The following is a 72,089-nucleotide window of genomic DNA, read 5'->3' on the forward strand; positions in this document are numbered from 1 at the left end:
ATTTGATATCCTTCAGTAAATGGAGAGTTCCCGTCATGTGTCGAGATGCTCGGCTATCCATAATCCAACGTAAGTCATTGGATCTTGGGAGCCCCTGCAAAAGTTATGCGGTTAGTGAAACAAGAAAACCCAAGCCTTCTTGGTATTGGGTTGTTTCATTTTTTCATATAAATATTTTTCAAAATTATCATACTCAAAATCAGTCAACGAATCAACTGATGAGCATGAAATAGACGAACTAGATTTGGAAGACTAAACGTTTTGCTCAATGGGAGATTTAACAGTTTCATCTTTTGTTTCCCCCTTTACCACCCAGTTCTGCCCAGCAGAACTTTATTTCTTATAAAAACTATCATTAATTTTCTTCATCTCTGAAGACTTACCAACCTCAAAAATACTTTTGATTGGTTCTTTCTCCACAACCCGTTTTAAAATCTGTTTGGGTGGAGATGCGGGTCTCACAGATGAAGGACTCACATGTGGTTTATTGTTTACCATGGGCTTTTCCCTTGGGTATGAGAGAATCGTTTTGGGCAAGAGTAGAACAAATGTCCTTCCTCATTATAACAAAAACATTTTCTCCGGTCAACAAACTTGTTAACTGGAAGGACCTGATTCTCTTCTCGGTCTCTCTCAGCCTTAAGTTTATAAAACTCATCATTAGATTGTTTTTTAAAGATGGACTCTTTATGTTCCTCAGAGGTCTCATATTTAACAAAAACAATCTTTTGAAACCATTTTTTGGTTTTACCGACTCTTTTTTTAAATCCAGTGGATTTAACCTCTTTGTACCCAATACTTTGTCTTTTGTGGTAAAAACTGGTTTTAGCAAATCTAGACTTTTGACTACTAGTTTTATCACTTAAATTGAGTTTCTGATTTTGCTTCAGAAAGCACATGCTCTGCAGCTTATTTACCCACCTTGCTCTCACACTCAGAGCTGTGGGAGGACTTAACATCTTGCCTCACACGAAAGAGATGATGAAACATCATTATGTGGTGAACCGTTCACCACATTCATCACCTTGAAGAACCCTTCCGGTTCTTTTGGAGCATAAGATCTCCATATAGGAGGCGGTACAGAATGATATTTCGGATCATCCTTTCTGTCCCTTGAAATATCAACAGATGGTTTTGGGACAATATGATCAAGGACATATGATGAGGCGGAATAATTTTTTAGTTTAGTTTCAACCCTTTCATTTTCGATTTTAATCGATTGAAGTTCTCTTTTAAGTTCCTCTTTCTCATCGATATGCCTATTAATGGCAATCTGTTTGTCCTCAACCGTGTCTTTAAGCATAAAAATTGTTTTCTCATCTTATAGGATTTTCACCCACCAGTTTTTCTCACACGTTTGAAGCTTGTCATATGCTTCCTTGATACTTTGATAATCATGAAACATATTATTGTTGTCGATTTTTAATGAGTTATTAACAAGCTCTTTTTCATCACACGAATCACAAATATGTTTAACCTATTGAGTAGAAGATGTTACCTGCCCGGCCATATGTGTAACGATTCCGGCAAATTCAGGTATACCCTAGCCGGAATATACTATTTACGTGTTATTCAATACTGAATATATGAATTATAATGTGCTTATACGAGTATATAAGATTCACAGTACGAATTATACTCGAATGTACAGCTAGTCGTATTGAAATTACGATTAATTGATTATGCGATCAAACGATCGATAGTTATTGAAACCCGAATGAATCGAGGGTTCAATTATAGACGAGATATATGATATTTAGTGATGTTACGAAGTATTAAAACTTCGGGAAAAGTGGATTAAAGCACAGAAAAAGGATTTCGATTTAATAGTACGTCGGTATGTTAAACGAAACCTTTAATACCAAACCGAGCAAGAGACAATCGATCAAGCCGAAAAAGATGCGCGATAATTAATATTATGATGTTTTGAGTTAATAAATGTCATGGTTTAAGTTTTTAAGTCGGTTTTATACAAATTTTATTTTTAAGCCGAAAAACGACCGTTTTAGCCTCGTTTTAAGCCGAATTAGACGTTTAAACGAGAAACGAACTGAACCAGATTATCCAAAACATTATCCGGATTACGAGAATCCAAACATGTGGCCAAGATTGAACATGTGGGTCCCACCCCACACATCCAAGATTCCGATCGGATATAGGGGTGTAATACCCCTTTCATTTTCTTTTTTTTAAACAACAATCAACAATCTTCACCACTTCCTCTCAACCCTTGAACTAAAAACCGACAACTCTAGCAAGAATAACGAGGTAACGATCGTGTTATATACGTGTTTATCTTCATTTCTTGAGTGTTCTTGCAAGAAAAGGAAGTTTCCAAGTGAAAAGGGTGAAAACCCGAGATGGAAACCGATTCTTGCATGATCAAGTGATGTATACAAGTTATACAAGGGATCTTGGTCCAAGAAAGGAGTTAAAAGAGTCAAAAACGAATTTTTACGGTTAAAATCTTTGTTTTAGTATCATAACCGTAACCTTGGAAGGAATGGCTTGATCGTGAGTGTAACTTGCTTGGTATTGTGGTATGTTGTTTGTAGATTCTGTATTTAGTGGTAGACAAGGCGGAAAGATGAGTTTGTAGCTTGTAGTGGCGGAAAACGAAAGGTATATTCGGTTATGTTCGGTTTTGGGAATTTTGGACAGATTGTTGGTCGTTTAGAGTTAGGTCACGAAATTTTACAGAGGTGTAAAACACATGGAAATATAAGTTCTGTGAATATTTGGTAATTTTTGGATGAAGGATGAATATTTGGCGAATTTAATGCTCGGTTTTGGCCAAAAATGGTGAAAAATAGTTAAATATCATGAAAAATTCTGGAAAATTTTGGATAAGCTTTTCATATCATGTATAAGTCACACACAAAATTTGTGGTCCGTTGGAGAAGTCTAAGTAGGCTTTTCGGTTAAACGAGTTCTAGGGATTTCTAGCTCGGTTTTAGTAAAAATGGCATTTAAAAGAAGATTTTGGTTTTGAAAAAATTACAGGGGACTATGTGGATGGCAGGGAACATCCAGGAGAAATTTGGGATTTTTCTAAGATCGTTTGGTAATTACGACATATTTAGTGTTTAAATGGTGTTTAAAAAGGGATAAGTAAATGTTAAATATAAGAATTAATTCTGGAAATATTTTTATAAAATTCCCCACTGTTAAAAAGTGATTTGTGCAAAATTTCAAGATCCGACAGTAAACGGATAATTATTTGTGCTAATTATCAAACTTTTAAAGTAAAACGCGTAAACCGGTAAAGTTCGCTTAAGCGAGCTGACTGGTGTACAAAAACCCTAAAAATGAACTATTTTCATATAAATGAGCTAAAAAAGTAAAAATAAATCATCCGAAAATAATTCGGATGATTTGAGTAATTTTAATCTATTTTAATAGTTTCCGGTACGCCAAAGACGGAAACGGGTCCCGCGGCCAATCGGGACGTCTAAACCGAGCTATAATTTCACATCTTTAATTAAATTATCCGTCAACCACTATTTTCGGGTCATGTGTGACCAAACTCATTTTTGAAACATAAAAACGGATAACAGTGCTAGGCACGCAAAACGAGAAAAACGACTAATAGTAGTTGTGACCTTGGAACTCTAAACGACATCACAATCTAAGTCCGGAGAAGTGTTTATGGGTTAACCATGCCCCCAGAACGGGTACAGTGCTGGGTTGACAGTGTCCCCAGGTGTACCGATTGATAAGATTAAAGGTTATATAAACAATAATTGTATAATAATGATCGTAGGGATCATATTACAGATTTGGATGTGTTAACTGATATTGATTGTTGTTACCTGCTTGCATGTGCTAAGGTGAGTTTTCACGAGCCCCTTTTAATGAACCGTTTTAAATATTTTCCCGGGGCGGAAAGCATGTCTTTATTAAAGTATTTAAGTACATACCGATCGTATGGAAACACTTGTATATTTATATATATATGGTTTGATGCACAGAATATATAAATTGTTTATCGTGTGGGATTGTTCTGGGGTAACATAGTTCCCAGAGGTTATTATTGTTCTGGGGTAACATAGTTCCCGGAGGTTATTATTGTTCTGGGGTAACATAGTTCCCGGAGGTTATTATTGTTCTGGGGTAACATAGTTCCCGGAGGTTATTATTGTTCTGGGGTAACATAGTTCCCGGAGGTTATTATTGTTCTGGGGTAACATAGTTCCCGGATAGTTCCCGGAGGTTATTATTGTTCTGGGGTAACATAGTTCCCGGAGGTTATTATTGTTCTAGGGTAACATAGTTCCCGGAGGTTATTATTGTTCTGGGGTAACATAGTTCTCGGAGGTTATTATTGTTCTGGGGTAACATAGTTCCCAGAAGATTAATGAAAATGTACTGGGGAAACATAGTTTCCAGCGTAATTACATTGCTAATAAATGAATATTAAATTGATCTGTCAGTGTTTATTTAAATTAGTGAAACTCACCAACTATTCGTAGTTGACCCGTTTTCTCACATGCTTTTCAGGTACAACTAAGATAAAGTGATTGATTACGTGCTAAGTGCTTGATGTGTGTAAGGTCTGCGTGCTGGACGTTAGGATACATTATAACAGATAGAATTATGAATCGTATTGTATGATGTGTGTATCACCTAGACGGTAATGAAAGACGAGATAATGTAATTTTGAAGTATATTAATGCATTCGGCTTTCTTTATAAACAATGTGGTTGATATCAGAGGTGTCTGTCGCATCCCGTGTACGTTTCCGCTGCGGTTACGGGGTGTTACAGAACTTGGTATCAGAGCCATTGGTTATAAAAGAATTAGGATGTCTTTAAAAGATACCTAAAATATAACCAGGTCTGGATGAACTTGGATGAACAAGTGAGTTATTATGGTCCGGAACGTAATAACAGACTTGTCCGCACGAGGGAATTCAGGGGAAGTCACGGGGTACATTAATATGTAAAAATGGCAACATATGTGTACAGTATATAATATTATTTATATGTGCTAGTATGTATATATATATATACGTGTGCATATCTGGTGGGTTCAAGTATTGGGAAATAAGACCCGGATAAGGAACCGGGGGATGTGATAATGAAAAGTACCGAGGATGCTGAAATTTCTAGAGCATCGGTTGGTGATAAGTTGGACTTATCGGGTTATAGTTATGATGGTACCAAATCAAATCTCCCATTTGACATTAACCAGAAATGTCTAGTAACCGTCACTCCCAACCAAAAATTGATAAATCCCATACCCTACCAACACCGGTACGCCTATTCTAATAACTTCCTATGTTATCCTTACCTCCGTTAGATGTTTACACCCATGTATGCTCGAATAGAATGGTTACCTATACACAAAGAAGTGTTGGAATCATTATGGCATAGTTAGTTGTTCGTTCGTAGGAGGTATACTGTGTATGCCGGATATACGAATAGACACGGATATTATAACTCCGTGGTAAGTAATCATTCGGTGCTCACGGTGAGCATGTATCGGTTATGCTGACATGCAAAAGGATATTGAAATCGAGCATATTAAACATTGATCTTTGTTGAGAAAGGTCTATATGTCAGTTGGTGACAAGGGTTATGAAACATATTTAAACGTTAACCGATGTCAGGTTAAGTCCATATGTTATTATATTTGTGGGACATATATACTAGATGCCGGTATGTGTAATATATGTGATAATATTTGGTGTGTATGTGTACCTGTTGTTATGATTGAGCTGGTAACGAGTTATATGGTGAGATTAGTATTGATTACTGCGTACGGGATGAGTACGGCAGAATGACATAAAAAGAGTAACTTCAATGATGGAGATTGGTATGATTCAGTTGATTGCTCAAGGATAGCAGATGATGATACCGAATGTAGTATCACAGATCACTGCTAGTGTTGATGCAAATGTGAATGCAAAATTATAGATCGAGCAATCACATGATTATGAATATTTCAATTCTTAGTGGTATTACTAAGAGTGATAACGTCCCACCGAATGCCATTATGACTACAAGTATTAGTTATATACTAAACATGAATAGTAGTCGTAATGAATTAGATCCGGTATGAAGGATATGTTTGTTGTTTGTGGTAAGAAAATTATTAATAGTTTACTAATGGTAAAGGGAGGAATAGATTAGCGAGTGGATGGAAAAGATCGAAATGGTTAAGGATATTGGTAAGAGTCTAGAATATTGTGAAGTGAAATATGCTACAGATATGTTGGTAGATTATGTTGTATCGTGATGGAACACGATGGTACAAAAATTATAGTTGGAAAATTATTACTCAGATGACATGGTCAGGATTTAAAATTCTTGTGCTAGAGCATTATTATTCGAGTAATTAAACTCAGAGATTGGAAACTGAGCTATGAAAGATAGAAATGTTGTGTGCTGATCACTTAGAACACGCAAATCGTTTGAAGGAATTGTCATGTCTGGTAGCATGGCTAATTACTCCTGAAACAAAGCAAAGTGAGTGCTAGATTGGGGACTAACTCCACCGATAAGGAGTATAGTCAACCCTGCAAAATATATACAACCTTTGGAAGGGTTGTGGCACAAGCCAGCATTGATATATTTGACTTTATGGGAAGCGGAATGGAAGGACGTTAGGTGAGACGTCGAGTGTTAAAGAAGGGAAATGATAAAGGTATAGTGCAAGATAGACTTGTGAATAAGTAGGTATGTCCTACAACCCAGAATTATACTAAGACTAGTTCTGGTGCGAAACCATGAACCGCATAAAGGGTCCTTCCCTGCATGTGGAAAATATATGGTTATCGGCAGGAAGAAGAATGTCGAGTGATAGTGGGCCACAGGTGTAGTAAAGAGGGACGTAATGCCCCAATTGTAGAACCAATTGAAGCCTTGTGAACCGGCAACCCCCAACTCATTCCTGTACGACCACTCCGAACCCAACAGCTTCAATAACAATCCACCCAGAGAAATCAAATTATGCCAAACAGTTGTACTTGCTATGAATGAGGCAGTACCGAACGTTTCAAAAGAAATTGCCCAAAGTTGAACCAAGGTGTCGTTGGAAGATGAACCTCATGACAAGCATCAACCTCTGATCAAGCAAGGAGCCGTGCTTTTGTGAGTAATTTGAATAAAGCACGTCATGATCCAAAGGTGGTGTTAAGTATGTGGTAATTTTAAATCAATAGACTTCAGTGATAATTTTTACGGTCGTCGACAGAAGTTAGTTCCTGCTAACCTCCTACCCTTTGGAAAGATACGATTAGTGAAACTATAGAACCCTATACTGTAAAATCGCTAACGGTAAACCCCTATTGGTTAACTAAATTGTACGGAATCGTCCTATTATTCTGAACGATTAACTTTCCTTATCGACCTACGACCAGTAAAACAAAGAAGTTTTGACGTAATGGTTAGCATGGATTGGCTAACTCGACATGAAGTAGAAATCAAATATGAAAAGAAGATTATTAGAAGGAGAAACACATATATATAGAAATATATATGTGTTGAGTACAGAAAAATATATAACATACAGAGAAAAGTGTACGGTATTATGTTGCCACTCAAATCTCATCTTGAGATGTTATAATATTTACGACAAGAAGACGTGGTGTATTTGACAAACGTGATTGCCAAAGCATTTAAAAGAAAACATATAGAAGATATCCCGGTGGTGCGCAAATTTCCACAAGTTTTCCCAGAAGAACTCCCTGGATTACCGCCAACCCGTCAGGTCGAATTCAGAATCGATGTAATGTCTCAAGCTGGCCCTGTTGCTAAAGCATCCTGCCGACTTGCACCGTCTGAGATGCAAAAATTATCCAATCAGTTACAAGAATTGCTGGATAAGATTTTATACGACCTAGTTAGTCACCATAGGGTGCACCAGTTTTAATTGGGAAATGAAGGACGGAAGTGTTGGGATATGTGTTGATTAGGGAGAATTGAATAAAGTGACGATCAAGAGTAGGTGCTCACTTCTTCGAAGTGAATGATCTGTTTTAACCAACTGCAAGGGACGATTTATTTTTAGAAAAATCGATCGTGGATATATTTATCACCAAATGAGAGATCCAAGAGGAAGACGTTGCAACAACAGTATTTCGGACTCGCTACGGCCATTATGAATTCTTAGTTATGCCTTTCGGGCTAACAAATGCGCCGGCAGCATTCATGGAACTCATGAACCGAGTCTGTAACTTTATTTTGACAAATTTGTCATAACATTCATTGATGATATTTTAATATATTCGCAACGTAAAGAAGAGCACGATCGACGGTTAAGGAAAATTGTGGAAGTGTTAAAGCAAGATGGGCTATACACGAAGTTGTCGAAATGTGATTTTGAATAAAGAGGGCATAATCCCTTGGTCATGTTGTGAAGCAACAAGGATTTAACAAAGACCCAATTAAGATAGAAACCATTAAAATTGTGCCAAGCGCCGATTTTAAGTCTCCCCGATGGAGACGATGGTTTTGTCACGTATTGTGACGCATCGCGTAAAGGGTTAGAATGCGTGTTGACGCAGTATATTAAGGTCATAGCCTATACTTCCCGACAGTTAAAAGTACACGAGTAAGATTACACTACTCACGACTTAGAACTGGGAGCGGTTATCTATGCACTTAAATGTGGAGACATTGTCTCTACGATACGAAGTGCACCATCGTCACCGATCATAAAAGTTGCATCACATATTCGATCAGAAAGAACTAAATATAAGGCATTGAAAGAGGGACATTTGGAAAAGGAGGAACTTTACGGCAACGAAAGGAATTTCGGACAGCGCGTGGACGAAACTCTCTATTTCAAAGATCGGGTTTGGATCCCGACCCTCCATGACCTTAGTGAATTAATCATGGGCGAAGCGCATAGATCGAAATAATCCATACATCCGGGATCGGATTTGACTATTAATGATACGGATATCTGAAAGGATTTTTATTAATGGTCGAGTTTGGAGAAAGATATGGTCACGTGTATTGGTGAGTATTGAGTTATGCAAGAGATAAGGCTGCATACCGAAAACCCTTGGGAACGCCACAATGACAGAAAATTCGCCAATGATAGTGGGAATAAATTACATTGGATTTCGGGATGCAAATTCCCAAGATATATATCAAAGGCATGAGGAAAATTGGGTAATCGCGGATTGATTAACCAATCCTCACATTTCATCCCAATCTATGACGATTACCACAATGAATTCTCGCCCAAATTCATAATGTTGAAACGGTAACTCGTCGTGGAGTGCCATTTTCAATTATCTCAAATCAAAATAGTCATCCTACTTCCATTAGTGGAAGGCGAGGAAGGAAGCATCGAGAGCTTAAGCTTTTTATGGGTGAAGTAATTATCACCAATTTGTTAAATTGAAAATGGGCGTCAATCAAGCCATAAGAGTCGAATTCATTCGAGAAACAACCAACCAGATTTATAATGTTTAAGACAGATTGAAAGCAGCGCGTAATTGGCAAAGGAGTTATGCCAACATTCAAAGGAAACCATTGTCGCCGGAAAGGGGTGACAAGGTATTTTAAGGCATCACCTTAGAGAGGTGATATGAGGTTTGGCAAAACCGAAAATAGCTTCTTAATAATTTGGACCCCATGAGAACTATCTCCATGGTTGGTCAATTAGTTTATCGATTAAAGTATTCTAGTGGCTAAGTACGATACATGATGTTTTGCCATGTATACGGATTGAAAAGTGCCTAAGCGATGAGGCAACGAAAGTACTTGTAATAGAAGTACTCATAGAAGACATGTTCGAAAACATAACTAATTCCGTAGTGATAGTAGACGGGAAAACTAAACAGTTTGGACACACCAAGCGTTATTAATTAAGATTAAGTGGAAATTCACAGCGAGGACCAGATTATACTTGGTAACGCGATAGTGAATTCTGAAGGAAATACCCCCACCTAGTTCCGCATAAGGAAGTAGTGGATGCGTAAAATTTCGAGGACGAAATTTTTGTAACGGGGGGAGAATGTAACGATTCCGGCAAATTCAGGTATACCCTAGCCGGAATATACTATTTACGTGTTATTCAATACTGAATATATGAATTATAATGTGCTTATACGAGTATATAAGATTCACAGTACGAATTATACTCGAATGTACAGCTAGTCGTATTGAAATTACGATTAATTGATTATGCGATCAAACGATCGATAGTTATTGAAACCCGAATGAATCGAGGGTTCAATTATAGACGAGATATATGATATTTAGTGATGTTACGAAGTATTAAAACATCGGGATAAGTGGATTAAAGCACAGAAAAAGGATTTCGATTTAATAGTACGTCGGTATGTTAAACGAAACCTTTAATACCAAACCGAGCAAGAGACAATCGATCAAGCCGAAAAAGATGCGCGATAATTAATATTATGATGTTTTGAGTTAATAAATGTCATGGTTTAAGTTTTTAAGTCGGTTTTATACAAATTTTATTTTTAAGCCGAAAAACGACCGTTTTAGCCTCGTTTTAAGCCGAATTAGACGTTTAAACGAGAAACGAACTGAACCAGATTATCCAAAACATTATCCGGATTACGAGAATCCAAACATGTGGCCAAGATTGAACATGTGGGTCCAACCCCACACATCCAAGATTCCGATCGGATATAGGGGTGTAATACCCCTTTCATTTTCTTTTTTTTAAACAACAATCAACAATCTTCACCACTTCCTCTCAACCCTTGAACTAAAAACCGACAACTCTAGCAAGAATAACGAGGTAACGATCGTGTTATATACGTGTTTATCTTCATTTCTTGAGTGTTCTTGCAAGAAAAGGAAGTTTTCAAGTGAAAAAGGGTGAAAACCCGAGATGGAAACCGATTCTTGCATGATCAAGTGATGTATACAAGTTATACAAGGGATCTTGGTCCAAGAAAGGAGTTAAAAGTGTCAAAAACGAATTTTTACGGTTAAAATCTTTGTTTTAGTATCATAACCGTAACCTTGGAAGGAATGGCTTGATCGTGAGTGTAACTTGCTTGGTATTGTGGTATGTTGTTTTTAGATTCTGTATTTAGTGGTAGACAAGGCGGAAAGATGAGTTTGTAGCTTGTAGTGGCGGAAAACGAAAGGTATATTCGATTATGTTCGGTTTTGGGAATTTTGGACAGATTGTTGGTCGTTTAGAGTTAGGTCACGAAATTTTACAGAGGTGTAAAACACATGGAAATATGAGTTCTGTGAATGTTTGGTAATTTTTGGATGAAGGATGAATATTTGGCGAATTTAATGCTCGGTTTTGGCCAAAAATGGTGAAAAATAGTTAAATATCATGAAAAATTCTGGAAAAGTTTGGATAAGCTTTTCATATCATGTATAAGTCACACACAAAATTTGTGGTCCGTTGGAGAAGTCTAAGTAGGCTTTTCGGTTAAACGAGTTCTAGGGATTTCTAGCTCGGTTTTAGTAAAAATGGCATTTAAAAGAAGATTATGGTTTTGGAAAAATTACAGGGGACTATGTGGATGGCAGGAGACATCCAGGAGAAATTTGAGATTTTTCTAAGATCGTTTGGTAATTACGACATATTTAGTGTTTAAATGGTGTTTAAAAAGGGATAAGTAAATGTTAAATATAAGAATTAATTCTGGAAATATTTTTATAAAATTCCCCACTGTTAAAAAGTGATTTGTGCAAAATTTCAAGATCCGAGAGTAAACGGATAATTATTTGTGCTAATTATCAAACTTTTAAAGTAAAACGCGTAAACCGGTAAAGTTCGCTTAAGCGAGCTGACTGGTGTACAAAAACCCTAAAAATGAACTATTTTCATATAAATGAGCTAAACAAGTAAAAATAAATCATCCGAAAATAATTCGGATGATTTGAGTAATTTTAATCTATTTTAATAGTTTCCGGTACGCCAAAGACGGAAACGGGTCCCGCGGCCAATCGGGACGTCTAAACCGAGCTATAATTTCACATCTTTAATTAAATTATCCGTCAACCACTATTTTCGGGTCATGTGTGACCAAACTCATTTTTGAAACATAAAAACGGATAACAGTGCTAGGCACGCAAAACGAGAAAAACGACTAATAGTAGTTGTGACCTTGGAACTCTAAACGACATCACAATCTAAGTCCGGAGAAGTGTTTCTGGGTTAACCTTGCCCCTAGAACGGGTACAGTGCTGGGTTGACAGTGTCCCCAGGTGTACCGATTGATAAGATTAAAGGTTATATAAACAATAATTGTATAATAATGATCGTAGGGATCATATTACAGATTTGGATGTGTTAACTGATATTGATTGTTGTTACCTGCTTGCATGTGCTAAGGTGAGTTTTCACGAGCCCCTTTTAATGAACCGTTTTAAATATTTTCCCGGGGCGGAAAGCATGTCTTTATTAAAGTATTTAAGTACATACCGATCGTATGGAAACACTTGTATATTTATATATATATGGTTTGATGCACAGAATATATAAATTGTTTATCGTGTGGGATTGTTCTGGGGTAACATAGTTCCCAGAGGTTATTATTGTTCTGGGGTAACATAGTTCCCGGAGGTTATTATTGTTCTGGGGTAACATAGTTCCCGGAGGTTATTATTGTTCTGGGGTAACATAGTTCCCGGAGGTTATTATTGTTCTGGGGTAACATAGTTCCCGGAGGTTATTATTGTTCTGGGGTAACATAGTTCCCAGAAGATTAATGAAAATGTACTGGGGAAACATAGTTTCCAGCGTAATTACATTGCTAATAAATGATTATTAAATTGATCTGTCAGTGTTTATTTAAATTAGTGAAACTCACCAACTATTCGTAGTTGACCCGTTTTCTCACATGCTTTTCAGGTACAACTAAGATAAAGTGATTGATTACGTGCTAAGTGCTTGATGTGTGTAAGGTTTGCGTGCTGGACATTAGGATACATTATAACAGATAGAATTATGAATCGTATTGTATGATGTGTGTATCACCTAGACGGTAATGAAAGACGAGATAATGTAATTTTGAAGTATATTAATGCATTCGGCTTTCTTTATAAACAATGTGGTTGATATCAGAGGTGTCTGTCGCATCCCGTGTACGTTTCCGCTGCGGTTACGGGGTGTTACAATATGTCACACCCCGACCGAAGGCGGCTGAACATGTCGGAGTGCAATGGATGGCCCAAAACACAAGACACTATTAAAGTGACAATATTTAATTAACTCATTTAATTTCATAAAATCATAAAGAGTCACATAACTTGTTAATACAATAATCGAATTCAAACATAGCAAATAATATATTGTTCGTTTTGCTAATATCCTAATAGTCTTGTTAACGTTTTTCTTCAAGTTCTTGAGTCAACCTAATTTCAAACCTGTAACATTGCATAAAATAAAATTTGTCAACACAAAGGTTGGTGAGCAATTTCATATTTTGAACGATAAGTATATAATAGGAAATTCCATAACTTGTATACAAAACCATAAATAATAGCAACAATTTAGATAATGAAATCGTTAATAAGAATAAATTAACGACACCTTGTTATAAGAGAATACCAAATAGCCTCGGATTTATATGAAATCGTTAATAAGAATACATTAACGACACCTTGCTATAAGAGAATACCAAATAGCTTCGGATTTATGAATCAACTAACCAAAAGCGGTAAACACATTAGAATGTAAGCATGTAAGCATAAAATACCAAATCGAGCATTTATTTAAGTAAAGTATACAATAAATTTTGTGGTTTAAGACTAAAGTATAAACATTTAGTTTGGATAAGTATGCAATATCACCCCCAAAACTAAAGATGGAAAACGGGGGATGAAAGTACTCACATTCAAGTAATAAACTTGATTGGTAAAATGACGAGTAACTGGAAGGATGAGGTTTAACGAGCAAAGCCTTGATGAAGGGAAGTCTTGTATTAGAAAGGTTGTCTAGGAAGTCTTTAAATAAACTAAAAGCAAACAATTTAAAGTTTAAGGTTTAAAAATGTAAATATTTAAGAAATTAAAATGATAGCCTTTTAAAAACGTAAGTTTGCTGGAAACCGGGTTAAAGTATCTAGTCCTTAATATTTACTCAACCTATGTTAAGTAATAAGGTGGGTAAAAATGCAAGAATGCAAGTCCCTTTATAATAGATACTAAAACGGGTTTTAACGAGTGTTCGTGTTGTTGGTTCGGGTCTTGGTAATTGGTCAAACTCAAAGTCAACTTTCCAAAATAATGAATGTTATGAGATAACTCAATAAAATTTAAGAAGACTTAACCAAGTATGTAGTTATATTGTTTTAGAACTAACAGTGTCCGTTAAGTGAGTGTTCGGTTTTGTCGGTCCAAACTTTGTTATAAGATCAAGTTGGATTCAACATTCCAAGTACTTTAAGAAAATAATTAAAATAAGTTTATAAAATATTTTTAAAGAAATATACAAGTCTTGATAGTTAGAAACACACTTGCGTGTATTAAGCGAGTGAAATTGGTTTAGTTTGGTTTGGTTCGGTTTCCAACTCAGATTAAGATCGAGAATGGTTACTACATGCCCAAACATCAAAGAACTTGTATAATAATTTATAAATGATGATACTTAAGTTTTACAACCAAAAAGTCAACAATAAAGTCTTTAAACGAAAGTTCGGTTTTCGGTTCGGATCTTGTTTCGGGGTAAGACCGAGGTAAGATTCTACAAACCCATAACCATAGAACTTATAACAATGATTTTGGAAACTTAAATATAACATAAAGCATGTTTATACAATTATTTAACAAAACTAGTAAACAAAGTTCGGTTTACGGTTTAGAGCTATTTACGGTTAAACCGAGACTAGTCTCTACAAACCCATAACCATAGAACTTATAAAAATGATTTTAGAACTAATATGAACAGAATTAAACATGGTTAATATGTATAAACAAGTTATATAATTATAGATATATCACTGACCACAAAAGTCCTCCATGAAGCCTTGCCTTACTAGGCTCGACACTCAACCAACCGAGACCGGAGAAGTGACCACCAAAGGTAACAAGGGATGTATATTATATATATGTTGTATAACCATCTTCAAGTATTAATAAGACTAAATAAGTTAATTAAAATGAAAAACTTTGATCAGTTTGACTTTTGGAAGTCAAACCTTCAAGAAAAATGAAAAACAATCTTGTAGAACTTGAATTTGAGAGAGGAAATGAAGTGTGAGCAGGGATTAATGAAGGAGAGGGTCTTGTTTATATAGGATAAGATTTGGGAGGGTTATGCAAGTGATTTAAGGTGTAAAAATCAGATTTGGGTAATAGAGTGTAAAGCAAAACAACAAACAACAACACACTGACCTGTAGAGTATCACGATAAGCGACCCCCACATGCCCTCACCCATCGCGTATCGCGATGGGGTGTGCGGCCAACATGATCAAACTGGCAGAAATGGTCCCTGGAGTTGGTATTAAGTGTTTTTAAGGCGTTTTAAGGACCGAAACAGATGTTTTTGAGACCCAACAAATAAAAAACAATATTGTAACATAAAGTCCATCATTTTGATTATATCATAAGTTTTGGTTTACAAAATGGGTCAGATTACATGATAAACGAATACAAAAAAGAATACAAGAAGACCCGAAAATGTCACACCATATAAGCATGATGAGTGGGATCTTCTTCAACATCTTCATTTCTCACTTCATCAGCTGCCGCTGGAACACCTTCAGCTGGCGCAGTTGTATCACTCATTTCCTCAATCTTTACTGCAGCTGAAATTTCATCAGCTGCTGCAGTCTCATCTTCTTCATCAACTCGAAAATTAATTTTTCTATGAGGCACTTCCTCTCCATTAAACCCACCTGTAAAACTCTCAAAAACATCAGGTGGAAAATATAATTGGAAAAATTCATTTGAAATTGGATCAAAACACTTAGGTGATTCTGTCTCCTCAAGATCACTTGAAATTTCCTTAGTGGTGTCCTCCACTTGACCATCACACATTCCATCAAAATTAGTCTATTCACCATCAGCTGCTTTGATCTCAACGGCAACAGCTTCTACATCATTTCCACTCCTTCAACTGCATTCACAAAAGTTACCTTTTCTCAAGCTTGATGATCTTCACCAAGTACCTCAGCTACATTTGCCCTATGAACGATAGAGTTCTAGTTGAACCATTCATCCAAATGTGCATGACAAGATTTAGATGACGAGGTCTTGGGTTGTTTTGACGAATCAGCTGGTGCAAGAGAGCTTTGATGATAAATGGCCTGTCTATTGTAGTCTCTACCAAAGGGATTAGACCTATTGTCACCAACCTCTCGATTAGTGCATTCCCTTTTGAAATGCCCTTTCTACTTACATCAAAAACATCAGACCTTTGACTTGTCAAACCCTAGTTTGAAATTCGTCCCATCAAGACAATTCTTTCCAGGATTTTCCTTAAATCTTTGAGCTCTTCTGACAACGCTATCCATGCACCAACGGATGTCCAACATCTCCATATCTTCTGGATCGACTTAATGATAATCCTCCTTCGTCATGTTATAGTTCCCAATTCGCCCCGTGATTAAGCATTTATATGAATCAAGGATGGATCCAAGAAAAGTCATATGTTCTTGGACATTCTCCGCAGTAAGTCCACTAATGTTAACTGCTTTGTTGCATTGCATAACATCGGATGATGGACTCAAGGGTTTTGAGGATTGATCAGGAGAAGGATTGGTTCCAGTGTAGCTGCTTGTGTAGTGTGATGTGGTAGTCGGTTGAAATTTATTTGGTTACGAACACTACCATCACAATTACTGTCAGTGACGAAAGCAGGATTTTCGGGCTTGAAGCCACCACGGATTGTGATGACTTGAAGTATAACACGATATCTTGGGTTACCGTGGCACTCTTCATTTTCTACTTCTTGCGGACTTCGAGCTCTTGGGCTTCTAATTTGTCAATAAATTGAGCGAGAGTCAACCTGGCGTATGCAATTGGGTTCGATTGTTGAATCATGATAAATGTCTCCCAGTCGTCAGATAGAGCGTCAGAAAGTTTATCAATATACTCGTACTCTTGCTTCTCAATACCCAATCTCTTCTTTTATTCACTAGATATCAATACCTCTCAATTAATTATGCCATTGTTTCTCCTTTCACCATGGTGAAGATGTCAAATTCCTTCTTCAACAAGGCCATCTTAGACTTACTTACAATTGGATTCCCTCTATCCTTGTTAAGTTGAGCTTTCCAGATCGAGTAGCACGAGCCATTGTGCTGCAAAAGTTGGAAAATATCGGCCTTAAAGGACTGCTGGAAGAGGTTCATCATTTTCTATTATCAGAAAAATTTGGCTCTATCACCCTCCGGGATTTGGGATAAACGGTAGCTGGTACAGTTTCTCGTTACTTGGAATGATGAACTCCACTTCGACCGCTTCTCATGTATCATAATTAACAGCTTGCACGTATGTCTCAAAATTATCCACCCAGCTAGGATAATACTCCATTTTCAAAAGCTTAGTGGGTTTTGTAGACGCGCCCATCTCATTCTCGAGATTGATGTTTTTAAGTAATTTCAAAGGTTGTGACACGAAATCACTCATTTCCTCCATATTGCATGTAAAACTAGAAAAAACAGTGGCTTTAGCGTATAAGTATTAAAAGGAACATGTAAGCAATAGAGCGTATATATATTAATAGCGTGTAAGTCTTATACGCTGTATAAAATGTTATACGAACGTATAAGTATCTTATGCGCTGTTAAGTGACTTATACGTTTTAAGACTTAGACTCTTTAACTTGACTTATACGCATGAACACACTTATGAGGAGAAAATGACTTATGCGTTGATCAAGAAACATATATGTGGATCAGCAGACTTATACGGTGGAAGGGTATGTGAACTAATCATGATCTGATTCTTGAATAATCTGATTGAATATGAGGTTTTGACTCTTGCGGAAGTGATCACTAGGTGTTTACGAGCATGTTGATGAGTTTAAATTTGATTTTGATCCACATTGAAGTGTTTAATTGAAGAAATAAGTTTCGGTGATAACTTTGACTTGCAAATTGTCAACTTGATACGAGCTTATGTGTTTAATTCAGTAGTAGACACGAACCTAAAGCTCTGATACTACTTGAAAGACCGATTTCCGGATCATATGATGTCATCGTATACATGTAAGTACAATACCATACGTATCGAATACGTTGTGTCACTATACTAAGCTATAAGGTGGAAACAAATAGCGAAGGAATCAAACACATATCAACACAAAGTAATAATCACTCTTGAATATAACAATGTCAGGGAGTACAAATGATTACAACAATTCTCCAAAAAGTCTTCAAATATGACAAAGTTTTACATATTTATACAACTTGGCCTATGGCCGTATAAGTCTACAGCGTATAAGACATATACACCCGTATAAGTCTTATGCGCTGGGAACATTAACTTATACGTCCTTAACAATCTATCATGACCAAAATCAGCCCGTTTAACCCTGCAAGACCTAGCATTATACATTTTGCACTAACAATACTTACAATTTATTTATAAATATTTAAAATTTATAATTATAATTATCTCATAATATTTAAGCTCCAAGATATTTTATAACAATATATGCATAGATCTCATAACCTTACATTTTTATTCAACCTTAAATTGATGAAACATATATATAATTACTGAAAATTAAATCTATTTATACAATGTCGACCAAAAAATCTTAAATGTTGCTTTCCACCCCGTGTCAATCCACCAGATTGCTTGATTTGTGATTTGTGGTTTCTCATGCGTTTGACCCGAATTCACGGGTATGAATCTCACAAACCCGGATAGTTCTTAAATAAATTATATCATCACATTTATTTTTGAAACCCGTTCATAATCGAACTATGATTTTCGTGGGTCCTGGGTCTAACCAAACCCGGATTGTTCTTAAACGGGTTATAAAATCTTATTATTGTGAAATAACCCATTAATCATCAAATATAAATTTCCGCGAGTCATGGGTCTCACCAATTCCGGATATCACTTAAACAATTTATAACATCTCATATATTTGTGAAACCCTTTCATTATCAGACCCTAATTTAATTTCACTCATCTGCATATTCTTCATTGTTGGTTTATCTCCATCACCGCTTAATTTCCAATTACCACCGACCATCGTTAACCTACCCTCTCATGCATCAACCACCATCGTCACCTACATCAACCGCCCATTTTTCATAAAACAAATATTTGTATTCATGTTTGTTCGTTTAAAAAAAGGGAACATGTTCATGTTCGTTTATGTTTGTTCGTTAAGATACTAATAAACCTACACATCTTAATTAATAGACCACAAACGCTAAAATATATATGGAATGAAACAAACTAATATATACGTACTAAATCAAAAACACTACGTTAAAAAATAAAACAAATCATTACAAAATATAAAATAGCAAAACGATTAAAAATAAAATTTTAAATAAACCTCTGTAACATGAGGGAGGACTCAAACTAGTTCAGAGTGGGATTTTAAAGTCAGATTTGAAACCAGATGCAAATCTTAAAATGTGACGAAGATCTAAAACTTTCCACGAGACTATCACAGGTCTGAAACAAGGAGTTGTGGATGGTTCAACTAGTGAATGAAAGAGAAATATCAGAAACAGGTGTATGTCGGAAGTTGCAGGTCCTGCTAGAGAATATGATTAGGTAAGGGTGGGTGCGCATGCAAGACCATAGTGGATGGAACCTCTATGGAGGCATTTTGCGCCATGTGGCGCTAAATTACTATGTGGGATTTTTTTGCTAAAACCATGTGTAGTGGATGGAGACCCTTTGGGGACACTGTGCGACATGTGACGCCACGTCAGTATATGGGCTTTTTGGCTAAAATGGGTGTAATGGATGGAGCTCATTCAAATCATTAACCTATTACTATTATATTTTATTAACAAAATAAACAAAACAAAACCACCAATCACATTCCACCATTCCCCCCACATGGCGCTGTGTGTGGAGCCCCCTAGGGCTGTAAATGAATCGAACGAACACGAACAAGGCCTTGTTCGTGTTCGTAAGTTAAGGAAAGAATTTGTTCACGAACGGTCCATGAACACTTACCGAACGAGATTTTATGTTCGTGTTCTCTCATTAAGGATATTGATGTGTTCACGAAGGGTTCACAATCACAGACGAACACAAATAAAATCGGCAGAGTCTGGAGAATAAGACCGATGTATTTATAATTGTGAATAATGAAAGCGTGTAAACGAACTAAACGAACACAGATAAGGGCATGTTTTTGTTCGTTCATTTAACTTTAAACGAACACGAACACTTAATCGAAAAAATATTTATGTTCATGTTCGTTTATTTAAAGTATGAACATTTTTGTTCGTTTATGTTCGTTTGTTTAAAATCTAAACGAATATAATTTAACAAAGATAAGTGAACATATATGAACACAAACAAAGATAAACGAACATAAATAAAAACATTTAAATGAACATAAATTAAAAGATATAAAACTTTAAGTAGATGACTCATCCAAATATTTTTTTATTAATACATAGACAAACATAAATAAACAGACAGAAACAAACATAAATAAACGAACATAAACGAGCATTCATGAGCATAAATGAACGAACGGAACATGTGTTCATGTTCGTTCATTTATTAAATAAACGAACATAAGCGTACTTCCCACCGAACAACTCTTTTAATCCTAACTTCATTATTATTTTTTATATTTATTTATTTAAATAATGCAAATAACATTTCCTTATTAAATAACAAATGTTACATTAAAAAAAATGACAAGAAATTACTTGTCTTTGTGTTCTCCTTCGAACTTGTCTTCACCTTCGAACTCGTCTTCATTTTCCTTGTCTCCTTCTTCGTTCTCTTCACTTGATACGTTTTCACCTTGACCTCGAAATGGTCGAACCGACCAAGCATGCTGGAACACATCCGCCATAAGCGAGCTATGTATCTCAATTGAACACATTTCATAAGCATTTTGCATCCTCTCTCCACCATAGTTTCTTGAGTTTGTTGTTGGACATTCCACGGTGTATAATGTTGACATATTGCTCTCTCTTCTATAATTATATTATGCAATAAGATACACTTATACACAACATCTTACATATTGTCTAATTTCCATACACTACACAAATTTTTCACATAATGCCAACGTTGGAGAAGAGCCCCAAAACCCCTCTCAATGTCCTTTCGCGAAGACTCTTGTACTTTCTTAAAATAATCTCTCTTTTCGTCTATCGGGTCTCTAAACGTTTTCACAATTACCGAATATTCTAAATATATCCCATCATCCGTGTGGGTAGTACTTATCGTTAGCCCAAAACAATGTGACTGTTACGGTAGTGGATATGTAATCCTCTACCACAGGAAACATGTCCAAAACTTTTACGTCGTTGTTGGACCCGAGGCTGCCAAAGTAGGCTGACCAAACACAAATGTCGTATGAAGCATTTGCTTAAACACTCAAAGTTGGTACTTTCTGGACACCACATGTATATTGACTTCGCCATACAGTTAGATTATTAAACCAATTGTAATGCATAAATCTATACTATACATCATTCTGGGTAAACTACGTTCCCTTTCATGCACCGAGTCAATCTATTGTAGGTTGTGCCAAGCGGGTCTTCTAAGATAGCGTGCACCGTATAGTAGTATTATGCTTATATTAAATAGTTAAAAAAATTAAAATGAACGCAAGTTAAATATATTTTTTAAATTTAACAACGACAGTGGCAAAAATACTCCAAGGTGTCTCGTGTCGTTTTTACCCCCATTTAAGTACTCGTCATTGATGCCGATCGTGTTTTCGTAGGCGAGCACGTGTAACGCTTACATACACTTCTGGATAATGGTGAATCCTAACAGCCGGCGTGTGTCCCATTTTTTCTTAAAGTAAATAAACTCGCGCTCCAAATCTTTAGCAATGCGCAAAAATAAACTTTTTAGACATCTGAAAGTGACGTCTAAAATACTTCGGGTTCTTGTATCTCAGCGAGTCATTGAAGTAGTCTTTCATCAAACGATTGTTCATGCCCTCCCGGTCTCATTCAATATATTCTCTTCTCAAAACCGGGTGAGGAGGATAATGAATAGATTGCATAGACCTTAGCCCGATCGTAATTGCACTCCTAACCATCTCTTTCTCCGCCTCGTCATTGGATGTTTGCCAGTTATTCTGAAAATATCAGTTAATTATATCGGGGGAAGAAGGAGAATCCATTTTTTGCGTTTAGATAGAAAATCTATAAAATTGTGATGATTTTTGTATAATTTGGTAGGATTTGTAGACAGTGTTTAAAAAGTGTGAGGATCCTGCACTTTATTTGGTGATTATACAAGAAAAATAATTGATTTTTTTATAAAATAGTCGTTACCAACGGCTAGGTGGACAACGTTAAACCTCACCCCGGCGCTACGTGGGAAGCGCTCCCCGTCCCCCTCCAATGCGCCCCACCACGGGAGGTCTTAAAAGGAAGAGAGTTTTGGTGGGTCCCACTAAACTAGTCACCTTTAGGTTTATTTTCTATATTTCCACCAGTTCTTAAAATTAAAAGGTAAGGGTTAAAAAGACTAAAAATATATGCCTTCGTGTGCATGGCATGTGGGATGATTTAACTGAAAAAGTTAAAATCTGTTAATGTAAATAACTAAAATCGAGGAAAACATGCATACAAAGGAAAAAAAAGTGAATGTCATTTTCAAAAAGGACCCATTGTATAATTTATGATATTCAGAAGGATAGCAATTGTGATTTTCTCTAATTAATATATATTATCTTTTGTTGGAAAATCCATGTAGTACACGGGTATCAAACTAGTTTTATATACAACAATATAGTATTATATCTAGCATCTTGTCGAGCTGTTTTACCATTACCGTTTTGGTATTAATGAAAGTACGCTAATAGACGTTATCAAAATACTGTCAAATAATAAGTCTAATGATATATGATGATATACAGGGTTCTTTCGTGGGTAAGCTAAATGAGGCAAAGGCTTTTGATCTCTAGTTTTATAGGGTCTCATTCTATAATAGGGGTTATGTATTATGGTTTTTGAAAGTAGAGAATTTTTAGAATTAGTAACTTATTGATGGCCACAAGTTAAGGAGAATAGCTTCATATCCATTATCATTGCATATAATCCATATTACATAATTCTTAGATACTCTCTAATGTTATACGCCTATACGCATAAAAAAAAGAAAAAAAAAGAAGCCTTAACATTTTAGTTAGATTTAGCCCTCCAAAAATGTTGAGCCGGCTCTGATGATATAGCATCAAGTTTAATTAGATAATTTGGGTGGAAAAGAAAGTTGGATTAAGTAGAGGTTTGCTAAGGAACAAGAGTTCTCGTGCCTCTTGGTTTCTTGAAATGTAACAAAAATATTGATTCTATTTTTCATGCTGTTTTTTTGGTCCTGGGTTGTATTTCTTGTATTTGAGAACAAACAAAACTTATAAATTACTATTACTATTATGCTCAAGATATAACAAAACAGTATTCCCTAAATTTCCCAATATAGATTTTCTTCTTCCCATAACATGTCACAAATATAACCTACTAAAGTAACATACATCATATGACTCATTCAACGTGATACATAGGTACCATCACAATTGGTATGGTGACACCAAATAGTAGAGAAGAAAAGGTTTTCTTGATCCAGAAAGGGGACGTACTTCCTGTTTCTGCAGGGGAGGTTACATGGTGGTTTAACGGTGGTAACACTGACGCGGTCATTATATTATTTGCTGAAACCAGCAAAGCCCTAGTCCCCGGCAACATCTCATACTTTCTTCTGGCCGGAGTTCTAGGTACTCTAGCTGGATTTCAACCGGATTTTGTCGGTAAACTATTTGGTCTAGACCAAAGGGAATCAAAAAATGTTGTTAACAGCCAAAAGGGAACATTTCTTTTTAAACTCGACTCTGGAATAAAATTTCCAGAACCAAGTAATCATAGCGGGCATATATTACTTGTCAACGTTGATCATCCATCTGGTAAGGTCATATTTAAAGGTAGTGGAACTGTCAGTACCTTGACGGAAAAGAACTTTCCAATGCTCGGCCAGATTGGTCTAAGCGCAAGATATGTGAAGTTGGAGGGTAATGCTTTGTTAGCACCGAGTTATGTAGCCGATGGGTCGATCCAGATATGTTATATTGCTAAGGGAAGTGGTCGAATTAAGGTTGTGGGGAGCGAAGGAAAGCTTGAGTTGGATAGTAACGTTGAGGAAGGTGACTTCTTTATTGTGCCTCAGTTCTTTGCTACTGCAGCAATTGCAGATGATGCTGGGTTGGAAGTTTTCTCTGTCATAACTTCTTCAAAGTAAGTATTTCATGAAACGTGTTTTATTTCGTTAAGCTTAATAATAATTATGAATTCATCGCTATCTAAAACGGCGACTTCTGTTTAATATATCATTTTACTTGTTTGATAGGCCTGTCTTTGAACAACTGGCTGGAAATACATCTATATGGTCGACATTGTCTCCGGTGGTTCTACAAGCAAGTTTAAATATTACTCCAGATTCCGAACAGCTTTTCAAGTCAAAGAATTCAGAAAACATGGCAATTGTCCCTCCAAGAACTTAGATCATGGGGTCTAAAACACAAGTCAAATAAAACATGGTGTCAACATCATACATATTATACCTAGTATTCGTCTTGATATGCATGTAAACCGATGAAATAAAACTGATTGACCCTATTATGTCCGATTTCTAAACTCTGAAACAAGAAGTGGCTTGCATTTGTCTAAGTTTCTTATATATGTATGTAAACAGGTGAAATAAAACTGGTTTGACCTCCTTGGCAGTGTTGTTAAACTCACTAGTCAAGCAGTAGAGAGAGGATTATCAATTAATCGAGATTGATCGAATTAAAATATTACATATAATTTTCGATATACACATTTTTATGTATACATGACGGAATTACCAAAAATTGGCAGGAAACTGCTGAAGTAGCTAAAAATTGACCGCAAACTGCCGTAAATCGACTGAAATTAAGGTCCAACTACCGATTTTCTCGATGATCACTAAATAATTAAAATCAGTCGCAGGCCGACCATCGATTAATCACCCAGTGGTCTCGATTTTTCCAACATTACAACCCATAAATTTCATCAATGTATAACACAAACAGGACTGATCATGAAGCCAAATTACAAAAGTAGCTCCCAGTTAATCGTAAAATTCAAAAAAGACAATTGGAAATATAATTTTTCATCTGAACTGAGATCCTTGAAGGTATGCAACTACGCACCAATTAATGGATTCTATGAATCCATAACGAAACAGAACACTTAGCTAAATGATACATTTTAACATAACAAAAAGCAAGAAATATGTCTCTATGATTCAATCCAAATGCGGCTCATATAAACTGTATTTAATCTTAAAATGTAGGCATAATAATTAGGGGTGCAAACAGGACAAGCCTTGCAAGCTACACAAGATCAAGAGTCGAGATTTTTGAAACTGGAGCCTTTGTATATTTACGAGCCTTAAGTATTTTTAAGTTCACCAATTTAGACTTCTATGATATAATTTTATATTACATAGTTGGGCTCGAGCGAAGCTGATGCTCGTTTAAGGTTTTTCATGGGCCGAGCCTGAAATTGAAAAAACAACTTGCGAGCCAAGCTCAAGACTTTAAAAAAGAGCTCGAAACAAGCTAAAATCAAAAGTTTTTTTATTAATTTATCACACAGAGAGAACAGAACAAAAAGCCAAATGACAGATGATATAAAATCAACAAATGCCAAACTTTATAAAGTCTAAACAGAGGATAACAATATTCAACAAACATAATTGTATGCACACAAGCAGCCTCTCTATCCCTATGGGGTAGAGGTAAGGCTGTCTACATTTTACCATCCTCAGACCCTACCATAGCTTTGCTATTGGTGGGATATACTGAGTACGATGATGATGATAATTGTATGCATACTTAATTCACATGAACTACAACCAAACTAACCATCACATAAACAAAAACAGCTCCTCAATTTCCAAAAAAAAGACGTAATTAGTCATAACATGAGCATGTGCAAATTCACACATGAACCACATAACGTTTTTGACACGTGAACCTGAACACGGCCCGAATAATCGGGGGTTAATTTGAACACGGCTCGTTTGACCCTCGCTTGGCCCAAAAGTTTTTTTTTTATTACTATTTTGTGTCGGGTTTTCGTGGCCTAAAACCCAACTCATAAACTTTATTAATTCAAAACATAAGCATAACAAAAATAAAACACGTTTATTCATAACAAGAACATGTAAAACCACAACCAACCAAAAACTCATTCAATTCATTACACCATTAAAGTCGACAAATACCCAACAACAGATACCAATCAAACAGGGCTTAAAAGCTGATAAATTGAGGGTTTGGGTTCAGAATTCATGCCAATAATAATAATCATGGGTATGAACCCGTAGTGAGTGATGACTTTAGCCTTCTTCATGGTCCACGTGGTCCATTCCTTCACGAGCTTGGAGGTTGTGTTGTCGTTTGAGGGTTTTGATCCCTTGGCTGATTTGCCTTTGGTCTTCAGAACAACCTTTGATGGCATGTTGTGTTTGTGTTTGGTTCTAAGGATGGTGTTGGTGAATATGTCGGAGCCCTAATGTTGTTTTCCTTTAGGAAGTGGTCGGATTTTGGTATTTATAGGCCCGGGTTGTCTCAGACTCAAAGCCCGACAAACTGAGGCCCAAAATGGTCATTTATTTACTTTCTTTTCTTGATTTGAATCATCATCACTTAGATACGCAAACATTTATCTAGTATGTTGATACCATTAAGTCAGCAACTATTTGGTTTAGACCAATGTTTACAAACCCGGTCCCGACGTTGGTCCGGACGTCTTACCTGTTCAAAGGTCGGATGATTCGGGAGGGCCGACTGGTGTTTCACCCGGATAACATCATAAATAATTTAAATGTATATTTATTTCTATATATAATTCATATACATATAAAAAGTAATAACAAACTTTAATGTTTATTTATGTTTCATACACTGTCTTTTGAATATATATGATTTATATTTTATCAATAAAGACATCAATTAAGCTTGGTTGGTTGGCTCATGGGCGATTATTAAAGCTTCTATATAGAAAATGACCCAAGTTTGAATCACGACATGCACATTTAATTTTGGATTTAATGAAAAATGGGTTTTACCGGTTGAGCCGCCGGGTCACCTTGTCCGGTCCGACCGCCACACGTAAAACCGACCGGGTTTTTAGAAAACGGGCCAAATACCCTGACCTGGCCCCGTTCTGAGACAGGGTCCCGGTCAGACCGGTCTGGCCGGGCCGGGCCGGGTTTCAAAACACTGGTTTAGACGATTGTTTATATGTGTGGGCTCTTATGTGGGCAAAAGTATATATGTGTGGATCTTCTGGTGGAAAAAAAGTGAAATTACACTAATTTTGACGTTATTTTACTAATTTTGTGAAAATAACATCAAAAGTGGCGGAACAATAATCAGACATCATGTGGTGGCGTTAAAAGCCGAAAGACAAGGATGCATGCCCCAATCAGCTGAGGTCGCTATGGTTGAGTGTTATGTGCCTTATGTTAAAGGCTTGATGCAAAATTACTATTGAGCCATGAGTCTCACTAGAAACAGCTTCTCTATTCCTTTGAGGGTAGAGGTACGGTCGTCTACATCTTACCCTCCTCAAACCTTAGCGTAGCTATGCTATTGGTGAGATTTACTACTTTAAACCATAACTGAAAGACATATAGAAGAATCGGTATAGGTGTGCATTAACTGGTTTTTAGATTGTACTGGGCCGTTTTACACTAGGTATGAATCAAGTCACATAAAATTAAAAGTGGATTAGCTCAAACCTGGTGGGATTAGAAACTTATTTCTCGAGAAAAAAATTAGACCTGCACAAATCAAACCATGTCGGATTGAAGCGGATTTGGAAAAACCGAATCATCAACCGATTTGGAAAAAAAGAATTTAGCTTTTTTAAATTTCAAAAATCAGAAAAAACACATTGTAATATATTTTTTAACCTTAAAAATAGAAAGAACACATTACAATCGAGAATAGGCATCGTTGTTTGGTGTTTGGTCGTCATCAACGTTTTGGCATAGATCTTCTTTGCAAGCTAGTTCTTTTGTGGTAAGTGTATATGGTCAATAAAGGTCAGGGGGCAACCTTTGATGAGGCAGTTAAATAACACACATGGTTCAACCAGTGTTGCACAAAATCTGCTACTACTTTTCTTAACTTGGTATTACTTTTGTATTTACTCCAATAACTTACCAATGGTACACTTCCCCATATCTTTTGTAAGTCCCCCCGGGGCGTCGCTGATCGATACGAGATCCGTACGAGGTCTAGGAGTGCGGAATCCTCCTAGACTCGTTTATGGTGTAGAAGACGAAGAACACGATTACATATAAAAAAACACACGAACAAACACACGAATGGGATAAACGAATCTGCAGATCTTTTTACTAATAACCATAACACGTTACATACCGAACATAAACAAAGACACGACCGACCCGAGGTGAGCTCTACCTCTGGTCGTCCCACACGACTCTCCCTCTCTGTTTCTCTCTAGACAATTGAACTGAACACACAAAATTCTAACTTTCTAGATACTAAACCCTAAACAAGACACACATATATATAGATAAACAACTTCGCGGGCTTGGGCTTGAGCCAGTAGGCGAAGTTGTTCTAACTTCGCCTATGGCGTCTCCGCTGGTCAGAATTGCATAGCGACGGTCACAAAATGCACCAACAGAATCCCCTTTGACCGTTGCTCTCAATTCTAACAAACACAAAAGATCATCTGTTACAAAACATGCACCAACAGACTCCCTTTTAACTGATGATCTTCTGTTTGCTCCTTCTTGTAGGACTCGATTGCACTGTGATCTTCAAACTTGAACTTCACATATACATGCAACATCCATCCTGTCTTCAACCAGCCGTGTCTGAAACTGTCTTGTAACTCCACAAATCTACCAATCACCCGACGTCTTCCATATCAGATCTCCCCTTCAGTGTAAGCTTCTTCGACTATATCGATTGAGGTCTTTGACATGCATGCATCCCCGTGCCTAATTGATCATCTCAACCAATCACGTGAAGTTCTTATAACTTCACCAACACGTGAAGTTCTTCTAACTTCACCAACACGTGAAATTAGGATCCCTCCACAACTTCACCAACACGTCGGAATTGTATAGTAAGATAAGATTCAATCTTCAACTACTCAACATCAAGTGATCAATTTCATCACAAAATCACATTGACAGAATCTAACACACATGACCATTAATTAATCCGAAGCATCTTCAATCAGCATGGATAACGATCAAGAACATAAACAAATTAATTCCCGATTAAATCCAACTTGTTCCAAAATCGTAACAGGGTCCAATTCTCGAACGCCTTGAAAATAACATAAATAATATGCTCTGACCGCAATCCAGTAATGACGAAAACCTTCAGTTCGATTTGACTTTCTTCAGTTGGTCAACCTCGAACAACAACAATTTCTTTGCCCACAAACACCCAAATATGTGTCAATATCCAGTTTCAATCAATATCCCATTCACAACTTCAACTCCATATCCAGAGTTGACCCGTATTTGTTCTCACGTAAGACCAAGAGATACCAAGTTTCACTCGTTGTCGGAACAACACTTTCGGTCTCACAATAATCGTGTACACCTGGCCATACAGACAAAAACTCCAAACAAATTTTTTCTTTTTAACTTCGTCTGAAAGTCAACTTCGCCTAAAAGTCAACTTTGCCTAAAGTTAACTTCGCCTAAAAGTCAACTTCTCCCCTCATTAACTTCGCCTGGCCATAACTTCGCCTAAACCCTAAAATTTAAGCGACAACTTTTCCTACGGCGGCTGTTCGGCCAAAAACGCATCAGAAACGTGCCAGAAACACCAAAACGCAGATCTCGAACCATAGCATAAGAGCCTAAGGCTCTGATACCACTTGTAAGTCCCCCCGGGGCGTCGCTGATCGATACGAGATCCGCACGAGGTCTAGGATTGCGGAATCCTCCTAGACTCGTTTATGGTGTAGAAGACGAAGAACACAATTACATATAAACAAACACACGAATGGGATAAACGAATCTGCAGATCTTTTTACTAATAACCATAACACGTTACATACCGAACATAAACAAAGACACGACCGACCCGAGGTGAGCTCTACCTCGGGTCGTCCCACACGACTCTCCCTCTCTGTTTCTCTCTAGACAATTGAACTGAACACACAAAATTCTAACTTTCTAGATACTAAACCCTAAACAAGACACACATATATATAGATAAACAACTTCGCGGGCTTGGGCTTGGGCCAGTAGGCGAAGTTGTTCTAACTTCGCCTATGGCGAAGTTGTTCTAACTTCGCCTAAGGCGAAGTTGTTCTAACTTCGCCTATGGCGTCTCCACTGGTCAGAATTACATAGCGACGGTCACAAAATGCACCAACATCTTTTTATGAGTTTGAGTGGATATACTACCTGTAAGGCCCCGGTTCCGATGCCCTACATTAACGTTGGATTTACTTATAAACATAATATTAATTATCAGAGTGCATTAAAACTTGCGCGGAATAATAAAAATGTCAAACATTTGTTACAAATATCAAAAACTCTTTCGAATAACATTAACACTTGTCGTTCAAATTCAAAAGATAAAACATAACATGAGGATGCCAGTCTTATTCTCGATGCCATGTGACCAACCTCAATCCAGTTGTTTCATTCTACTCACTTGTGTGCATACTAAAAGTCAGCTACGCTGAGTAAGTTCTAGTTTAACCTGTCACAGGTTAATCAAGATAAAACATAACATGAGGATGCCAGTCTTATTCTCGATGCCATGTGACCAACCTCAATCCAGTTGTTTCATTCTACTCACTTGTGTGCATACTAAAAGTCAATTACGCTGAGTAAGTTCTAGTTTAACCTGTCACATCGTTGTTTGGTGTTTGGTCGTCATCAACGTTTTGGCATAGATCTTCTTTGCAAGCTAGTTCTTTTGTGGTAAGTGTATATGGTCAATAAAGGTCAGGGGGCAACCTTTGATGAGGCAGTTAAATAACACACATGGTTCAACCAGTGTTGCACAAAAACTGCTACTACTTTTCTTAACTTGGTATTACATTTGTATTTACTCCAATAACTTACCAATGGTACGCTTCCCCATATCTTTTTATGAGTTTGTGTGGATATACTACCTGTAAGGCCCCGGTTCCGATGCCCTACATTAACATTGGATTTACTCATAAACATAATATTAAATATCAGAGTGCATTAAAACTTGCGCTGAATAATAAAAATGTCAAACATTTGTTACAAATATCAAAAACTCTTTCGAATAACATTAACACTTGTCATTCAAATTCAAAAGATAAAACATAACATGAGGATGCCAGTCTTATTCTCGATGCCATGTGACCAACCTCAATCCAGTTGTTTCATTCTACTCACTTGTGTGCATACTAAAAGTCAGCTACGCTGAGTATGTTCTAGTTTAACCTGTCACAGGTTAATCTTGACCTCAAGCCAGCTGTTTCATTCTACTCACATGCGTGCATACTAAAAGTCAGCTACGCTGAGTGAGTTCTGTTTATCATATATATTCGTATTTGGAGATACTATTCTTACCCTTGACATGTACTTACTTTCTTACTTCTTACATGTACATATATTTAGTTTTACACAATCTTACGTAATCATACAATTGTTCATACATTCTTGCACAAATATTATAAGGGTCTGCCGCTCTAACTCCTGTACCGATATTGTTAGGGTCTACCGCCCTAACTTTTACACAGATATTGTTAGGGTCTACCGCCCTAACTTTTGCACTGATATCAAAGAGGCAACCACTCTACTCTTACCCAGGTATTAGAAGGCATGCCACCCTGACTCTTACATTCTATTCTTACTTGTCTCTTATAGTTACATAAGGAAAGCAAAGTAAACACACATTACTAATTCTTACAATACTCTTTCATTCTCTACAATAGCATTCACACTCACCATATACATACACACACACACACACACACTTCTAGTCTTACAAGTACGCACATAGCCTCGAAACATTCAAAGAGAAAGAGGCTAGAACTCACTTTGATCCTGTTTCTTTCTAAGTTTGCGGTCTTACCTCTTCTCAGCTGGACACGACTAACTGTTTAACAATTTACAAACATCACTTAACTACCCGTAGTCAAATCATATTTCTAGGTTAGTAAAACCCCTAAGAACGGAGGTCCTGGGGCAGCGCCCCTAGCAGCGGGTTCCTAGGGATAGCAGCCTCTCTAGCAGGGTCCAAGGGGGCTGTGATCGAGTTGTATCTTTAAACAGTTAGAAAATTGTATCTTTAAAAGAATCGAGTTTTAACTACACCAGTCGAATTGAGTTTTATCTGAGTCGAGTTTCATTCCAATCGAATTTCATTCTAATCGAATCGAGTTTCATGCTAATCGAGTTTCAATTTAATCGAATCGAGTTTCATTCTAATCGAGTTTCGTTTTAATCGAATCGAGTTTCATTCTAATAGACTTTCATTCTAATCGAATCGAGCTTCAATCTATTCGAATTTCATTCTAATAGAATCGAGTTTCAATCTATTCGAATTTCATTCTAATCGAATCGAGTTTCAATCTATTCGAATTTCATTCTAATCGAATGGAGTTTCATTCAAATCGAATCGAGTTTTCATTTGATTCGATTCGTTTTGTTTTTCGATTCAATTCGATTTAACTTCCAAACAAATTGAGTTTTCTCAAGAACTCGATTCGAATCGGCTTTTCCATGCCTTTCGTCCATAAACGTTCTCTTTCAATCCTATATGACCGTGTTATCAATATAATTGGTTCTTGGTTATAACAACTTCATTTCATTACTTTAACACGGTCTGAACATCACTAGTTTGTCCCAACTCATTCCAAACAACTTGTTTACTAATAAGTTTATGTTTTTCTTACACCCTGCAATTCGATTTCTCACCCCACCAAAGAGTTTTGCCATGATATAGCATACACAACCTTTAAGTTAAAACTTACCTCTTTTGGTTTTGGGTTCGAGCCTAGATGCAAATTTGAACGTGTTTCTTGCTTAGGATTTGTGTAACATCAAGTAAATATCGGGCTAAAAATGTCAAGTTTTCAAAGTATAGGGACCAATTCTGCCAATTTCCAAACTCCAGGGGCATAAATGAAAAATCTGTTTCCTTGACCCATCGCGCTACGCGACGGGGCAAGAGAGACGCCCATCGCATACCGCGATGGGGTATCTGACACACAGTGACACGTGTGCCACGTGGCACACGGTGGCAACGTTTGCTGCCACGTGTCACCAGGTGGCAACACGTTTGCCACGTGGAACGGCGCCTGCCACGTGTCGACACGTGCCAGGTCTAGTGTGTGACTGGCCAGGCCTACGTCGCGGTACGCGACGGGCCAGCCAAGGGACCCGTCCCGTACCGCGATGACCCAAAATCAAGTCTATAAATAGCGAGGTCCGGCTCTTCACATTTGCACACAAAAAACACACATATTCTCTCATTACTCTCTCTCTAAACCTCGAAATACGTGCCAACGATCCCTCTCGAAATCTGTGCCCCGTTACCTCGTTTTCCGTGCCCATCATCTCGATTTACGTGCCACTTTCCGACGATCTTCCAAGTAAAGAGGAGGTGTTGCCCCGACGTCCCGACGATTTTCTCGAAGTGCGTGCCGACGTAGAAGAGTGTCTCGATTTGCGTGCCGAAGTGAAATATTGATCAAGCTTGTGTTGATAAGAAAGGATAGAGTCGAAATGCTGCCCGAGTGTGAAGGGTATTTCTAAGCCAAGCAAGGTAGGCATAATGCCCGGCCAAAATAATAATAAAATATTATAAAGGCTTAATACCCCAAGTCGAAATTATTCTCGATAAACAAAGAAAGATATAACAAAGAAAATGAAAAAAAGAAAGATAGAATATATATATGAACATATATATAAGTATATAAAATTATTCTTTGTTATGAAATATATTATTTAAGTATAATGAGTATACTTAAATAATAAAAAAAAAATACGTTTCTTAATGAAGAAGAAACGTCGGGTTTTATGAATAAACTAAAGGTTTATAAATATTACTTTTTAACTAAAGGTTTTAAAGTAAAAAGAGCTAATGAACTAAAGGTTCATCGAGATAAATAAGACTAAAGGTCTTAAGCCGGATCGTGTATCCGACTAACAAAGGTTATACTCGTACTATAGGTGCGAGATAGCAAGAAAAGACTCAACGTACGGTGTTGGAAGCCGATCCTATTCGAAAGGTGAATACGCCCTACTTTTACAAACTTGTTTTCAAACAATCAAACGTGTTATGTGTAAAACTTTACATGAGACTAAGTGTCTCTAAAACATTGTAAATAAGAGTATAAACTTAGCCCTCAGGCTGTGGTATACGTTTGTCTGGATCCTTACATATGTGGTATGCGGTGGGTAAATCGCACCACGCCTGGTCACGACCTCCAGCCACGATGGGCCGGACCAAAGTATGTCCGAGTGAGAATGACCTTGTTTATATTTATGGTACCTAAGTACGTCGAAACGCTGCGGTGTTTTGCTGAGGTGATCTAGTGTAGAGACTCGAGTTTATGATGATTATTTAACTTGATTATTCCTAAGTCAAGATGGGCCGAGACTTACGTGGTCTCGAGGGGTAATTAAGTAAAGAAAATATTTTTAGCGTCAGTATATTCACAAGCATTCGTTACTGACGTATTTTTATAACATTTTGCAGGTAATCAGGAATAGAGCTTGAAAGACGAAGAAGCTCAAGAATCCGATGGCTCGAATAATTTTGTGTAAATATTAAAATATGGTGGTTTTGTAAAACATATAAACAAGTAAAACTAAAAGTCTCGTCTCTTTTGTTGTAAATATTTTTATATATATTTATCCATATGTTTTTATAAAGTCTTCAGCATTAATCCGCTACTCTGGTATATTTACAAATGTGGTACCAACTAATGATCACACTCCTAGGCCTAGAATGGGGGTGTGACAATTTGGTTCGGCGCTTGTATCATACTGTGATTCTTGTTGCTTGACGATGCAAGACTCGAAACCTACTCTCCTTTAGCTCGGATCTGTATCCGGAAATGGAAGGACGAGTGCTTGTGTATGTTTTTGAGTGTGTGTATAGAGGCTAGTGATGGAATGAGAGTTTTAGAAAGGTTTACCGGTGTTTAAATACCTCCAAGGCCAAGGACTTAAGGCCCATCACCATTCCCTATGTCATCTTTTAGGGTGGTTCACGGGCAGGGTCGGCCACCAGACGATGCATCCAATCCCAACCTTAAGGACAAGACTGTTTTGACGGGGGAGTTGTGACATGAATGAGCTACGAGGGAAAGTGATATATATTTATATATATATATATATAGGGGATGATTCAAGAGAGAAGTCATTTTATTGCGAGAAGTGCGAGAAGTTAATTACAGCCCTTGATTGTGTTTGATCTAAGGCCTACATTTAAAATGACAATCTTATAATATTAAAATGCCTAGTTTTAATGGTTTTTAAAGCAAAGGGGTAGTTTATAATTTTTAGGTCTTTATATTACAATCTAAAATACAATCATACTTCTGAATTATTAACATTTCCAAAAATCACAAAAGCAATGCATGTGAGAGTATTTTTTTTAATGTTTTTTTATGCTTACGTTACATTTACGTTTTATTTTAATATTGGGTCATAATAATATTAACAAATCACACATGTTGAATATTTGCATTACATTTTTGATTTATTAGTTTATTAATTTTGGTTGATGACTTTTATGTTCAATTTTATTTGAGATAAGACAGTAATTTAGCTCGGTGAAGGTTTTTTTTAAACCTTGCAAATTATTTTCTTTTCTTTTTGTTATTAATATGTATTATTTCTTTTTGTTATTAATATGTATTATGTATAGATGTTGCATATATGTGTAAGGATATGCAGATAATGCATTAACTTTTTATCTGTGTAGGTGTATAATGATTTTGTGTAGGAATAAAATTAGTATGAACCAAAATGCTATGTGTATATGTATGATAATCTGTGTATGTATTATACTAGTGAGCTCACCCGCCGCGAAGTTTGTTGCCCGCTTTTTTTCAAAGCAGAGTTTGTTTGGCCACTTTGTTTCTTGTGTGTATATTGCAATCTTTGTTGAATGTTTAATTGTCGTTCCAGTTGTGTATATTTGGCATAAAAGTTTGTTCGTTTGACTTTTTGAGCATGAGCTAATTCAGAACATGTAAGTAAAAGCGGGTTAATTTCGCATTATTATTTTTACTATTGGTTATAACCACAAATTGTATAGTGCATACTCATGTCATAACCAGATATTAAAATCATAGCATGTTGTAGATGTTGCATGTAATTTACAGCAAATATGTATTCATTCAATTACCAAAAGAGGAAAACAAATAAATGTTAGTGAAATCATCATCTTCAGAGGCTCATAGTTACCAAACGTTAATGCGAGATGGGTGCAGATTTACATCCGACATCCGTAGCAGAAATTTTATACGCATATTAGCCACCATATTAAAAAAACATGGCCTCAAATGTACAACCCTCACAACAGAGAGTACAAAAACAAATAAATATTAGGCACCATATTAAAAAAACATGGCCTCAAGTGACAGCGACACCAAAGACGGCCATAAACAATTCGAACACGAACGGGAAGAGTGGTTACAGAAGCCATCGTAACCACCGCAACCTAAGACGGACAAAAGTTTGGTACGGGAACATCATGTACATCAGTCAACATTAGACAGCCCCAACATTAAAGCAAAACCCCGCATCAACAACCAGGGAAAAAAGTTTAGGCCTACCACAACCATAGACCACCGTCGTCGTCACGTAGGGCTCCAAAATGGAACTCGGCGACGATCGAGCGTGAGCATCTTTCTTCCACCATCGTCGCTGCTCACGGTTCCATTATGGAAGCCGGCAACAGACATCGAGCGGAGAAAAGCGGCAAGAGGCCACCGGACCACTACAACCGCCGGACCACCATCGCCACCTAGGGTTTCCAAATAGAACCCGACAGCATTGGGTGCGTACACCCGGTGGAAAACACCACCACCACCTGATGGTCTCCAAATACAACCCGACAGTAGTTGGTTACTTGGAAAACCACCACTTGGGGTTTCCAAATGGAAACCGAGGGGGTTGATGATGGAGGGACCGGATATCTTAAGATGGCGGCGTTGGTGATGGTGGTCGGAGATGGTGACGCAAGCAGTGAATCCAGAGAGAGAAACCGGTTATGTACTATGAGTGTATGAGAGAGTAAAAAGGTTTATGTGGTGTGTGTGTCACAGAACACGTCTTGAAAACGTGTAAACTAAAGAGAAATTGCCAAGACACCAGGCAATAAAGCATGCAACCAATTTGTGTACAAACCTAGATGCGTTTGGCACAACCAATTGTAACATTATAAATTTATGTGTAGGGATATGCTGACAGTGTATATATTATTAACATGTTTGTTTATAATATGATGCAACAAAATGCTATGTGTAGGGATGTGTGGACAATGAATATATTGTGAGATGTCTAGGTGTTATATATAATGTGTGTAGGAAATAATGGATATTATGATGATTTGTGTAGGAGTTTCAAAATGACAATACCAAATTCTTTAAGTTTGGCATACATAAATGATGAAAGTATGTGAAAGTGTTGAAGTATCGTAAATATATAAGATAAGAAAGTTATAGGGGTTGTGAGATAACATACTTCTTTTTATATTGTCAATGTGTGTGTAGGAATTTAGCTAACGTGTAAAAGATTTTTCTTGTTAGTGTTTTAGAATGATCATAAAATAATAAATTAATTATGAAATTAGTTGATTTATGAAATTATTTGGTATTTACCTGAAGGTGAATGGTAAATAATATTCTAATAAATAAGCGGATTTGCTTGATAGACTTTTTGCGTGGAAAGAAATCCTATTAATGAAAATATTAGAAGTTGAATTCAAAATATTTTTGTATTTAAAATAAACAGAAATATATAATAAAGAAAATAAAAATTTTTGACATGAAAGAAGAAACAAGATTTATTGAATCCAAAATTAGTTTTGTGTTACTTATTTACAAACTGGCAGAGAAATAAAATAAATATTTAGTGAAATTAAAACTTTTAAAATCATTAATAGTTACCAAAATAACAACATTGAAATGTTTACCATTATACCATTACATATAATTAAATTATAAAAGGAAAAGAAAAAATATGATTGGTTATTTGGACTTCTCGCACTTCTAGCAATAAGATGACTTCTCCTATGAATATAAATATATATATATATATATATATTTATATTTATATATATATATATGTGTGTGTGTGTGTGTATTTTAAGGGAGTCAATGGGAAATTAATACAAGTGTCTAAAGTGTTATATGGGGGTAGTATAAGTAATAGAGGATAAGGCTTGTTAGGGTTATGATTGAGTTTGTTAGTTTGTTAAGGCTCTTGCGTGGAGAGAGGGCATAGCCCTGTTACCCATGTAACTTTCTCTTTACATTTTCATAATACAATCGTTAGGTCCTTTGTTTTCTTTATTCCCCTCTCTAAACTCATTCAATTACTATCAAACATATCAAACCCTATCAAAAACCATCATGAATGATGGTGAGATGCAACACATGTCATGAACATTATTTTTAAAAACATTTAATGCCATATACGAAAAAAGTGACAGAGACAAAAACTTCAACGAAAAATGTCACATTTCCCTTAACATGACACCAGGGTCATGATCAGGTGTCTAATAAGTAATACATGGATCGTATATGTTGGGTAAGACCATGACTAATAGTCCGATGAAGACAAAGCAACCACATCTCCACAAGTGAAGAAAAAAATGATTGCATCTACACCTTGGTTTAGAAAAGCGCTCCTGAGGCGAGAGGTGACCTAATGCGAGGGCGTCTTCACTTTAGGCTAGTCAAGGTGAGCAATGTTTAAAAGGCAAGCCGATGCGAGTTTTTGTTTTTGGAAAAAACGACCTAAAGAGATGTTGAGGCGCTCACCTTTCATATGCAAGTGGTTTATAAACATCTAAATGTTGTACAATATGTTTTTAGGTTGTATGTATAAGTAGTTTACTTTGCATATTAAATAATATATAATGTTGAATATAGCTAGATCATGGGTCGGGATGTTAAAAACACATGATATATATATATATATATATATATATATATATATATATATATATATATATTATATAACTATGTGCATCTCGAGTACAAAACGCTCTCGTTTTGACGCCTAGCGCTTCACGCTTATGTTTTAAACCCCACCGCTTTTCTTCGCCTCTCGCTTTTTTAAAACCAAGATCTACACATATAAAGACAAAAGAAATATCGTACATAACAGCCACGAAGGAAAACGAGACCATAAGTTCACACCAAATATACCTAGATATTGACAGGCGATGGTCCTCCCAGAGACCACAAAAAATAATAGTACAGATGTAGATGCGATGGGTCCACTATATATGTATAATTGTAATTGTAACCAACTCATAAAATTACCCATGATCACTTTGTGTTTACATCATTTGGCATAAGCATTGGCTAACTCTGTGCCAGTAGACGCTATAATACAAAGAATGCAAGTGTGATCCAAAATGATTGGGCTTCTGCGCATCATTGCTCCATCAAGTTTTCGCCCATTGCTGAAAATAATTACCTTCTACTACTTCCAGGGGTCAGTCTCAGTGTGGCCTTCAGCATCCAGGGGTCACGGATCGACCATAGAACCTTGTTCAATAAGTGGAACGCATCAGCTGTTCACCTCAGGTTGGACAGTAGTCCGTTTTAGGGATTGACGACTTATACATTCCGTGACTTTGGCACTGGACATTTCCCAAACAAGTACTATCGGGTGGGGTCATTAATATCTCCCAAGTATCTCTTGTTTACCATCATACAATCACATATTCCTTAATCTATAAGCTGATCATGATCTATATCTATATTGTGGGTTGTCAAAAACCTACAACAAGCATGGAATAGCCATTGTAACCGATACCCTGTTTTATTCAACATAAAATCCTTAAGTCATTATAACTCAACTACCTCCTATACTATTATATATAAATACGTAAATAATATACAAGTCCAAATTCCAAATCCTTATACAAGTTGTCAGTGAGGTAAGACATGTAAACTACACACATGACGCTACATATCCAAAATATTGTCACGAGAGTCCTTACTATAGGAAAGGAAAACCAAACCCTTTTAGTGAGCTTTTTACCCCACCTACCATAGCCCCCCCCCCCCCCTCCCCTGTCGTCCAACCATCTCTGCCTATAAGTAAGAGCTTTTAAGCAAAACCATGCTTCATCTTTCAGTTCTATTTGCTTCTTCAATGGCTTCACCCTTCCTTCTCCTGATTTCCATTTTTACCCTCCATTTTTCTGCTATTTCCCTTTTTGCCCTTAGAGTTAATGTTGGTGCAGATACAAGCATCAGTTTGGTATGCTTCATTTTTATTTATGAATATATTTTGTAACATTAGTTCATATGTAATGACATTTAATTTTGGATATTTAGTCTAAAGAATGTAGCAACAAATGTGAATCGTCATTCTGCAATGGTACATAAAATAAATTTTAATAATTTTTTTACTTTTGGAAACTGAATTAATTCATGTATTTGTATATATTGACAGTGCCACCATTGTTAAGATATGGAAAGTACTGTGGGATATTATACAGTGGATGCCCAGGAGAGAAACCTTGTGATGAACTTGATGCATGTTGTATGAAGCATGATGCCTGCATTTCAGCCAACAATAGTAAGTATTGTCACACTCTTTTTATTACTATAAATAACTATTTTAAATAACCACTATCAAATAAGTTTTGTTAGATGTTTGTTAAAAAGTAAATGTCTTATAGTATGTGAATTTGGAATTAAAACTCTCTTCTCTTTTGATCGGTGACATCTTCGAGTTTAGTGGCATTTTTTTTATAGCCCGGGTATATATTCATACCTAATCGAATTACAGGTTCAGTCGTTTTAAGATTTTAGTATCATTTATATTTGATTCTTTGGAGCATACCTATATTTTTACCTACACAATTAATAGCATACGGTATATGTTTGAGAGGAGGTCCTTTTACATGATACTATGATACAAGTTTTCTGATAAATGGTTCACATGATGGACATTACATTCAATATTTCAAGCAATAATTGCTATTTGTTTGTTTTTATTCTAACAAGATATTTATAGATATGTAAAAAATCTAGAAAATAAAAAAATATTTAAATATAACTTGAATCTTTATTACCCTTTTAAATATTAATATTAAAAAAAAATAATCCGTGAGCAAAATCATTTAACTTTTATCTCATGTACGTGTAACGTGTATGCTTTCTGTGTATTTATTTTATTTTCACAATACTAAATATCTTAATTTAATGTAACAGTACATATAAAGAAATATATTTACTTTTGGTCTGTTACTTTGAGGGTGAGATGTGAACAAAAACAATAAATAAATCCACCAAACTCGTTTTTATTGTGTTTTGGTAGTAGAGATATAAATGTCACCTTGCTCCCTATCTAGGCCATCATATGTGTGACGAATTTTAGTCAGATTAAGAGTTACCGGCAATCATAGTTGTAAAATCCTGATTTGACGCCTTAATTAATCCTGATAATATCAATTAATCTTGATTAATCTCTAATTAATCGATAGTCTCTACTGGTCAACTAGCGATTACTACGACAATGCGTGCAACCAAGTCAAATATCAAAAATAAAGTTATTCCACAATAAAGGTATTCATGTATAAATTACTGGGACCCAGTTTTTGTATATAGCGTAGCAACATTATATATAAACACGAGTGATATGAAAAGAAAGTTATGAAAGAATAAATCAACACTATACTTTTACAATTAATAATCGTATGTGTTTGAAAATTACTGGTCATAATGCTCATACCTGAAATATAAATATGTAATCCTAAACTCGCCTCGAAAAATAATTTAATTTTTTAATAACTCAATTATGCCAGTATAATATTAGTAATTTAAAATGCCAACATATTCAATATGCTATTATATTGTTGTATAGTTATATAGTATATTAATGTATTTGTTTAAAAGGGTTCGGTAATCAAACAGGTATCACCCACTTTTACACTCAACTGTTCTTATACTTAGAATATTCCAAAACTGAGAATTAAATTAACCAGGACAAAATTGAATTCATTTGTAAGTTTCGTTTATTCCTTTTCTCTTTGTAGATAACTATTTGAGTGAGGTTTGCAACCAGGGTTTGCTGGGATGTGTAGAAAGGTTCAAGAAAGCAGGAAGCAAGACATTTAAGGGCAACACATGTGATGTTGATGACGTCACCACCACCATTAGAGCTGTTATGGATGCTGCTATTCTTGCGGGCAGATATATTCATAAACCCTAATGTTAATGAAAACACTACTCAGCTCATCAAGCTGAATATGACTTGATGTGGCCAGTTGGTCCATGAATTGTGAATGATGTGGAACTATTATTGAATATTGTATGTGTAGCTAGATAAAATATGATAAGATAGATATTAAGCACTGAAATTCTTTTCATAATCATTTCATTTAACCACCTTAATCAATTACTCAGTCGGTCGATCCGCATTCGCCTGAATCAAAACACCCGATGATTTTTTCTATATAAGACTATGTTTTGTGGATTTAACTTAAGAGCATGCAATCACCCTTTTCACAAGGTGCAGTGGTTTTAACTTTGTTAAATCATGTGTAATCAGTTTTTTAATTATTGATTTTTTACTTATATGAATTCATATATTTTTTTTTCATTATAATACTAATCAGATAATTAAAAAACACAAAAAAAAAACTATTAAAAGTTACAAGTATTAAAAAGAATACGAAACTACTAGTAGTTGTGATACTCCGCAGTCCGCACGGATTGTATATTTATTTGTTAAAATAGAGTGTGATCCTTTGTCGATAAACCTGACAAGTCTTTCTGATCAAGCGGAAAGCAAAATCTCTCTCGATTTGTAATTTGTCTCAAACGGTCAATTCTCACTTCCAGGCTTTAGAAGTGCGCTTTGATAGTCATTTTAATTGTTGTAGAGATAGATGATGATGGTCAGCTTTAAGCCATGGCTTTATCTCTACTAATTGGGCAAACTCGACGTTGGTGTCATTTGAATTTCTTTGGGTATGAGCATCCTAGTGGGCTTGAGAATAATTTGGTTCATTGGTGCCGGATGATGTTTTGGACCATTTAGAGAATCAACCTCAAGGAAAACAAAATAAGAAGCACACAACATAAAGAAAAACTGATTTTTATAATAACTCAAAAACCCTAATATAATAACTCATATATTAAACCCTACTTGGTTATAATAATCTACATAGGGAGAAACCCAACTTTGCAAGCAAAAAAAACTAATTAACCCTAATTAATACATAGCGGGCCTTCATCCCTTCTTAGATAATTGGGTCGCCCCTCACCAGGCTCACTTATAAATTACTTCGGGACTTCATTCACCCCCTAATTTCTGAGCCATGATTAGGAAGGTTTTTAACTCCAACCAGTTCGTGCATCTACTTGAACTTGATTTGTGAGAGTGCTTTCGTGGGTATGTCGCCTTTTTGAACTTTATCACTAACGTGTTCAACTTCGATCTCGACATCTTCAATACAATCCCGAATAAAATGAAATCGGGATTCAATGTGTTTCGTTCGACCATGAAAAACGAGATTCTTCACGAACGCTATAGCGAATGTGTTATCAATCTTCAACACGATCTTCTGTAACGGTTCTCTAGTAATCTCTCCCAATAATTCTCAAAGCCATACAGCTTGACCTGCCATTGCAGAGGCTGCCATTTACTCGGCCTCACATGAAGATAAGGCAACTGTGGGCTGTTTTTGCATACATCATGCAACGGGTGAAGACCCGTAATAGAAAACATAACCCATGGTACTTTGTCCATCATCTTCATTTACGTTGTGACTACTATCAGAAAAATTAACCAACTTTCTCAACTCGTCACGTTCGTATCTTAACCTATAACTCACGGTTCCTCGAACGTACATCAGTATGTGTTTAATTGTTAACCCATGCAGTTTTCTTCGACTTTGCAAGTAACGGCTCACAATTCAGAACGAATACGACAAATCAGGTCGTGTGTGAAGTAAATACCGCAAACATCCCACAATATTGTGATAACTCGTGGTATTTATCTCTTATTCGTTCTTGGCTTTGCAAAACTTCAAACCAAACTCCATTGGTACTTGAGTCGGGTTAATAATGGTAAAACCGGTATTCGATAAAATCTTCCGAGCATATCCTTCTTGACTAATCGGTATACCGGAATCACTTTGAGTAACTTCGATTCCATGATAATATGTTAACTTTCCAAGATCAGACATTTCAAACTTAGCCGACATGCCTCGTTTGAACTTGTTGATAATACTTGTACTCATTCCGGTCACAAATAAATCATCGGCATACACAGCAACAATGAGAAGGTGTTTACCTCCTGACTTCTGGTATACAGATTGTTCCTTCTTACACTTCACAAACTCCATCTCTTTCGATATCTGATAGATCTTCGTGTTCCATGCTTTCGGTGCTTTCCTTTACCCGTATAGGCCTTTGAAAGCTGGTATACCTTCTACATTTCGCCTTTTCTTTCAAAACCATCCGGTTGAATTACATGAACACAGTTTTGACATCGATATGATGAATTTCCCAACCATATGAAGCTGCTAATGCCAGCAAAAATCAAATGGTCTCGATTCTAGCTATAGGAGCGGATACTTCCTCGAAATCGACAACGGGATGTTGCGTATAACCCTTTGCCACTAAACGAGCTTTGTGTTTGTTAATCGTTCCATCCGCATTCTTCTTTGCTTTGAATACATACTTCAAACCTATGGGTTTTACCCCATTCGGTTTATCAACCAAAGTCCATGTTTTCTTTTTGTTGATGGATTCGATTACGGCTCTCATTGCATTCATCCATTCCTTTGATTCTTTTGCTACAAGATAACTCATCGGCTCGTCGTTAATTTCTAGAAAAACCTGTTCACAATCATCATACGAAAGCAAAACATAATTGTTAAGGTGTCTTGGTGGTACCGATAGATGATTCGATCTCCTCAAAATCGATGGGCTACCGATTCGTTGCTGGTTTGTGGAGATTGGGCTTCCAATTGATCCAACATGCACACTATTTGGACCCGTAAATGGGATGCTATGAACTCGGCTTTCTGGGTCGCTAGTGGAGATTGCTTTATGGGTTGGTCTCGGTCGTCGAGTGAGGCCCATCATTGGGTGGATCAGGCTCGGTTAGGTTAATTGGACCCGTTCCGATATCAATAAAGTTTCCCCAAACAGTTTTAAACATCCCATGTTCCTCTTATTCGGTCTCATTTAACTTCTCTCAATTCCATCCAACACATTCATAAAAAATGACATCCCGAATCACAACACTCTTACGGGTTGTTAGGTCACATAATCGGTATGCCTTAGAACCCGGATTAGTTCCAAGATTAACAAGTGTTCTCGAACGATCATCCAACTTCTTCATGTTTACCCCTTCGACCTTTGCATATGATTTACATCCAAATACCCGAATATTCTCAAGACTCAGTTTATTTTTCTTAAACTTCTCATACGGTTTTGCTTCTTTAAAGCCTTCATTGGTACCCGGTTAATAATATACGTTGAATTGGCGTACCACTTCACGTCAAATGTAACTCGGTAGACCCATCGCTTTAAGTACACTTCTCGCATCTCCATTAGGGTTTGGTTTCGGCGTTCAACAACACCGTTTTTTTAAGGCGAATAGGGAGCTGTCAATTGTCGAGCAATTATGCTTTCTTTACATAAGTGGTTGAATTCTTGTGAAGTGAATTCTCCTCCCAATTACCTCCAATAGTATACGTTATGATAGGCCCACATAGGTCTCCATGAATTAATTCCAAAACTTGTGAGGCTCTATAAGATGCAGTCGATGGAAACGAGTTTTAGGTTTGCTTCCCGACCAAACACGATTCACATAACTCGTTCTCGTTTGTGATATCCGATACACTGTACGCCATTTTCTTCTTGGCCATCATCTTCATTGACTCGAAGTTGATGTGCCCTAACCAAGTTTGCGTTCAACCCCAGCGTCATCACCCAATTTGGCTTGAAGACAAGCCGGTTGCCCGACTTTCAATCGTATCTTATAAAGTCGGTTGGATGATCGACTAACTCGCATTAATAAACCCCGCTACTATCAAACATGGTAAATACTCGCCCTTCATCCTAACATCGCACCCATATTCGGTTTCTTTTCCAAGGATGACGATGTTACTCTGGAGCTTGGGTATATAATAAACTTGAATAAAATAGATCCCTTTCCTCGAATCTCAACACATGACCGGTCACCAAATCTGATTTTATCGGTAATCCACTCGCCATGTGATTACTAGAACCGTTATATAAGTACCACATGTCGGCCTCCACCGTTTCAAACCTCATAGGTATTAGATTGTCTTCGTTTAAAAAGACTTCCTCGTGCATATAAAAAGTTTTATTCGCTACTTCGGTTTCGGCTACGTGGGCTTCATGTGTCTTACCGCTTCTATCGGGACACGCCAATGCAAAGTGACCCAACTGGTGTAGCAAACAACTTTGGATCAATCCTTCTTAACATTCTCCTTGTCCTTAGTTTGGTTCAATTGCTCACCGGTCAATTCCGTTCGATCTTGACCATTACATCGGCTTCGACCAAGACCTTGGCTCCCCCGCCCTCGGGACCGTCTTCCTTCGCTTCCCTTATGATTATTAGAATCAAAACTAGAATATAATTATTTACTTTGATTACTTGAACCTGAACGGATTTTCTCATCATTTATTCGCTCCTCGTAAGATTTTAACCGATCCACGACGTCGTCATACATTGCGGTTTTGAGATCCAAGATCTGCTCGAAGGATGCTACCATCTAATTATACTTCACCCTTAGAACACTGTTAAGAAGTTTTACTAACTTTGGCTTCTCGATAACCCGACCCAAAAATGCGGATTACGAAGCTAATCCGGACAACTTACCGGAATATTCGTTGATCGATTATGAGTCTTTCATCCATACCTGATCAAAATCCGACTCCAACGTTTGAAATCTTTCTTCTCTAACCCTTTAAGCTCCGACAAGTCGAGTCTTTATGGTATCCCTCATCTTTTTAGCGGTTCCTTGACCACCAACTTGCATGATCAACGACACGGAGACCGATTGATACAACAACCCCATTGCGAGATCGTTCATCTTTGGATCGGCCGAACCTGGATTTATGATATCCCATACCTTGTAAATATGAAGAATGGTCTTCGTACAAAGAGACCAAACGCTAAGTTTGTAGGTGAAAGCATCGGACATTGAACGGATGACGGCCCAGATTCTTTACCCTTTGGTGGTGGAACGTTGTCTCCCATTGATTTCCTTCTTCGTGAGTACTTTAACAGCGTGTTATGATGTTTTGTAAAGCCCTATTTCAATCAAACCTCTTGTTTGAATGATTCATTGTTCAACAAACTTGACAACGGATCGAACCTTGGCGACCAAGTTACCTTCGATCGGATCGATGGTGGTGGCAGCGGCTCCTTGTCCAACGACGACAAACTAATCACAACGGCGGCTCCGACTCATTCGCCAGCGGCAGTGATCAAATCTGATTATTTGTTTGGTTCTTTAACGAGGCTCTGATACCAATTCAAGGATTGAATTGATATCAAGAACACGAAACAAAATAACGAAAACACAATATAAAGTAAAACTCGCTTTTATTATACTAGGGGAATATAACTCAAAAACCCCAATACAATAACTCTCATAGATTAAACCCTACTTGGTTAAAATCAATATATAGAGAAACCCAACTTGGCAAGCAAGAAAACTAATTAACCTTAATTATCACATAACGGGCCTCCACCCTGGGTCGCTCACCGGGCTCACTTAGGAATTACTTCGGGCCTTCACAACCGACACGAATCAACCATACTAGATGCAATTTTGAGTCCTAAGCTTTATCCATGGTAAACGAGGTTTTATATTCCTCTTCATAATTTACGAGCCTTTCTATCTAAATAACTAGTATTGTTTCATCTTGATCGACTGTTCAATAACAAATTGTAAATGGTGTTAAATAGGTTGATTTTGGTTTGCATTTCCGTTCATTTTCCAGGAATTTTGTCGAGGTTACGAGATACAACACGACCCATTGCAACATGAAATTTGTCACTAACACAAGGTTCTTTTTTTTAGGAATTGTCTAATTTGAAAAAACATTAATAAAAAAAATACTAATATACATTGATAAGAGAAAATAATAATATATATTGTAAGAATATTACCTATTGTTGGGTATCCGGAAACGTCGAGCAAAACACATGCTAATGTGTATATTTGTCACTTGACCACCTTTTAACTGTATTTTCACTGTTGGACTACTATTAATATGGTTTGTACTTTGTTTTGGGCTTACATTGTAAACCGAGATCACATGGATCTCGGTGGGCTTTTGGGTAGTGTTGGGCTTGTGTGTAGTCTCTATATAAACCTTGTAACTAGGTTAACTTGGAGTTAGATGAGAGAGAGAGATATGAGACATAAGTATTGGGTGTTTTGTAACCTATTGTGCTTAAGCACTTGACGTGAATATACGTGTGTTTTGAAGCAATTTCATTGTGTTATTATTGTGTTCTACTTACTTTATATTGAATCCACTCGGGTTAGATATCTCCTAACCATGAGTTTAGGTGATATCATATTGAAAGATCCATTCACAGGACTTAAAATTGGTATTAGAGCCTATTGACCTATTTTAGGCTCGGTTGTGATATCACAGATTCAAAGATTATGTTTTGTTGATTTTCTTGGTGGCCGTAGTGTTTGTATTTCCGGTGAACTACTCATCGGAGAAGGAAAGAGGCTATTTGGGTTAAAAATTGACTTAATTTGATTCAAATTTAAATCCCTTTGATTTTGGGATTTAGTTTGTTACCAAACTTATCTGATCAAGGCTTCCTTGGGTTCCTTGTGCGAACTCAGGCAATTTAGATCGTTTTCGGCCATCACTTGGTCGTTCTCGGGATCATCTAAGGGTATTCGGCCATATTTCTGGGTTCTCAGGGGATTTTGATAGTTCTCGGTCAATTCCAAGTGTTTTTGGTTGACTTGAAGTGTTCTCGGTCAACTTGAAGTGTCCTCTGTTGACTTTCTGAGGTCTCAGTCGAAGCTTACTGTTCTCGGTTGATTTTCAGGGTTATTGGTTGACTTTCTAAGTTCTCGGTTGATTTTCAGGGTTATTGTGACACCCGACATTTTCAGGTAAACTTCGTTAACTAAACCCAGTTAAATCTTGTTGACTGTGTCAATAAACCCAGTTAGTTCTGTTAACTACGTTAATGAACTCTCATGCATGTAGTGTCATGTATGCATACTTTTAAGATAGTCTTGTCGTTGGTGACCTAAACAAAAGTAACTTGTTACACATGTTATAATGAACATGATTTATTACATGTACCTTATATGATAGGTATAATGTGTTGTATACTTTATAAGTTACAAGACTAGTTGCTTTATGCTTATGTGATTTATAAGAAAGTTAGATGATTAAACTTGTTACATTATATGATATGTTACATGTTATGTTACCTAGCTCAACCACTAAACTTTAGATAATATATCACATAGGAATTACTTTTAGGTCTTGTAACATGTCACATGTAGTGAATAAAAGTTAACCTAAGGTGTTGATTTAATAAATTTATATTAAAGGTTATTATTACATACATTTACAAACCCATTGGCCTTCCAAAACTTCTTCTTTCCCTTTCCCCACTCTCCTTGGCCGAAATCTTTTCCCTCACATACACACACTCATCTTTTGCAACATTCTCTCTAATCTAGCCTCACAAACTCAAGTCTTTTGGTGATTCTTGGAAGCTAGGGTGTTGAATCCTTGGATTAAGCAATTAGGTAATCTTGTTTAACATATATTTCCTTTTATGTTTTAATATTGTAAGTATGAAATTTGTATCCAAATGATTAGGATTATAGAGATAAATAAAGAATTATCAAAGTTTGATTGGTTAAAAGTGTGTATCATGTTTTGATATAAAAGTTTGAGTTTGTTAAATTGGTGATTGTGTTGTACTATAAAAGTTTGAATCCCTTTATAAGTATTTGTTATTTGATGAATATATATAGTAATGGAAAAATATGAGTTTGATTTTTTGAAGTAATCTATTGGTGATTCAGGAGTATATTGATATGAAAATCATGATTTTGGCGAACATTGATTTGAATCAATTGCTGACAGATTATGTAACCTAGGTTGTTCTTTGTATAACTTGTTGGTATGCTAGGGTTTTTGATTGATTCTTGATGCTACGATCAATTACTTTGAGTCTAGTTTTCTAAAAGTTAAAAATCATAATTTTTGGACTTTGTTTGACTAGTTTTTATTAATTTACAAAATCGGTTTGCAATGTTGATTGAAAAGTAATATTCTGATCTGTTTTGTAAATTGTGTAACTTGTAACTGAAAATGGATAATTATATGATTCTACTTCTGGAATGTTATAAATTGAATTAGGAATCCAATACAATTGGTCTTTCATGAATTGGACATATATGAAATGTTTGGCAAATATTTACATTCTGTTGTGCTGATAAGGTAGCTGAAAATAGTTTATTGTAGTCTATTAATTTTCATGATGTTTGTGAATGTTGGAAAATTACAAGAAAATTTTATGTTGCCTAATACTTGAAAGTATCTGTGGGAATTATTTGGTAATCTATTTGCATGTCTTAACAGGTAAGAAAAATAGGTTTTGGTGACTTAAAACCTGCCCAAATTTGTTTAGCATGTTGTTTGGTAAAAATAGTTGTAGTTTTACTAAGATTGTTGTGTTATTTTGGAATTTGATTTTATTGGTCAACTTGAAATTATTTGACTAAATATTTGGTCTTACTTATGATAAATGAAATTGGTAAATGTGTGACTTAGTCATAGGGTTGCATAAAAAATGATTAAGTGCAAATTACAAGATCGATTGTTAGGTTGCGACTATGATATCTTATGACTATTTTAAGTCTAGCTAATTGGTCAAAAGTCACCAACGGGTCGTCGGTCAATATTTTGGTCAACAGTCAACATTTTGGTCAAAAGTCACAAAACCCAAATTTTTAGTCTTCGGTCATCGAGACTTGGACTTTTTAGTCAACGGTCAACAACTTGGACCTTTTGGTCAAAAGTTAACCAAAAGTCAAACTTTGGTCAAAGTCAACGAAAAGTCAAACCTCTAATAATCTATGGGATTGTTTTTAATTTCGGGATGAAATTTCTAAATGTTGTGAATCCTATAATATTCGTTAATTTCAAACCCGAAAACCTGACCCATTTTAAATTTTCGATTTGATTCGGTTAATTATACATATACTCATATGTTACATATTTCGTATGTAATAGTTTTTCTTTCCTAAAGTTATTTAATAATATTAATCATTATTAATATATATATATATATAAATTATAACACTCATGGTTTTTCTTTATTCAAATATCACATAATTAACATTATTGATATGTCACATTTATTTTTTTCTAAAGTTATTTTTGTACAATTTGGCTTATCTAATATCGGGAATTCTTCCAGAAGAAAAAGCTGTGGCTCGAAAAGTCAGACACAAAGCCCTAAACTACCAAGTACAAGATGGCATCCTATACCGCAGAACCTTTCTCGGCCCACTCCTGAGATGTGTGGACGCATAGGATGCAAACTATCTGATAAGGGAAGTCCATGAAGGTATTTGTGGTCTTCATGCGGGTCCGAGAATGGTTGTGGCCAAACCCATGAATGCGGGATATTACTGGCCGGGGATGAACATGGACGCAGTGCAAAAATCAGAAATTTGATTCATGTCTGTGCCATGCTCCCAATACACTAAGACCAAAAAATGAGTTAGTGCCGGTAACATCCGTTTGGCCGTTCGAGAAGTGGGCAATTGACATTATGGGTCCATTTCCAGAAGCCTCGCGACGGGTTAAATTTCGGATTGTAGCAATTGATTATTTTACCAAGTGGGTAGAAGCCAAGCCGGCTGCCTCCAACACCGCATCCAACATCCAGCGGGTGTAAGAGACAACAATTTGAAGCCATCACATCATTTTCTGCTCGTAGGTCCCGTTGATTTGCACCACGATCAACATCGAGTCTACTCGTGCTTCCAAATGCTTTATTCCTAGTTTTTTTTAGCTATTTTCAGGCTTGCCAAGAAAGCTTCATATTCTGCCTCATTATTGGTACTCTTGAAGTCCAATTTTATGGCATAAGTGAATTCATGACCCTCGGGATTAACCCATCTGGGGCCTGCGCCCGATCCCTCATTATTCGAAGCTCTATCAGTGAATAGTGACAAAATCTGGTCTCGTTCATGGGGTACCTGAGTTTGTCGTTCAATAAGGCATTCTTCTTCTTCTTTGTTTCGCGGGACTTCAGTAACAAAGTCTGCTAACACTTGGCCTTTGATCCGTGAACAGTGACCAAATCTGGTCTCGTTCAGGGGGTACCGGAGTTCGTCGTTCAATCAGGCATTCTTCTTCTTTGTTTCGCGGGACTTCAGTAACAAAGTCTGCTAACACTTGGCCTTTGATCGCGGGTCTAGGCTTGTACTCGATAGCGTGCTCTCCCAATTCTATAGTCCACTTTGCCAATCTTCTGGATAGTTCAGGCTTACTCAATATGTTCTTTAACTTGTACCTTGTCAGCACATTAATTGGGTGTCCTTGAAAGTATATGAGGAGGCGCCTGGCGGCATAGACTAGTGCCAAAACCAGCTTCTCAAGCATTAAATATCTGGTCTCTGGACCAGTCAATGTTCTACTGACGTGGTAAATCGGTGTTTGGAGATTTTTCCTATCTGTCAGTAGCACGACCCCAATGGCAATATCAGGTGCTGATAAATATAACGTTAAAGTTTCTCCCGCATGTGGTGCTGTAAAAGTTGGTAATTGCATCAAACACTTCTTGACCTCTAAAAATGCTTGTTCAGCTTCCGCGGTCCATTTGAAATGCGCTTTATTTAGACTATTCCTTAGAGTCGACACAAACGGAAAGATTTTGCCGCATAATTGTCTAAAAATCTGTTCAAATCTACGAGCCTTCTGTTAAGTGTTTGTACCTCTTTGAAGGAGGAAGATGAAGGCATGCGAGCGATTGCCTGTACTTTATCTTTGGCCTTAAAGCCCGCACTCGTGAGAATTACGCCTAAGAACTTTCCTTCTTCCATCCCAAAGGAACACTTGCTGGAATTAAGCTTCATGTTGATCTTTCTTAGAGTATCAAATGTTTCCTCTATGTCTCTTAACATTTGATCCTCTTCAGTACTTTTTATAACCAAATCATCCATATAAACTTCCAGGTTTCGCTCAATATGATCTTTGAAGGCCTCATCCATCAATCGTTGGTATGTAGCACCCGCATTTTTCAATCCAAATGGCATCATTTTATAAAACAATGTGCCTTGGTCAGTGCGGAATGTTGTTTTATCCTCATCACCTGCCGCCATACAGATCTGGTGATAACCTTTGTAGGTGATGTACATAAAAATATACATCTTTTCGGCATCAAATAATCTCTAAAAACTGCAATTTCTATCGAATAACATAGTATAAAAGGCTAGTTATCATAATAAAATGTAATTTCAGGTGAAACCAAGCCAAAAACGAAGAAACAAACGAAAATACGAAGGAAAACAGAAGAAAACACAAGAAAAACAAAGAAACACGCCCCCATGCTTCTAAACACCAGAAAAGACAAAAACCTACAAGTAAAGATAAAATCTGGAAACAAAAGCACGGGGCCGTGCCTCTCAACGACGGGGCCATGGATATCTACCAGAAAAGACAAAATGAATTTAGCACATGTCACTATAAAACACAGGGGCGTGCCTACGTAAGCACGAGGTCGTGCTTCACACTCCAGATTGCCTATAAATGGTGGCTCATGTTGCATTCATTTGGTGTGCCTTGAAAAGAATTCTATCCGGTTTTCTCTTATAAAAACACACACTAATACTCACATAGAAGATTTAGTGAAGAGTTTGAAGGCTTGGAGGTGATCACCATCAATCATCATCATCAACCATCATCTCCATCATTAAGAAGGAAGATTCATCTACATTTGGTTAGATTGTTCTAGCTTAATCATGTGTTTGTTGTCATCATCCATTTTAATGTTATTAACCATGCTCATTATGAGCCAAACTCCTTTTACCATCTAAAATATATGAAAAAGCTTTGTTTTGCTTGATAATTATACAAAACATGTGGTGTAGTCTAGTAAAGTACATGGTTATATTACAATTATCTTTTGATAAGAAATGTTTCACCATCTTAACTCACTAATTCATAGTTGGTTGTTGTCAATTCTATTGGTAATCGTTCATGATCGATTCATGTTCTTGAAAGATATAAATACTTTGATACATTATCGAAACATGGATCCTTATATTGTACTTAGAAATGATGAAATATAAGTTATGATGTATTTCTCTAAGTCTTGGTAATCCGAAAATGGCTTTGCTTAGGATATCATGTTGGTTAAAGAAATCATATGTTAATGGAATGTGTAATTATAACCTACATCAATCAACCAAGGGGAGGTCGTGTGAGTTAACTACAACCTCCCGAAGTTGTTAGAATTGGTATTTGAGAAATCGAAGTCAATCCTAATCTTTCTACTTTACGAAACTACTTGCCAACTTAAATTGACATCATTGAGGTGGCATGACATTAGGAAAGGGTGGACTTTAAAATGCGCACGTTACCTCCTTAGTGCCAAAGATGCTCACTTAAGGTTTAAGGAGCTACTATCATATACTGCTACGGCAAGTTTACCACATGTTTAAATATTAATTATCAATGCTAAAATGGAGTGGATTCTTGATCTTAGATGGTAACCTTCGCATAATTGAACAACTCGTTTAGAGTTTCTCGTCTTGGTCACCTATATATTATATATATAAGTATTTATATTTTATGAAAAAGTTCAAAAAAAAATTAACCCCAAAATGATTAAATCCTCCGATTGAAATAAAACGAAGATTTACTATTAGAAACATTTGTGTCCATGGATCGATACTTGGTTCTTACCAATACTATTCTACATATACGATAGGCACACTTGCCTATTTTGTGTGTGTTTATTCTTTGTAGAAATCACTTTTATAAATTTAAAACACGATCTTGTGAAAAAACAAATCATCCCATCCTTTATATTTCACTACTACACGCGCACAAGCATCAGTAGGCATAAAGGAAAGATTTAAACTTGAACGAGGCTACCACATCAACTTTGAGATCGATCTCAGGGAATGGATAACAGTCATTCAGGCATGCTTTGTTTAGATATTTAAAATCTATACACATCCACCGTATTCTGTTGCTCATGGGAACGATGACCAGATTAGCAACCCAAGTTTGATACTGGATTTGACGGATGATTCTGGCGTTCAACATGTCTTGGACTTGTTAATTCATAGCCTTGGTTTGCTCAGGACTCATCCTACGCTTTTTCTGGACAATCGGCGTGAATGCCGGATTTACCCGCAGTTTGTGTTCCGCAATACTCCGCGGGACACCAGTCATGTCCGCGGGTTGCCAGACAAAAATGTCCATGATTTTTGTTAACAATTGTTTTAAAAATGTACGTACTATCTCGGAGATAGCAGGTTTGATTGTTATCGTTTGATCTGGAAACTTCTTATTCAACACCCACTTCTCTAGTTCGGTTCTCTCAATTTGCTTTGGCACCTTACTTGGCATTGAACTTTCCGTTGTGTAACAATGACGGTTTATGTGGATGATTGCTACCCCAGTGCTTGTTGGAAACCCTACTGCACCGTGAGCCATGGAAGGGTGAGAATTGAAATCTCCAATTGCTTCTCTTCTGAGGATTATGTCGTGCTTCGACTTAGTCGGTATGACCAAGAATTCAACATCTTCAGTTCTAGAGTGAACTCCATCGCTAAGTGTAACCGGAAAAGAAATCACCCCTCGCGGGTGCATAATCTCATATCCAAAACCGGAAATTGGTGCATGAAAAGGTTTTAACCTCACCTTATCTTCCTCATCTAACTGCTCAAAGCATTTCTCATACATTATATCGGACGTGTTTCCAGTATCGAAGAAAACATATTGTGAACGGTAATGACCAATCAGAGCAGTATCAAATGTTTCCATGGTCATGACTTTGATGTTTTATAACATCATTCGATTTGAGTGTGTATTCGAATCGAATCACTATTCAAATCGAATCAAACTTGTAATATAATCGAACTCAAGGATAATCAAATCGAATAAAGTCAGCATATTCGAATCAAGTGACCATTCGGTTCGAATACTAGTTGAAACCAAATCGAGTCCAGATTGCATTCGAATTGAGTCATCTTTTAATCAAATCGTATCCCTATTCGATTCGAACAGTCCATTCGATTTGAATACAACCTTATTCGATTAGATTCTTTGATTCGAATATCAACTCATTCAATTTTTTTATACTTAATTATTTTACAGAAAGTGCTTGGCATTCTAATATCTTGCATTCGATTACCTTACATTCAAATCACCATTCGAACAGTTTGTACTTGTGTTTTTGTGAAGAATCAGTTTGTATTTGTGTTGATCTTAAAGTTGGTTAAGGAATGGCAAATCCAAGTGTAGAAATTAGTAACGAAGCCATAAGGAGTTGTGTGATGTATGAAAACGAGGCCAGAACTACGACAAAGCCTCCAAAGCTAATGAATTGGGATAGTGACTTTGATGAATTCCAGTGGAGATTTAAGAACTTCCTTAAAATCAATGACTATAATCTCATTAGACCATTCGAGCAAGGTTCACATATTCCCACATCCTCAACTACTTATGGTGATGTTCAAAAACAGGTAGTCGATTATGATGATACTGGCAGAAGGATGCTTAATGAAGACAATAGAGCTTACGGTGTTCTCAGTGTGTGCCTCTCACGGGAAATTGCACTAACCTTGAGAGACTATACCACAGCCAAGACACTGTGGGAGGCATTGGTAACCGAGTTTGAAGGAAATCTTGAAATGAGAAACAGCAAGAAAGGGATGTTGAAGGGAGAATTCAACATGTTTAATCATGTTCAAGGTGAATTAATTGCTAATATGATTCAAAGATTTAAAGCCTTGATTACCAAGGTTAAAAGTGCTGGCATTGAATATAATCAAGTTAAGATCAATGACAAGCTACTCAACTCTCTTTTTTATGCATGGAACAATAGTGTCATTACAATTAAGAGAACCACCAATCCTTAGATTACCAGCCTTGCTGATTTGACCTAAATTATCAAGTCATTTGAAATGGATGAAAATTTAAGGATGGGTAATCACATTAGTTGTGACATCTGCCATGTATCGACATTCGTAAGTCAAGCTCACCCTGCTGCTCACAATGCAAACTCAGCCTTCAAGACATCTGCCATACCTCAAGCTTCATCAAGCTCAAGCTCCAGTTCCTTTCAAAATGCAGTTAACAAAGCCTTGCATAAGCCTTAAAAGCTCAAGGGATCAAGACATCAACCAACACTCAAGCTTACTCGGCTCTTCAAACCATCTCACCTGATGACTCAAACATGGCACTGTTTCATGCCTTTATGGCAAGCCATGAGGAGTTGCTGCAAGGAAAGCTACTTCCTCCTTCCTTTGAGCAAGGAGATCTTCCCGAGATCAACAAGAAAGATCTCAAGAAAATGGATATCAATTACCAGCTGGCCATGGTTGTTCATATGGCATCAAACTTTATGAAGAAGTATAGGAAGAACATCTTTAGGGATGCTGATGGGAAGAGCATTGGGTTTGAGAAGGACAAGTTGCGTTGCTACAACTGCAATGAACCTGGCCACTTTGCTAGGGAATGTACAAATCCTCCAGTGGCTGTGAATGACATCAAGATCACTGAGGCGCCCGACAATGAAGGTGGTAAAAAGCCTGACAAGAAGCACGCTCCAACCTACTCCTCGAAGTAAAGAGCCCCTAGATTCAGCCAAGGAAACATATCATCAAAGGGAAATTTCGAGTCGAGTTCAAAGGCCATTGATGCGGGTGTGCGCGTAGCTTGTAAAATAGTAACCGATTGGATAATTAGATTTTGCACAATATCGTGTTTTAAACTTATAAAAGTGATTTCTAATAAGACTAAACATACACAAAATAAGCAAGTGTACCTATCGTATATGTAGAATAGCATTGGTAAGAACCAAGTATCGATCCATAGACACAAATATTTCCAATAATGAATCTTTGTTTTAGTTTAATCGAAGAGTTTTAATCATTTTGGGTTGATTTTCTTTAAACTTTTTATAAAATGGTATAGAAATACTTATATGTATATAATATATAGGTGACCAAGACGAGAAATTCTAAATGAGCAATTCAATTATGTAAAAGTTACCATCTAAGATCAAGAATCCACTCCATTTATCCTTGATAATTATAAATTAAACATGTGATAAACTTGCCGTAATAATATATGATAGAATAGCCCCTCATTTCTAAGTGAGCATATCCTATGACATAAACGAAAGTAGCATGCGTATTTAAAGTCAACACTTTCCTAATGTCATGCTACCATGAGAATGTCAATTTGAGTTGGCAAGTAGTTTAGTAAAGTAGAAAGATTAGGATTGACTTCGATTTCTCAAATACCAATTCTAACAACTGTAGGTGGTTATAGTTTAGTCACACAACCTCTCCTTGGTTGATTTAAGTAGGTTATAATTGCACATTCAGTTAACATATGATTTCTTTAACTAGCATGATAACCTAAGCTATCGTGTTAACGATGTTATTTCAGAATTACCAAAACTAGAAAAATATCATAACTTATATTTCATCATTTCTAAATACAATATAAGGATCCATGTTTCGATAAATTATCAAAGTATTCTATCATTCAAGAACATGAATCGATCATGAATGATTGTCAATCACCAACTTTGAATCTTTGAATTAAGATAGTGAAACATTTCTCATCAAAAGATAATTGCAAAATAACCATGTACTTTACTAAACTAAATCACATGTTTTATATAATCATCAAGTAAAACAAAGCTTCTTCATAGATTTTAGATGGTAAATGGATTTTAGCTCATAATGAGCATGGTTATGAACATTAGAATGAATGATGATGACAAACACATGATTAAACTAGAACAATCTAACCAAATATGGATGAATCTTTCTTCTTGATGATGATGATGATGGTTGATGATGATGACCTCCAAGCCTTCAAACTCTTCACTAGATCTTCAATATGTGTGTTATTGGGTGTTTTTATAAGTGAAAACCGTATAGAATTCTCTTCAAGGAAGACTTGATCAATGCAACATGAGCCACTATTCATAGGCAGTCTGGAGGATGAAGCACGGCCCTATGCTTAGGTAGGCACGCCCCCGTGCTTTTATAGACATGTGCCACAATTATTTTGTCTTTTTGCTGAGGGTGACCACGGCCTCGTGCTTTTGTTCTCAGTATTTGTCTCTTCTTGTAGATTTTAGTCTTTTCTTGTGTTCATAAGCATGGGGCGTGTTTCTTGAGGCATGAGGGTATGTTTTTTTTTTTTTTTTTTTGCTTTTCTTCCATTTTTCTTTGTCTTTTCGATTGTTTCTTCATTTGGGGCTTGGGTTTACCTGAAATTGTATTTTGTTATGATAATTAGCCTTCTGTGCTATGTTATTTGATAGAAGGTGCAGTTTTTAGAGATTATTTGATGCTAAAAAGATGTATAATTTTATGTACATCAGCCATGATCACAAAATCTGCTATGTCAACTCAACCTGATTGGGAGGATGACCAATATGAGGAGTTGAAGAATCCTCTGACCATTGCTGGAATGACCTTCACGGATCAACCAAGCACCTCGTCAAACCCTGTGGATAGAATTTCCACACCTGCCTCTCTCATTCCTGAGGTACACAAACTTTGTTCACAAGCTTGTATTGATAAAGTCTTACACTATAGAAATCATAATGCTAAAATTTTAGATCAAATCCGTAGCATTAAGTGTCAGAATGATGAACTTAATAATGATGAAAATATCTACACTACTAGGATTAAAACTCGTGGTAATGACAATGCTAAACTTAGTGAAAAAGTTTTTATAACTGAAAAATTAGCTGAACATCATGAAAAACGTGTAGTTGAGTTAAATGCTAAAAATTGTCAAATTAGAACTTGATTTATCCCAAAGAAAATTCACCATTGAAAACTCTGAGTTAGCTTCTGATAAGTTGAATAGAATAATTGGAACACAAACAGGGTTAAACATAAAGACAGGAATAGGATATGATAGTACTGCAGTTCCACATCCCTTCAATAATAACTATACTAGCCTTCTTCACTTTAGTTTTAAATCCCCTGAGGATGAAATGGTTTATGGTATTGGTCATGTACTAATATCAAAGACATTTGTTCCTACTGTTCCCAAGACAGTTGAACCAATTCTTTCATCCATTAGTCCTAATGGTAGTTCATCTTTTTCGACAGGTTGTGTAAAAGAAAGTGATTGTGTTGAAACAAACAAGGGTTGTGGAAATAAAAAAACTTTAAATTCACTTTTTGATTTGCATGTGAATCTGAAAACATCTGTTGTTAACATGGTTTGTAATAATAATTCTTCTAAAAACATTTTAAACAATCATGTAACGTGTGAGAGTGTTCATGTTGGCACTTCTCCTAACATTGAGAATGAAAATGATGTTTCCACTTCCGATAGTGAAACTATTTTTGATGAGATTGTCTATAACAAAAATGTAAAAGAAAAGATATTCGTGAATACAACTTACCTAGCTATTCATCAAGTGATTGTAAGGTTGAGAAAATTAACGTAAATAAAAAAAATTTTGAAATGGAAAAGGCAAGTACCTCAATTAAATATGTTCTACCTCATAGAAACATTTTTATCAATAAACTAATCAATCTTATCAACCTCACTGTACAATCATATTGATAATAGATACTATGGTTATTATCCACAAGATCATGTTAACTCTTTCTATTCAAATGTCTTTTGTGATCCGGGTTATAGATCTGACAAGTTGTTTGTTCTGTTCCAAGCATCACCTTATTCACCATAGCCTGTGTATCATAGTTTTGACGATTCTATAGAGAAAATAGAAAAAGGTTTTTTTATGTGTGTGGTAACCCGTCTCACCTTGCAAGATATTGCAAGAACTGGCATAAAATGCAAAGAGAAACGAACAGTCAGTTTAATCAATTCCGTTCCAGAGCTAAACTAAGCTCAAGAACAAGAAATGATCGATCTGATAGTTCTGCCAGTGAAATGGATGTGAAATCCAGAAATAAGAAAAACAGTAGAACTTTTTTATGGGATAACAAAGAAGGAGAGAGCAAAAAGGAAGTCCAAGACTGAAAAGTCAAGGAATTCACTAAAAAGAAATAAAAAATGGAATCCAAAGGTTGAGAAATCTGAGAATTTTGTTTAGAAACCAAGGAGAAGACAGCCTATAAAATCTTCCAAAAACAGGAAACCTGCACATGCATGGACTCCTAGAGACTGTTCTTCTGATTCTGACACTTCACAAAATTTCATAATTGATGACACGACAATAAAAGATAGTAATTGTGTGGTTGACCTTCCTGAGACAACTATGTCTCGGGAACCCGTATCTAATTAGCTGTTAATGGGTGTAGGTCAGCCAAGACTGTAACAACTTGAACACTTCAACCCGACTCGCTTTTACGTTCGGGTTATTTGTATCGCGTTTAACAAAAAAATTAATTATTATGTTATTGTTTAATTAATTAATATTATATATTTACAACTTTCATAAATTGTCAAATTCAACCCGAACTAACAATTAACTTGTAATATACCCACTTTCAAACTTCAGGGGCTGGTTTATAAATTTTACTTATAACCCATTTCCTAATATGGATAACCCAAGATCCGGCCCTAACCCAAACCCGTTTCTTCATATAACCGGTTATAATCAAGATGCTTGGACCAAAATTGTCGCTATCAAATTGGAAATTGATCTGTGCGAATCGTATCTTGCCTAATTTGACCTCACCGACTCATGGAATTACGTATTGTTATGTTTATCAAACTGCCATTAAGGGATTCACATATATAGTATGTAGAAAGCATTATAACTCAATTAAACTCTCGTGTAGTATCCTTACCGTGTCGTCTGCAAAACCCCTATAATCAATCTAATTATCAAAATCTCGATTGGCTGTTAGTGTTCATGTCTTGGACGTCGGGTTGGGTCGCGATTCACCATCAATCCATCATCTTTATAGGTAACCATGGAATGGATTCAATCTGTCATTTATCAGTGGACGAAAACCCTAACATTAATTTATCAATCACTAATCAGATTAACGAATTTCGATTATTAGGGTCTTAATATCAATTGGGTTTAGGCATGTCTGTATAAATTAACTGTTTCTCATGTTATAATCAATTCTCTGGTTGGCTCAGTTGGTTGAGTCTAACGTGTTAACTCACCGGACGAGCTGAGGGCGCAGGTTCGAACCTCCCCCAGCCCGTTTTGAGATTTTTTGTATTTACTCTTTTAAGTTTATTTTTTTCTATATTAATCATCTAAATTTTATATATACAAATTAAATTATATTAAGCCGACTTTCTAACTTATTGTGTTTCGGAATCTTGGTTACTTTCATACACACACACACACTAGTATTAAAGGATTTGTAACGATATTGTTTTTTATTATCTATTATTTATAAAATTTATTTAAAAAAATAATAAATATTTATTTACAATAAAAATATATGTAAATTCAAGCATTTTATAAGAGATCTTGTTTTATATAAATATTATTTATTATTTATCCTTTATTATTTACAATATTTATTTAACATAAATCTTTATGAATAATAAAAATATTTATTAAAATAAATATATTAAATCAATCTCTTTATATGATTTATCCGAGGCCTTATAAATAATCACTTAAGTATTTTTCTGAAATTTTGTATAATTAAAATAATAATATTTACGATAAACCGTTGTTAAATAAAATCAATAAAAATAATAATAAATCTATTTTTAACTTTCGCAAGAACCCAATAAATCATTAAATCCCGAACTTCTATCTATTTTTAGTTTCGTTGTTGAATTCTTATTTATATTCGTTTTCGTAATTAATCGTTAATAGGACATCTCGTCAGTATTCCTTGAAGAGTTTGATCTATCATCCACATTCTTATTTTGTTGTTTTTCCCATTTGCTGGTCTGTTCACGTGAGTACCACATTCCCCTATTTTACTTGTTTTCTCATGTTTTGGGGACATGTGCGTAAATAACATTTCTTATATATATTTATACTCAAAACTGCAACTTTGTCTTATGTGTTAACAACTTATACCTTACTTGTTTATTTGCTTATTTGCTTTGTATGCTTCTGCATTCGGAGAGGTCCAACATAATCTCAGTCTAGTAAGATGATATGCCAGTCGATAGTGTTTGTGATTCTCGACATCTCAGTTATACTTGCTTATTTGGTTAATTTGTTATTCTCAAATGACTTGTTGCAACTACTTATTTTTATTTATACTTTTAAACTGGTGTGTTGCTCACTCAACATGTGTTGTTGACAAAATTCTATTTTATGCGCATATGCAGGTTATCGTAGAAATTTAATGCAGGTTGGTGAAGAATTAGTGAAGAATTTAAGTTAGAAAAGATAAAATCAAGAATTTAATTTGAAATTGTTGTTTGTTTAATAAGTTGTATTTTGTACTTGAATTATTAAATCGAATTAAATAGATACTGTCACTTAAATAATGTTGCATGATAGTAACCCTTGAGAGCTGTGACAATCAGTTCTCGCCCCGGCATTTCCTCCGTAGGTTGAGATGTGACAGATTGGTACCAAAGCCGAAGGTTTAAGATAGGTTGTTAGAAATTGCCTTAGACACATGTTTAGGAGCCCTATACGTGCCTATCTGTTTACCTTTATGTGTTCAAATTAAATTATTTACAGCTTTCTTAGATAATTATTTAGTTATTATCTATTGTATTGTTATGCACACACACAAACTCCGAGGCCATGCCTCAACATTCAAAGAAACCTTTTCGAAAAGTAGATTGCTTTTATTTTCGTGAAATTCCTTAAGAATTCCCAGCTGTTGTTTTCACTCATACACCTTAAGGCTAGGTTATGTGTCCCGTCCCTATGATAAATGAAAGGGGAAGAGAAACTGTGAGTTGGGCACTGACAAAACGGTTCCAAGAACCAAAGGTAAGACGCTATTCCTTACCTGGGTGATAACCTGACCATAGTACTCAACCCTATGGACCAGAGCGAGACCCATAAATGCCATATGACCGTCACCTTAGGTTGATTCTAACCGAATTCACGGTGATTCGTGGCTAAACTCAGTTTTCTCGATTATTGTGTTCCGTTATTTAAATGGTTAGTTGGGTGAAAAAACCATGGAACCCATAGGCACTCCTACTATCCATTTCTTAACTTGATTTTGTATTTTTGTTGGAGTTATCAACGTGGTGATTCACAAGATTCTCCGACTACCCATATTTATTTCGATAGTTCGTTATTTAGTTTGGTCGGTTAAAACTCCGTGTAACGCTCATTAGGCCGACAAACTTCATTGCATTGTTAATTCGTTAATTAGTTGGGACAATCAAATTGCCATGTAACACTCATAGGCTGTCCAACTTAGTTTTTTTTCATTAGTTCGTTGGGCCATTCAAATTGCCATGGAAAGCTCATGGGAGGCCAACACCCATAATTTATATTACGTTAGTTTATTGTTAACTTAATAATCTAAATTTTAAACTGACTTAACTCCTCATTTAGTCATCACACATTAATCTTATTGACTACATCATTTAACAACTATTTACGCAATGTACCCCCCTCTTCTTATAAACTTTTACTTTTAATCCTCATGACGCAAATCCCTTTACTTCTCAAGGCAACATTATCATAAGTTATCTATATACTTAACCATTTAATTAATCTATTGACTTCCTCAATTTAACCTTCATCTTATAAATCCATATGTTTGGTCCCTATAGAATGTCTCATTCAAGAAACCAACGTTACCCTCGACAGCAATCATCTGATTCTCATAGTCACCGTATGGCTGCCTGTATCGCTAAAAAGATAGCTGTTGCGATCCCTAGGATAGTGACGCAAATTCAAAACATCAATGCAACTGATTCAACTTTTCCCATTAATTCCTCTACTAGTGACTACAAACCATCTACCTCCACTCATCCACACAACAAGAAACGTAAGAACATTGCTGCAACAAATCCTACCCACCCGCAAGTCTCCTCAAACAAGAAACCTTACCTCGGTCCTTTTCCATCATGCTCCGTTTGTAATCATCATCACTCGGTTAAATCCCTATGCCGTCGTCGCACCCAATGTAACCGTTTTGGCCATCTTGCTAACACATGTCTTGTCCCGCCTACTGCACAAGCTGTTCCGCAACAACCTACCCCTCATGCTCAACCTGATGTTCCTAATACCGGTGCTTGCTACCACTGTAAGGACCCAAGTCATCTTTGTAATATGTGCCCTTAACTTATCCATGTCCATCAAGCCCAAACTATGACTACACCCTACAACTTGACCCATACTTACCAGGCTCAAACTCATCAACCTCATATCCCTCAAGCTCCTTCTATCAATCAATGTCAACCTTACTTAACCCAACACTACCAAACCCCGCAACCACAAGCTCAAGTCTACCATACATATTTCCACCAAACAACTCTCTTTCAAACCGTTCAAGCTCCAGTTTCCAAGAAATGCCGAATCAATCTACCTCAACTGCTCCTACTCCTACAACTCCTCATGGTGCCTCAAGTCACGTCAATCAATCTACTCAACGATATTAAAGACCCTTGCCGTTCCCTTTATCTATCTTCCCTTATTTTGTCTTTTTCTTAATTACTGTAACGCCTCTTATGTCCATTTGAACTATTTATCTTTTATAATCTATCTTGTGAATAAAGTTTCTTTTTGATTAAAAAGATTGTTTATTTAAACCTACCTCTATCTTATTTCTTTACCTTCACTATTTATAAGCTACCCTTATTAAAGTTTAAATACTTATATCTTTACGTTTAAAAGTCGTCTTAAAATTTCTTTGCGTTTTTAAAATTCACTGCAACTTTTAAAATTGTTTATGCATTATTGATTTTATAGTGTTATAAAATTAAAATTCCTTAAAACTTTTGTTTCTTCAAAGTCATGTTTTTAATAAAACATTTTGCAAATCCACCCGATGGCACGAATCATGTGGACCATCCGACGATGAAAATAATTATGGTCCAGAACATAATTATCATAGTCCTCGCATGGAAATCATGAAGCGTAATGTTGTGTGTCATAATATTGAATTGAAAGGAGTTGGAATAGCGGTACAAATGTAGAAATGATAATGACATGGTGGATACGCCGCTGGTACATCCTATATATAAGTGCCCTTATCGGATTTGCATTTGGAGCGTTATTTTAACTATTTAACGCTCTGTGTTATGATAAATTTTTAAATTATATTTAAAATTTTCTTATCCTAAAAATTTATTGGTGTTGTTATAATATTCTTTAATTTTGGGATGAAATTCCCAAAAGTAGAAGAGACTGTAACAACTTGGACACTTCAACCCGACCCGCTTTTACGTTCGGGTTATTTGTATCGCGTTTAACAAAAAAATTAATTATTATGTTATTGTTTAATTAATTAATATTATATATTTACAACTTTCATAAATTGTCAAATTCAACCCGAACTAACAATTAACTTGTAATATACCCACTTTCAAACTTCAGGGGCTGGTTTATAAATTTTACTTATAACCCATTTCCTAATATGGATAACCCAAGATCCGGCCCTAACCCAAACCCTTTTCTTCATATAACCGGTTATAATCAAGATGCTTGGACCAAAATTGTCGCTATCAAATTGGAAATTGATCTGTGCGAATCGTATCTTGCCTAATTTGACCTCACCAACTCATGGAATTACGTATTGTTATGTTTATCAAACCGCCATTAAGGGATTCACATATATAGTATGTAGAAAGCATTATAACTCAATTAAACTCTCGTGTAGTATCCTTACCGTGTCGTCTGCAAAACCCCTATAATCAATCTAATTATCAAAATCTCGATTGGCTGTTAGTGTTCATGTCTTGGACGTCGGGTTGGGTCGCGATTCACCATCAATCCATCATCTTTATAGGTAACCATGGAATGGATTCAATCTGTCATTTATCAGTGGACGAAAACCCTAACATTAATTTATCAATCACTAATCAGATTAACGAATTTCGATTATTAGGGTCTTAATATCAATTGGGTTTAGGCATGTCTGTATAAATTAACTGTTTCTCATGTTATAATCAATTCTCTGGTTGGCTCTGTTGGTTGAGTCTAACGTGTTAACTCACCCGGACGAGCTGAGGGCGCAGGTTCGAACCTCCCCCAGCCCGTTTTGAGATTTTTTTGTATTTACTCTTTTAAGTTTATTTTTTTCTATATTAATCATCTAAATTTTATATATACAAATTAAATTATATTAAACCGACTTTCTAACTTATTGCGTTTCGGAATCTTGGTTACTTTCATACACACACTAGTATTAAAGGATTTGTAACGATATTGTTATTTATTATCTATTATTTATAAAATTTATTTAAAAAAAATAATAAATATTTATTTACAATAAAAATATATGTAAATTCAAGCATTTTATAAGAGATCTTGTTTTATATAAATATTATTTATTATTTATCCTTTATTATTTACAATATTTATTTAACAGAAATCTTTATGAATAATAAAAATATTTATTAAAATAAATATGTTAAATCAATCTCTTTATATGATTTATCCGAGGCCTTATAAATAATTACTTAAGTATTTTTCTGAAATTTTGTATAATTAAAATAATATTATTTACGATAAACCGTTGTTAAATAAAATCAATAAAAATAATAATAAATCTATTTTTAACTTTCGCAAGAACCCATTAGATCATTAAATCCCGAACTTCTATCTATTTTTAGTTTCGTTGTTGAATTCTTATTTATATTCGTTTCCGTAATTAATCGTTAATAGGACATCTCGTCAGTATTCCTTGAAGAGTTTGATCTATCATCCACATTCTTATTTTGTTGTTTTTCCCGTTTGCTGGTCTGTTCACGTGAGTACCACATTCCCCTATTTTACTTGTTTTCCTCATGTTTTGGGGGACATGTGCGTAAATAACATTTCTTATATATATTTATTCTCAAAACTGCAACTTTGTCTTATGTGTTAACAACTTATACCTTACTTGTTTATTTGCTTATTTGCTTTGTATGCTTCTGCATTCGGAGAGTTCCAACATAATCTCAGTCTAGTAAGATGATATGCCAGTCGTTAGTGTTTGTGCTTCTCGACATCTCAGTTATACTTGCTCATTTGGTTAATTTGTTATTCTCATATGACTTGTTGCAACTACTTATTTTTATTTATACTTTTAAACTGGTGTGTTGCTCACTCAACATGTGTTGTTGACAAAATTCTATTTTATGCGCATATGCAGGTTATCGTAGAAATTTAATGCAGGTTGGTGAAGAATTATTGAAGAATTTAAGTTAGAAAAGATAAAATCAAGAATTTAATTTGAAATTGTTATTTGTTTAATAAGTTGTATTTTTGTACTTGAATTATTTGAATTATTAAATCGAATTAAATAGATACTGTCACTTAAATAATGTTGCATGATAGTAACCCTTGAGAGCTGTGACAATCAGTTCGCGCCCCGGCATTTCCTCCGTAGGTTGGGGTGTGACAAAGACGGTCTTCCAATAGCATTTGGTACTTGGACCATGGATGTACCCGGCACATGACAAGAAATGAATCCTTTGATGGTGGATATGTGTCCTTTGCCGGAGATATGGGAGGGAACATTACAAAACAGGAAGAGTATCAAATGGGATCCTAACGTTCGACGACGTCAATCTGGTGGAGCAGCTAAATCATAATCTGGTCAGTGTTTCACAAATCTGCGACCGACAATACTACACATTGTTCACTGATAATGAATGCTTGCTTCTTAAACAAGGTTTCATAGTTCCAGCAGAATGGATCTTGATGCATACTCCGAGGCATAATGATGCTTATATAATATATATGAGTAGCTCCTATTCATGTAAGATCGCTTACTGTTTATTATCTAAGGCCTTGGAGTACGACTCATCTCTAAAGTATAGACGTCTTGGTCATGTGAATTTCAAAATTTTAAACAAATTGGTTAAAGGAGACCATGTGAGGGGATTGCATGTTAAATCTTTCTCTTGCATTGAAAAATGTATTTCATGCTCTAAATGCAAGCAACACAAGCTCCTTCACAAACCCAAGATGCTTTAACTCCGTAGATTCCATTATTCAGCCCGTTACATGTGGATTTATTTGGTCCTATCCATCCATTGGCAATCAGCCGACAAGCCCATTGTCTTGTGATTACTGATGATTTCTCTCGTTTCAGCTGGACTTTCCTTTTAGGGAATAAGGACGAGACCACTTAGTTTTTTATCAAGTTTATTACTTTTAGTGGAGAGACAAACGAATAAGAAGGTCAAGTGTATAAGGAGCGCCACCGGAACTAAATTTTGCAACAGAACGGTAGACAACTTCTGCAGTTCGAATGGAATAGGGCGTCATTTCAGTGCACCATATACTCCTCAACAAAATGGAGTTGCTGAATATTGAAACTGAACAATGATTGAAGCTGCGATAACAATGTTGTCGGACTCCAAACTTCCATTATTATTTTGGGGTGAAGCAATCAAAGCGGATTGCTTCATTCAGAATCGTGCGCTCATCAACAAGTGTTTAAAGAAGCCTCCTTATGAAGTTTAGTACAACTCAAAGACGCAAGTCAATTACTTCAAAACTTTTGGATATCCTTGCACCTTACTCCTTATGAGTGCTTAGCCTAGATTCTAAGACGGAAGAAAAGGATGATGAGTGTTATTTTGTAGGGTATGCTTCAAACAAAACCGCTTATCGAGTCTACAATAAGAAGACCAAGCTGATTTTGGAATCCTTTAATGTTGAATGGCAAGAGCTAAATGCTACGGATGCTCACACGGGACCAGTTTGGTTGTTTGATTATGATTACTCATTCAAGTAGTTTCGCGGCATGTCTATTCCACCACCTGCAACTACTCAAGTTCCATACCTGCACCACCTGCAATTCCATCTCCACCGCCACCTATAGAAAATAATCAAGTTGTTGACAATCCTGCTCCTATAACTGTTGATTCAACCGAGATAGTTGCTATTGAATATGTGTCTGATACTTATTCAGATGACTCCTTTCAGTCTGCCGACAACGTTGAACAACACTAAGTAGATCCTGTGGCAGAAAATCAAGCAGCTCCAAGCGTGGGTAGAATCTTTGCAACACCTCCCTCTCAAGAAGAATCTGTTCAAGCTGCTCATGCCACAGAAGATCATGCTACTAGTGACTCTGGCAATACCGCATCAACTCCAATGGATGCAATTGCGGTCCTTATGGTGAACATCTTTGGGAAGAACAAATTTCTCATGAGAATAGAGTTTATCAACCTGTCTCTATTCAGTCAATCACTGACGTTCTTGAAAATGCTCCTCGCATTTTTCATCCATTGAGACTCTGACTATATATATTCAAGCAGAACCGGTTACTATTGTTGAAGACATTCCTATCCATCGACGTCATCCCATAGAGAACATCATCAGTTATCCATCTGCTGGCATCCAAACAAGAAGTAAATCTGGTACCATTAACAAATGTCTTTTTACATGTTTTATTTCACAGCTTGAGCCAAAAGACTACAAGATGGCCTTGAAAGAAAACTTGTTGTGCGAAGCTATGCAAAAAAGAGTTGTTGCAGTTCAAGAAGCTTCATGTTTGGAGACTAGTCAAGATGCCACCGAACAATGAGACCTATTGGGACAAGATGGGTTTTTAGAAACAAGAAAGATGATAAAGGGGGTTATTACAAGAAACAAAGCAAGACTGGTTGATGCATGGTTTCTCTCAACGTGAAGGTCTTGATTATGAAGAAACTTATGCACCTATGGCTAGGTTCGAGGCAATTCGTCTCTTCTTGGCCTATGCCTCATACATGAATTTTAAAAGTATATCAAAATGCGACGTGAAGAATGCTTTCTTGTATGGAAAGGTGAAAGAGGAGATCTACGTGAAGCAACCACCAGGTTTTGAAGATCCTGATCGCCCAAACCATGTTTATAGACTTGAGAAAACTCTCTATGGCCTTAACCAGGCACCTCATGCTTGGTATGCCACACTAGCAGAACACTTTCTAAAGAACGACTATATAGGAGGAGTTATCGATCAAACACTCTTTATTAATTAAGAAGGTGAAAGGTGATCAGATTTTGGTCCAAGTGTATGTTCATGACATTATCTTTGGATCTACATCTGATATACTATGTAGAGAGTTTGCTGAGGTCATGCAAAGCCGGTTTTGAGATGAGCTCGTTAGGAGAAATGACTTTCTTTTAAGGTCTTCAAGTTGAACAAAAGGAGGACGGAATTTAATTCATCAAGAAAAATATGTTCGAGACATCGTCCAAAAGTTTGGGTCTAAAGACTCCTCTTATTTTCTCACTCCGATTGCTACCAGACCTACGCTTGCTCCATTTCCATCGAGAACTCTAGGTGATCAACATCTTTATAGATCCATGATTGGCTCCCTGATGTATCTCACTGCCAGCAGGGCCGGACATCATGTTCCCTGTCTATCGATGTGCCAGATAATAATGTAATCCAAAAGAGTCCCACCTAACCGTTGTAAAGTGCAACTTTTAGTACCTAAAGGGAAAGCCTTGCTTAGGTATCTGGTATCCCAAAG

At 36.2% G+C, this 72,089-nt stretch overlaps 2 protein-coding genes and 1 pseudogene across 2 annotated transcripts; 2 read left to right on the top strand and 1 right to left on the bottom strand.

Moving 5' to 3' along the window:
* Positions 1-23,610: 23,610 nt before the first annotated feature.
* Positions 23,611-24,583, top strand: LOC143596588 (13S globulin seed storage protein-like). The gene is made up of 2 exons (XM_077075324.1): positions 23,611-24,317; positions 24,430-24,583. The coding sequence occupies exons 1-2, from the start codon at positions 23,611-23,613 to the stop codon at positions 24,581-24,583; spliced, it is 861 nt and encodes a 286-aa protein (XP_076931439.1).
* A 1,702-nt stretch (positions 24,584-26,285) lies between these two features.
* LOC143596586 (mitochondrial import receptor subunit TOM7-1 pseudogene) lies at positions 26,286-26,610 on the bottom strand (annotated as a pseudogene).
* A 13,743-nt stretch (positions 26,611-40,353) lies between these two features.
* LOC143596587 (phospholipase A2-alpha-like) lies at positions 40,354-42,791 on the top strand. The gene is made up of 4 exons (XM_077075323.1): positions 40,354-40,563; positions 40,641-40,683; positions 40,759-40,884; positions 42,347-42,791. The coding sequence occupies exons 1-4, from the start codon at positions 40,423-40,425 to the stop codon at positions 42,520-42,522; spliced, it is 486 nt and encodes a 161-aa protein (XP_076931438.1). The 5' UTR covers positions 40,354-40,422; the 3' UTR covers positions 42,523-42,791.
* Positions 42,792-72,089: the final 29,298 nt, after the last annotated feature.

This window comes from Bidens hawaiensis, unplaced genomic scaffold (assembly GCF_021521415.1).
Source record: "Bidens hawaiensis isolate Kalapana, Puna unplaced genomic scaffold, B.hawaiensis_p1.1 tig00046741_1, whole genome shotgun sequence".
In the NCBI taxonomy this organism is placed as follows: Eukaryota; Viridiplantae; Streptophyta; class Magnoliopsida; order Asterales; family Asteraceae; genus Bidens; species Bidens hawaiensis.

Excerpts from the sequence above, each read along its gene's own strand:
- LOC143596587 (XM_077075323.1), top strand. The coding sequence starts at position 40,423 with ATGCTTCATCTTTCAGTTCTATTTGCTTCTTCAATGGCTTCACCCTTC. Across the intron at positions 40,684-40,758 it reads TGAATCGTCATTCTGCAATG|TGCCACCATTGTTAAGATAT; the intron begins GTACATAAAATA and ends ATATATTGACAG. Across the intron at positions 40,885-42,346 it reads CTGCATTTCAGCCAACAATA|ATAACTATTTGAGTGAGGTT; the intron begins GTAAGTATTGTC and ends TTCTCTTTGTAG.
- LOC143596588 (XM_077075324.1), top strand. The coding sequence starts at position 23,611 with ATGGTGACACCAAATAGTAGAGAAGAAAAGGTTTTCTTGATCCAGAAA. Across the intron at positions 24,318-24,429 it reads TCTGTCATAACTTCTTCAAA|GCCTGTCTTTGAACAACTGG; the intron begins GTAAGTATTTCA and ends CTTGTTTGATAG.